Source organism: Cajanus cajan, chromosome 3 (assembly GCF_000230855.2).
Source record: "Cajanus cajan strain Asha chromosome 3, NIPB_CcT2T_4, whole genome shotgun sequence".
In the NCBI taxonomy this organism is placed as follows: domain Eukaryota; kingdom Viridiplantae; phylum Streptophyta; class Magnoliopsida; order Fabales; family Fabaceae; genus Cajanus; species Cajanus cajan.
The window spans coordinates 73,053,345-73,125,433 of NC_138519.1; the positions used below are offsets into that span (position 1 = coordinate 73,053,345).

At 32.0% G+C, this 72,089-nt stretch overlaps 6 protein-coding genes, 1 long non-coding RNA gene and 1 other non-coding gene across 10 annotated transcripts; 5 read left to right on the forward strand and 3 right to left on the reverse strand.

The window, feature by feature from the left end:
* Positions 1 to 3,274: 3,274 nt before the first annotated feature.
* Positions 3,275 to 7,486, forward strand: LOC109796178 (cinnamoyl-CoA reductase 1). The gene is made up of 6 exons (XM_020355847.3): positions 3,275 to 3,447; positions 3,736 to 3,908; positions 4,058 to 4,243; positions 5,400 to 5,562; positions 6,512 to 6,698; positions 7,082 to 7,486. The coding sequence occupies exons 1-6, from the start codon at positions 3,339 to 3,341 to the stop codon at positions 7,227 to 7,229; spliced, it is 966 nt and encodes a 321-aa protein (XP_020211436.1). The 5' UTR covers positions 3,275 to 3,338; the 3' UTR covers positions 7,230 to 7,486.
* A 1,393-nt stretch (positions 7,487 to 8,879) lies between these two features.
* Positions 8,880 to 12,731, forward strand: LOC109803219 (cinnamoyl-CoA reductase CAD2). The gene is made up of 6 exons (XM_020364697.3): positions 8,880 to 9,044; positions 9,657 to 9,829; positions 9,955 to 10,140; positions 11,004 to 11,166; positions 12,017 to 12,203; positions 12,349 to 12,731. Exons 1-6 carry the CDS (start codon positions 8,936 to 8,938, stop codon positions 12,488 to 12,490), a joined length of 960 nt encoding a protein of 319 aa, XP_020220286.1. The 5' UTR covers positions 8,880 to 8,935; the 3' UTR covers positions 12,491 to 12,731.
* An 11,177-nt stretch (positions 12,732 to 23,908) lies between these two features.
* LOC145955884 (uncharacterized) lies at positions 23,909 to 26,365 on the reverse strand. The gene is made up of 3 exons (XR_014432630.1): positions 26,086 to 26,365; positions 25,903 to 25,991; positions 23,909 to 24,431 (listed from the first exon to the last, which is right to left on the reverse strand). It is a non-coding gene; the product is annotated as an uncharacterized LOC145955884 (long non-coding RNA).
* Positions 26,366 to 26,646: 281 nt separating this feature from the next.
* LOC109800718 (UDP-glycosyltransferase 87A1) lies at positions 26,647 to 30,828 on the forward strand. Its single transcript, XM_020361573.3, is given in 3 exon segments — positions 26,647 to 27,380; positions 29,852 to 30,253; positions 30,256 to 30,828. Coding segments are annotated over 3 exon segments (1,365 nt in total). The 5' UTR covers positions 26,647 to 26,917; the 3' UTR covers positions 30,756 to 30,828.
* A 2,147-nt stretch (positions 30,829 to 32,975) lies between these two features.
* On the forward strand, positions 32,976 to 37,106 carry EMB3147 (Acyl-carrier-protein S-malonyltransferase). The gene is made up of 10 exons (XM_020355834.3): positions 32,976 to 33,361; positions 33,432 to 33,517; positions 33,629 to 33,695; positions 35,172 to 35,314; positions 35,745 to 35,793; positions 35,894 to 36,031; positions 36,131 to 36,211; positions 36,291 to 36,467; positions 36,543 to 36,629; positions 36,728 to 37,106. Exons 1-10 carry the CDS (start codon positions 33,113 to 33,115, stop codon positions 36,788 to 36,790), a joined length of 1,140 nt encoding a protein of 379 aa, XP_020211423.1. The 5' UTR covers positions 32,976 to 33,112; the 3' UTR covers positions 36,791 to 37,106.
* Positions 37,107 to 37,218: 112 nt separating this feature from the next.
* On the reverse strand, positions 37,219 to 38,117 carry LOC109795840 (uncharacterized). The gene is made up of 2 exons (XM_020355392.3): positions 37,964 to 38,117; positions 37,219 to 37,876 (listed from the first exon to the last, which is right to left on the reverse strand). Exons 1-2 carry the CDS (start codon positions 37,992 to 37,994, stop codon positions 37,437 to 37,439), a joined length of 471 nt encoding a protein of 156 aa, XP_020210981.1. The 5' UTR covers positions 37,995 to 38,117; the 3' UTR covers positions 37,219 to 37,436.
* On the forward strand, positions 37,766 to 42,340 carry PBCP (Protein phosphatase 2C family protein). Of its 3 annotated transcripts, none has more exons than XR_002239592.3 (12): positions 37,766 to 37,898; positions 38,292 to 38,481; positions 38,575 to 38,626; positions 38,708 to 38,787; positions 38,975 to 39,056; positions 39,261 to 39,331; positions 39,450 to 39,529; positions 40,333 to 40,430; positions 41,142 to 41,265; positions 41,353 to 41,430; positions 41,904 to 41,952; positions 42,031 to 42,053. XR_002239592.3 is itself a non-coding variant. In XM_020355371.3 (12 exons), the coding sequence occupies exons 2-12, from the start codon at positions 38,333 to 38,335 to the stop codon at positions 42,081 to 42,083; spliced, it is 921 nt and encodes a 306-aa protein (XP_020210960.1). In that variant the 5' UTR covers positions 37,766 to 37,898; positions 38,292 to 38,332; the 3' UTR covers positions 42,084 to 42,340. The 3 variants fall into 3 exon arrangements, 2 of the variants coding, with proteins under 2 accessions (XP_020210960.1, XP_082927377.1); XM_020355371.3 differs by having other exon boundaries at positions 41,348 to 41,430; positions 42,031 to 42,340; XM_083071251.1 differs by lacking the exons at positions 37,766 to 37,898; positions 38,292 to 38,481 and having other exon boundaries at positions 38,571 to 38,626; positions 38,934 to 39,056; positions 41,348 to 41,430; positions 42,031 to 42,340.
* Positions 38,132 to 38,202, reverse strand: TRNAG-GCC (transfer RNA glycine (anticodon GCC)). The gene has a single exon. It is a non-coding gene; the product is annotated as a tRNA-Gly (tRNA).
* Positions 42,341 to 72,089: the final 29,749 nt, after the last annotated feature.

The following is a 72,089-nucleotide window of genomic DNA, read 5'->3' on the forward strand; positions in this document are numbered from 1 at the left end:
TTTTAGGCTTTATCGGAATAATAGTGAATTAAAGTTTATATATTTTTAATAGTGGTGTCTGATGAAATGAAACCCATCTCATGTGTTTTCTTTTACGGAAATCCTTTCCACCTATTATTCCACTATCTATCTATTTATATATGTATTTCATGTTTATAACTAATCTTATCTTATTAAGTTTCATTTTTTAATCAAATTTGATATTAAATTTTGTTTTGGTAAGTTTTTGGACAAGAGCACATACTCAACCTTAAAAATAAACGTTAACGCTTTCTTTCTTACATTAACATAATTTTAATATTAATATGTATATATTTTAAAATATTTTACTAATTATGTATAAAAAAATGTTTTAATAACTGTAGAAAGCAATTTTTTTTTTTGAACGAAACTGTAGAAAACTATTAACTACCTTATTACAAACGAAGTATGAGAATTATGAGCATGCATAAAATTAATATTTTTCTCCCAATTAAAATGCTTCAGATATTGTGAATATTCAACTTATAATCAAATGTTGCTATGTTTATTAGTTATATATTTTATAATTTTTTAATTTCGTGTTTTTTTCATATCTTTGTCAAAAAGATGTATGTTCTACAACTCTACACTTGCATGTTTTATTTTCACCAAATATACAATTTTGTTTTTTTATTTTAAATTTATCTTTAGTTTTTACTTTGAAGATAATTCTTTTAATAGTAATGTTTTTCTTAATAATGTTATTTGGATTCTTACATCAACAATACCGCTAATCAAATCGATTTGGTGAAATTAATTAATAATGGGCTTGAGAGAAAAATATACAAACAAAATAAATTGTACGAATAAAATTTTTAATATATATATATATATATATATATATATATATATATATGATGAGGATTTGTTAAAATTATATATGATGTTAAAAAATAGTTAAATGATATCTTTAATAAATATAAATATAATTAATTTAATCGTTATATTTAATAATATTTATTAATTATATAAATATATAAAATTATATAATTTTAAAATTATTTTATAATTTATTATTTAAAATTATATATATATATATAATCGTAACTATAATATTATTAATATAATGATTGAATCGATTAAATTTATTTTTTATAATAAAAATGATTAAAGGTATCATTTAGTTATTTTATTATTATAATATCAACAAATCCTTTTATATATATATATATATATATATTACATTTTTTATTAGGAAAGGGAGATAATATGTCTAATTCTGGGCCCTACATCTGATTGTTGGCTTTATTATTATTATTATTATTATTTTGTTTGTAAATGTTGGCATTGATCATTATACCTACAGTTTTAAGACATGTGTCATGAAAGTTACATTTCAAAACTATTGAGACAGTGACTGCATGTGCATGTGTCCTACTAGCATAAACCAACTCTACTTGTCATCACATTATATTTTTTAACACGTGCCACACAACTATGTCGTTATACGCTGATGAAATTATAAAAGTACACGTGTCAGATATTCACTAACACTCACAGATATTTACCAGTAATATTTTTTTAATAACATAATTTTAATTATTTTATCTTTTTAACTTCATAATTTAAGTTTTAAAATAGATACCTTTTCTATATTTATTTCTTTTCAACTTTTTTAATTTTTATAAGTTAAGATAATTTTTTAACTTTTATACTTATAATTTTTTTTATCATTTTGATTCTTATTGTTAATTTTTTTTTTAACATTATTTGCTTTATATTGATATAGTATATGTTTTTAATTTTGTAAAGATAAAAAAGTGTGTCAACGGTAAACATTCTAGATGAGAGTAAGGTATGGAATTTCAAGAGATGTAATTTAAAATATTTTTAACAAAATAAATTTGATATAATATAAAGTTAATTTAATATTTCTATCATGTCAATATAGAAAAAGTTAATATTATATAAAAAAAAGTCTAAAAAATTTATATGTAGACTAAAAATATTTATTTTAAATTATAAAGTAAAAAAAATTAAGTATACAAATTAAAAATATTTATTTTAAATTATAAAAACTGAAAAATAAAGTAAATGAAATAGTAGAAAATAAAAAAATTATTTTAACCTAAAAAGTATTATTATTTATCTCCTATTTAACTATTAAACATGATTTATATAATATTTTAAAATTAATAATTAATCTCTCCTTTCAAAAAGATGACTTTTTCGTAATGAATAGTTTATAACAACCAACATGTTAAACTAATTTACAATTATATTAAAGTTATTTTAATAATAAAATGAAATTAAGTAAGTATTAACTAAATTTATTGAGACTCAAATAATTATACAAATTTTGGCTTTTAATTTAAAGAATTTCATTTATAATATCACAAATATTAATAAATTATAATAAATAATAAAACATTGTCTTAAACAAGTTGTTAGTTTAATGGTACAAAATTTATTCTTCTTAAGCAAGATTTTAGGTTCGAATCTTCTGTACAGAAAAATTAATTATGTTTTTCTTTTTTGAACAACAATATCTAAAAAATATATTTAATTAAAACTTGACACTCTTAAAAAAAATATAAAGATAAAATTAAATTAAATTATTATTATAAAATGATAAATAAATGTATTTCATTACTGAACTCATGAATCAACAGACTTAATGTTGTATAAGTTTCACTAATAGTATATTTTGCAATTACATTAAGTATTTGAAAAGAAATAACTATCATTCATAATGTATTTTAATTTATGTACACATTTATGTTCGAAAAGATAAATTATCTAACAAGATGTTATACTAACATAATATGTATGATTTAATTGATAAATAACTTATTTTTTAAATATGTGTTAAGGAATTCGATATAGAGGCTCGTATAATAAAAAATATCTATAAAAAAAAATTTCTTAAACGAATCAAATACGTTGCATATATTATGGAATTAATTATCCAAAAATTGACATAGGATGCTTTTAGTTTAGACAGTAATCTCAAAATCATGTTTTATTATAGTACATTGATTACATAAGTAGAAAGAGTTTTAGGATTCAAGTCTTATGGAGTTTTAGTGATACATGTAGTCTCACTTTTTAATTCTGTTAAATTATAGTGCTATAGTGCATTAAATTACGTCTGTAATCACATTATTTTTGCATCTAAATACAATCAATTCTGCCTTACTTTTGAATTCTAATTAATTCCTTCACCTTAATACAAAATTATGTGACTGTTTATCCAAAGTTTTCAAATTATCCCCCACACGATCTTCTTTATATATATTCTAGGACTATGACTGGCTTTGCCACCATATCTCAAATCACTACCACTAAGCAAGTTATTAAAAGCAATAACATCACCCATGTCGAAGGTGGTTTGTGTGACCGGAGCCAGCGGCGCCATCGGTTCATGGGTGGTTCTCCTCCTCCTCCAGCGTGGCTACACCGTCCATGCCACCGTCCAAAATCTCAGTTATGCACTATGATTCATTACTTTCTAATCTTCCTTTCCTCTCTCACACACACTCACTTGTACAGCTTGACGAGTAATTAATTTTAGAAAAACAATTAATCTTTTTTTTTTTTTTCCATGCCAACAAAATAACTAAAAATCCACTCACATCAATGCTTGAAGAAGGTAGCTACTACCTAGTTAATTCGTATAAATAATAATATGGACTAAGATTCTGGTTGGGTTAAAATAAAAAACTTTTTGTATATGATTTGTGAAATTAATTAATTTAATTGTGACCCTTGCAGAGGATGAAGAGGAGACGAAACATTTGGAAGAAATGGAAGGAGCGAAGAGTGGTCTCCATCTTTTTGAAATGGATCTTCTGGACATTAACTCCATTGCTGCAGCCGTGAAGGGTTGTTCCGGCGTAATCCACCTCGCATGTCCCAACATCATTGGTCAAGTCAAAGATCCCGAGGTGACAAACCATGATTTAACATTAATTAATTAATTAATTGACATAAAGTTTATACATAGGTGTGGCGGTCGAAATAAAATGTTAGTATATATGTTGGTGTTTAATAAATGAATTAATGATAATAATATATGTTGTGTGAGGAAATGCAGAAGCAGATATTGGAACCGGCGATAGAAGGAACGGTGAATGTGCTGAAGGCGGCGAAGGAAGCGGGGGTGGAGCGAGTGGTGGCGACGTCGTCCATCTCATCGATTATGCCGAGTCCCAATTGGCCAGCTCATAAGATTAAGGGAGAGGAATGTTGGACCGATCTTGATTACTGCAAGGACAAGGGGGTTAGTGCTTCGTCAAACAATATTAACTTTTACTAATAATTAATTATATTTAACTACTTTTATGTTTATTAAAAAGTTAATGATGTTTACTTGAAAGAAAATGAAGGAAGAATTTTTTTTTATAAATTTGTCTTGTTTGATTTAGTATTTAGTATAAAGAAGGAGAAATTAATGGTCATCATCCAATTTTGGTTATTCTCTAATATTTGGGGATTTGTGTAAGGGAGGATAGATGTTTTAAAACATTTATTGCATATTGTTTAAAATATCTTTACTTATATTTTTAAATTAAAAATTATAAGTGTAAAATTAAATTAATTTTTAAAATCTTTCTCTCGAATTGAATAAGAAAAAAATTATTTCTCTTTTTCATTAATATCCCTTCCTTTCTCTCTCATTCTGTCTGCCAAATATAATTTTTAACCCTCCCTTTCCTTTCATTAAAATCTCTCTTTTCCTTTTAGCCAAATAAATTCTGAGTATTAATCTTACTTGTTACTCACAATCACTGTCAATATTATATTTACTATAAAATAATTGTTAAAAGTTAAAAATAATGACTTTAAATTTTAGATCAATATAAATAAAAAAATTATGAAGATTAAAAATAAAAATATACTCACCTTATAAAGAAAAAAATTATATTTACAAATTTTAAGAAAATAAAGAGCGAGAATTTTTTTTCTATCATAACTAAAATAAAAACTCGCTGATTTCACGTGATTAAAACATATTTTAAAAAATATATCATATACAAGATTAAATGACTATATACCACACAAATATTTTTCTCATTTCAAAAATTATGTTTTTCATGAACCCCAAGTGTGTGGTTCAACAGTAAGGGTTGTCAGGAATTCAAATCCTGCCTTGTGTATGCAGCTAAATCTTGGGGTCAGCTATCCCACCCTTTGAAGTGCCTCCAATGTAGCGAGGAGATTAGTCACTGCTATTAACGGTAGCTACTCCAAGGACGAAAAAAAAAATTATGTTTTTCATGCAGAACAAATATATTATAATACGTGGAGAAGTTATGATCACAAACTGAACTTTAATTTCTCCAAATTCTTGTACACTTCTCTTTTGGATGAGAAATATCTTTAACTGTATCACATGATGACAACCTATGCTTAATCTTTATTTGTGTGTGGGGCAGTTGTATTATCCCATTGCAAAGACTCTAGCGGAGAAAGCAGGTTGGGAGTTTGCAAAGGAGACAGGTTTTGATGTTGTCATGATCAACCCTGGCACTGCCTTGGGCCCTCTCCTTCCACCAAGAATCAATTCAAGCATGGCTGTGCTTGTTAGTGTTCTCAAAGGTAACAATCACCACTCAACAATATATCCAAATGCTTCTTGGGTATTAGCTTTGTCACCTTTTTCTTGGGGACCGTAACTGCCTCTTTCTTTCTGATTTTTTTATGTCACTGCAAATTTCTTCTGAAATATATTGTCTTGTTTTTTTCCTCCAAGACAAAGCAACTTCATGATGCAATTCTTTGTTTGATTGGATGTTTTGTTTCTTCTAAAGTAAGAAAATAAAATGCATTCACAACCATTGATCCAAAAAAATAATAATTGAGGTCTTGACATACTTAAATTTGTTATACATGTATTTCATCAATTCTTAATCCTCCTCTTTTAAAATGAAATTATTCTTACACTTATTATCAAAGTTCACATGTTTATTAGCAATATGATTAAATGAATATAAGTTAAAATGACTTTTTTTATTCAGCAGTTTTGAATTGAATAATGTTAAAACTCAAATTTTAAAATAATATTGAAGTTTATTTTAGTGGTGATTCGAATTTATCGTATCACCAAGGTTGATAAATATGCTAATTTTATGTTTGAGATGTCTATCATCTTTAGTATAAGTATTTATTTTGAATAAAACGCACTGATTAACAATGATATGTTCAAAGTAACATATGAGTATATGACCATCACTTTATGAATTATCGGTTGGAGTTTAATTAATATGAATCCTCCATATTTTAAGAAATGGGGATTTGGAATGATAGCCACTTACAATCTTATCTATAATAACAACCTCAACCATTACATTGTTTAAATTAATACTTAACCACAAAGTTTTCTATATGAGTTGCTGTTTTAGTTCACTAGATTTAGGTAATGTAATTTTCACAAGAACTAGAAAGGAAAGACGGTGCATGTAAATTTTATTTAGAGCATTTAACATATACAGAGCTGAAAAGAACCTCAAAACAGAGCATGCAGATGAGCGTTTGTAACTTAATACAGGTGACAAAGAGACATACGAGAATTTCTTCATGGGAATGGCTCACTTCAAAGACATAGCAACAGCACACATTTTGGCACTTGAGAACAAGAAAGCTTCCGGAAGGCACTTGTGTGTGGAATCTATTCGCCACTTCAGTGATCTTGTGGACAAAGTCGCTGAATTATACCCCGAATACCCTGTGGCAAAGTGAGTATTATTCTAAATGTGATCTTCAAAAATAATTATTAAAAAAATAACAATCTTACTATAAATGACAATACATGATTAGATATCGATACAAATTACTTATAATTCGATGGGTTAACATAATAGTTACACACTTTATATTTATGCATGAGAACTATTAATTTAGTAGAAAATTCATATTCAACCCCTTCTGTGTGTGAAAACTTATTATGCCAGTATCAATCACAATATCGTGAACACGAAATTAATCTTTGACTCAGTAGAGATAGGAAAATACCTATGACAATAAAAAAAAAATATTAACACAAATTATTTTTATATAATTAAATTTTATAACTAGTCCATGATCCAAGTATTAATAACTTTAATTTGTTTGTTTATAGGTTGCCCAAGGATACCCAACCAGGGTTGTTGAGAGCAAGTGCACAGGAGGCATCAAAGAAGCTGATTGATTTAGGCCTAGAGTTCACTCCTGCTGACCAAATCATCATGGATGCAGTGGAGAGTTTGAAGAGTAGAGGCTATGTCTAATTCCTCTGTTGTTGCATAGTGCACTGTTACAAGTAGTGATGGTGTTAATATTCTTCTACCATTGCTGCCTTTGACTCATTGTTCATGTTATTTATGTTTTTGTTTCTACTTTTGGTTTCGGTTCTGTGCGTATAATTGTAGTCTAAAATAAGGGTCAACTGTAACAGTCGCTGTAAGGATCAATATTTGGCAACATTTCTTATTTATCATCTCATGTGATTATTAAAAGATTGAGCGGTCTCATCTTCATTACTCAATTCAATTCCATTTACTAATGCTTTGCACACGTATAGGTTCCACTAATGAAAATTGAGAATCATCATTAATGCATGTCAAAACTCAAAACATATGTATCCAAGTCCCACGTTTGGGCACAATTCTAAACAAGTCGTTGATTTAACTGAAATTTAACCGGTTAAGGGAAGTTTTATTTCAAGAAAGTTTCAGCAATTTCAAACATTGAACCCATTCACAAAATCAATAATTATGTACACGGTTGAAGGTTATTGTGAGAAGTGCCATTTGGATGAGGCATGTGCTGTTGATGAATGCCAAAGAGAAATGTGGATATTTTTCATACACAATAAATAATCAAACACAAATTATCTTATAATTAAATAGATCGTTTCTACATCTATATATATAAAAAAAAAAGTATTCATAAAGGCTTGAAAACATTTAAAACCAATCAGTGTAAAAATTACATCAGTTGAAATTACCGAAACATTTTTACATTATCTGACATTTGAATCGATGTAATATGATTTTAATTTGAAGGAGACATGGAGACATAATAATGTGTTCTGCTCCCACTTTTATAATTGAGTTTTGAATGCCAGCCTCGTTGTTTTTTTAATGTTTTTTTTTTCTTTTTCTTTTTTCTTTTTTTTTTGTAAAGAAGCATCTCCATTTGAGGTGGTGAAAGAAATATTCAAATCTTTAATCGACTTCTACTTTTGGAGGATGCATGTTATGAAATATACTTCTCAAAACTAATACGACAAGGATTTCTCTTTCGTTTGCCCTACGCCCGAAAGCAACCCCCATGATATGACACTGATAAATTTCCATTTTGACCCCAATGCCTAACACCTCTCCTCCTCACAATTTATATTTTCTTTTTATCAATTCAAAAACTAAAATTATAGTAATAAGTATCGGACATATATAGGTCCTCATATATTTATCCATTACTTTATTTAAAAGGATAAAATTTTCCAAAATAAATATGTATATGAAAATTGAGAATTGTCTATATAAATATATATGTGATGGGGTTAACATATATTTGACTATATATATTGGATTAACTTGTCATAGAAATATATTTCAATTTTTCATAGAATTAATATCCACTTGTGATTTTCCCTCTATATATGAATGTATGTTTATTTACATTCCTAATTCCTTCAACACAAATTAAATTTATGCAACTCCAAGCACATGTAGCTATAGTGTTGTCCTATTCATCACTTTGTCCCTTCCCAACTAATTTTTCAGTTTTCACAATCAACGACAAAATATATCTCCTTTATTTTTCCATCACATTAATCATGCACGTTTTTGCTCTTCCCTTTATTATTTTTCCCCCTTGAGTGTGCACAATAATGGGATGTGAAAGATTAATTTTGGTTGTTCTATATATATACTAGGACTCTCTCCATTCTTCACCGTACACAATATAACTGAAATCTTTAACACCAATCATGTCGAAGGTGGTTTGTGTGACCGGAGCCAGCGGCGCCATTGGATCATGGGTGGTGCTCCTCCTCCTTCAGCGGGGCTACACCGTTCATGCCACCGTCCAAGATATCAGTTACACACTATATATACATTGCACAATTCATTAGGGTTTTAACTTTTTAGTTCTCTTCTCACTCTTTTGTTTTAAAAGTTGTTTGCTAAATAAGTTCACAATGATCAATGATGAATAATCAATTTCGCACTATATAACTGAGGAATTCTTTCTTCTTCTTCTTTTTTTTTTTTTAATCTTCTTCAAGTATTCTATTCAAGTTCTCAAAGCAAAACTTTTAGAAAACAAAATTACACTAGAATATAAATACATTTTATAAAACGGAAACCTTTTCTTCTTCTTCTAAACAATAAACAAACAAGGCCTTATTTTGTCACTTTTAATCTTCATGGTTAATATTTACGAGCACAATTAAACTTTTCATGCCATAACAATAATAATAATTAATAAAATCATATACAGAAGGCATTTCATGTAAACACCATTCAGTCAGTCATCAATTGACTAGAAGGTCCACTTTATTTAAAAAATAAATAAATAAATGTTCATTTTAAAAATGAAGTTATTATTTCTGTAACTATTTGTTGGTTTTGTTTAGAAACAATAATTAATATTAAGTAGAAAAAAGTTTGTGCTGAGTTTGGAACATGTTACTCAATAATAATTTGCAGAGGATGAAAAGGAGACAAAGCATTTGGAGGAAATGGAGGGAGCTAAGAGTGGTCTCCGTCTCTTCGAAATGGATCTTCTTGACATGGATTCCATTGCTGCAGCCGTGAAGGGTTGTTCCGGCGTAATCCACCTTGCATGTCCTAACATAATTGGTCAAGTCAAAGATCCTGAGGTTAATAATTAAAAATGTGACATAAAGTTTATATATGTATGTGTAGTCCAAATTAAATGTTACTATATATGTTAGTGTTTAATTAATTATTTTTGTGTGGGGTACGTGTGGGAAAATACATGCAGAAGCAGATATTGGAACCGGCCATAAAAGGGACGGTGAATGTGCTGAAGGCGGCGAAGGAGGCGGGGGCGGAGCGAGTGGTGGCGACGTCGTCCATCTCCGCCATAACGCCGAGCCCAAATTGGCCAGCTGATAAGATTAAGGGAGAAGACTGTTGGACTGACCTTGAATACTGCAAGGAGAAGGGGGTTAGTGCTTCTTCTATAGGTTTTTTTTCCCTCTTTGAGTCCATGAAATTATCATTTCTCAACAATAATGCTAATATATATTTTCCTTTTACTTTACTTTATGTAGTTAAAATCATTTTATGTTAGTCATTAGTCTATATATTATACATATTATTTCTGGTCTGTTTTAGTTCTTGTTGTTTATTTTAGAGATTAAAAGATAAAGTTTATGTATCATTAAAAAAAATAAAGTTATACATATAAATATGTTTTTATTCATAGAGTTTTATATCGATTTTCTGTTTTAGTTCCTGAATAAATATTTTACTAATTTTTGAAATTTTGTTAATTTTTATTTAGTTCCTGATCTTATCCTTTAATTTTGGTTCATGGTGTCAAGATTTTTTTGTTTATAAAGAACAAAAAAATTTAAGGATTAAGACTAAATAAAATTTGTTCAAGAATTAAAGTGAAAGTTAACAAAAATTTATGAATTAAAAAAATATAATTTTTTCTTTCAAAATAATACGTATTGGAACTAAAATTAAATATTTTTATTTATCTATATTTATTATAGAAGAGAATATTACTTTTTAGTGGATCATTATATCTTTTAAATGTGAAGAGAAAAACAATTTTTCACATTTTCTCTAAATAACCAACCACAATCATTTATTTTATTATTATTTTATTTTAAAAAGTTAAGAAGCAGGTTTTCGTGCTAGTAACAATAAAAGATAAAGTTTATAGAATTAGAGACTAAAAAAAATAATTTCTCCATTCTAAAAATCTTTTGCCTGATCATAAAAATAAAAGAACAGGCCATGAAAAACTTAAAGTTAACCTAAAATAAAATAGAATTGACTATATGTTTGTGTACCCAGTTATACTATCCAATTGCAAAGACTCTGGCAGAGAAAGCAGGGTGGCAGTTTGCTAAGGAAACAGGCTTTGATGTGGTCATGATAAATCCAGGCACAGCCTTGGGCCCTTTGATTCCCCCAAGAATCAATTCCAGCATGGCAATGCTTGTTGGTCTTCTCAAAGGTAATCAATCCATCACCCCATCTATATGTTTAGATATTGCCATTTGGAAATTTGATTTTAAGTCATGTACCATTTATATAATTATTTTTCATTAAAACTAAGTTTAAATTGAAGTAACTAATGTTGAAAATATTTATTTTCAAAAATTAGTATCAAATTCTCAAAGGAAAACAGTACATCATTATCAATCTTGTTCTTGTCTACTTTTTGAACGTGGGTTGGGCATGTCCCCCGCACAATTCCAATGTAAACCTTCACCTGAACTTCTAAAGACCCGCTAAAAGTTAAAACCAAATGCTTATCAATAAAATTATATGTCTCACTCAATTGCTCTTCTACAATTGAATTGTCAGATGCCTTTAATTGGAAGAAGGAAAAGTAGAAGGAAAAAAAAATAAAGTGAACAAAAAAAGTTATATGATGAAATAAGTTTTATGATATATGTATGTCATCTAATCATATATATTTTTATGTTATATGAAATAAGTTTATGGTTTTTTTTATATTAAGACTATTTGACCAAGATTAATTATTAATAAAATTGACAAATATTTCTTATCAATAATATGAAGATTAAAATGTACGCCTATGATTCATGGGCATAACAACAATTGTTATATCTAAATCATGCGATTATATGATAGTAGGAAATACTACTCGACTCTTACTTTTAAAATCTGATTACCCTATTTTCGTTTCATTCATTTTCTTACAATCAATAGGAAGTAAATGTTTGGATTGTTAGTAAAACTTGGGCTAGTGGTTGCAACTAGCACAACAGAGACCAAAAGAGAGATTTGAGCAGCATGCACTTACGGTCATACTTTGAATCAACTCTTGTTTATTACAGGGGACAAAGAGACGTACGAGGATTTCTTCATGGGAATGGCTCACGTTAAGGATGTAGCCATGGCACATATATTGGCTCTTGAGAACAAAAAAGCTTCCGGAAGGCACTTGTGTGTTGAAGCTATTCGTCATTGGATTGATTTTGTTGACATTGTTGCTAATCTATACCCTCAGTATAACGTGGTTCGGTCAGTTTTCTACAACTAATATTTAATTTTCTGGGTAAATTAATACATACCCTGAAGTAAAAAAAAAAAAAAAAAATTATTTGAACCACATCCAAAGCACGAGACTTTAACATCCATTACTTAATTATAACCTCTTTGCTTATAGGTTGGAGCATGATACCCAACCAGGGTTGTTGAGAGCAAAGAATGGAGCCCAAAAATTGATGGATTTAGGTCTGGAGTTTACTCCTGCAGAACAAATTATCAAGGAAGCAGTGGAGAGTTTGAAGAGCAGGGGTTATGTATAATCTATGGTTGCTATAGAAGCCTTTGGTAATTGGTACTCAACAATGCATTGTTCTAAGTGGTGGTGATGTTAACTGATATATATTTCACTATCATCACTTTAATTTGATCCATGTTTCTGTTTTTACCTTTTTAATTTTCGGTCGTGTGTTTGTGTAAAATAAGGTTGCACATGCATCCCGTCACTGTAATTGTCAATATATTTGATGAGTTATATATCAAAGTTTAGTGGTTTCATCTTTACTACTAGATTTGCTCATCAAATTAAAGCATGTTTTATACTTTCATTTGTTAATGTTTGTCGCATTGTTTAGAAAAGTGTTAACTTATCTCATAAACTAAAGGAAGAGGAGCGCATAAATTTATTGAATGATCATCTACTTGTATACAAATTTTGCAACAGAAAGAAATTTTAAAAGCAAAACCAAACTTCCTAAATCCTAAACAATAGCTACTAGTCATCTGTTAAGTAACAGAAAATAAAGTAAATAGTCCCAAGTTTCTCTCTTAGTGACCCAAAAGAACTTTTGTGAAGTTTTAGTCTTCAGTCTTGCAATACTTTAAGCACATGACACCAACCCTCTTAATATCCTTGAGAAAAAATATTTAGATACTAAAATTCATTTTTTTTTCCATGAAAGACTAGATTTTTAGAGGTGACTATGACTAACTGATTATCTATCATTATCGCATTAGTTGTCTCTTAGTCAAAGTGCAAACTAGTTAGCATTTTTTATAGTCATAAGGGTTGAAAAACAACATTTGGACCTACTATTAAAACAGTAACTTTTGAGATGCATTTTATGTCATCTAAAGACCCTACCCAATTGCCATCATCAAAGTAAATTATTGACAAATTTGAATCTATAATTTAAAGTCTCATTAACATATCTCAAGACACCTTTTGTTGCTTTGAGCTGAAGGTTTTATTTTATTTTATTTATTTTTTATACAATTTATGAATCTTGAAAGTTCACTTACATTGTGCAAGATATCTAATTTTTTATAGTTTTAATTTTTTCACTTCTTCTGAGTTGTCATCTTGAAATAAATTCTCCTTTTGATAAATACGAGTACACTAATAATTAAAACACACAAATCTTACTAAATACTTAATTTTTCAATAAGAACTGATGTTTGACAATTGTGTTAAGTTTTATAATAATCGTAAAATATTGTATCAAGGTTTAACACTTGATTGATGTAGGATATTTTTAAGTTTATTGCCAAACATTGGGTACTTGTGCAAACAGCTGTGTTAAACTTTGGAAATTCTTGCAAAATTTAAGATTATGCAATTAGCTTCTAAGAATATGTAAAAAGAATGAAATTAAATAATAAAGCATAAGAAACTAATCTTCCTTGTATAATTTTCCGAAAGTGGTCATAAATCTACTTTGTTAAAAATATATCAATTTTCTCATAGATGTTCGAAAATAAATTATTCATCCTCTAATATACAGATATAAACACTAGCAAGTAGCAACCCAACCTGTTTAAGAAAAATGTCCTAACTAATTAACTCTTAATTTACAATATGATGATAAAAATTTGTGCGTAAAATACTAAAATATTACATTTCAATCTTATTGCTATCATATTTCATTCATAGTTCTTTTTTACTCTTTTGATTTCATTTTGTTTGACGTTTTAATAATTTTTATTTATTTTAATTTAATTCTCATTTTATAATATTAATGTAATATTAAATATTTTCTTAATATATTCTTAATGATTTTTAATATATTCTTTAATTATTAGTAGACTTGAAAAAATTAAGAATGTACTACTAAGCTTCTTAATAATAATAATAATAATAATGCACGTACGTTCTAGACACTCCTCAGCGTGTTGAGAAAAGTTAACAAAAGTTTTTTCTCGACAGCAAAAAGTTGACAAAACTTTGATGAAACACGGAAAGTTACATTCATTGTACTATTTTTTGAATGTATAATTTCAATTATTCAGCAATAGAATTAGAGTTGAACTAAATCTACAACCACATTCCATCGAATCAAACATTTCTTTTAAATTTTTACATTTTTTTATCTATTAATTTGTAAAGTAATTAATTATTATTTTAAAATATTCATATTGTATTTTATTATAAATAAAACTTATTATAATATAAAATATTTCATATTATCTTAGTTTTATAAATTTTCATATTTTTAATAAATTTTAATCAATTATTAAATTCTTATTAAAAGTTGTTATAAATATATATATATATTACCAACACAATTCTTGAAATTGTATCCATATATTTATTTAATTTTTATTTTGTGAATCAAATTATAATATATTTTAAACAATTTATTTGACATATGTTGTCAATATAATTTTTTATATATATTATAAACCAATAAAAGATCATCTTTAATATAAATTATGATAAAAATAATAAATTTATCTTATATAGTAATTTATAATTAAATAATATTAAAATTTATGTATGATATATTTTACTTATAATATAAATTTTATATATTATTATTTAATCATAAATTTTTATATGTAATAAAATTATTGACTTTTTAAAGTAGTTATTTTAATAGTCGAAAATCAATTAACTTTTAATTCATTATCTTTTTTAAAAAATTGTCCTAAAAATGTGTATGTATATGTATATATATTAGGAGGAATACATTTACTCTAAAAATTAAATAAGTCTAGCTATATTTATTATAACAATTCGTCCTGGTCACGACACTTAACAAAATCATTATAACTAGCAATGAAAATTAGATTACTATAACATACAATATTAAAAGGAGAGAACGTGTCATTCATTTATACATACATACATACATACAATAATTCAAAAATAATCTTATATCTTAGTGTCAGTCAAACACGACTTTACAAGTTAAACGAAGTAGCATCGCCGTCAACAAAAGTTTACACCACCCATCAACATTTGCTCCTCAAGCCTAGTCCTTATATACTCTTATATAACGTATGATCATTGTAGTTCAAACTACATAAAAACAAAAAGGGTAAGTAAGAGTTTGAAAACATGTAAGTATAGAAAATAACTATATAACCTACAACATCATAGCAAAATATACATGAAAGCTAGACTCAAAAGCAAACATGTATCTTATCCACATCATATCAATCAAGACATCCATCAATGCATATGAACACACCAAAACATATATCACATGCAAACGCTTCAACTAATGTGTTATCACGCATTCACTTATAGAGATCTCCTATGACAACATGAACATTTTAAGTGACTGATTACTCTACTAAACCAATGTTGAGATTTCCGTTGAAGTACTTTTGTTATAATTGAAATTTAGTTTAATTCCATCAACGGTCTCAAACACGGCAAGTATACCGGCCGTTCAAGTAGTAAAAATATCGTATCCACAGGGATTAGAAGGTAAAATAAGCATTTAATGACTATTCGTGACTAAAGAATGATTCCAAATTGTAGTTCGTCATGTATATGAATCGAAGAGCATGACTACTGGAATGAAAGCTATAAATAAATAATGGTTTGTGAGTGGAAAAGGGTAGAAATGGTAATGGTTTTGTGAGGTTGTGGGGTCAGATTTCACCAAACGTTACACTAATGAGTCCTTAATCTCTTGTTAAATTCATTGCTTAGTCAACCCAAGAGTTACTCAAACCTAATCCCTTAGAAAAAGAGCCTAGATGCGGATATTGAATATCAATCCCTTGAGTACCCAATATCTACACCCGCATTACGGGCTAGGGTTTAAGACTACTAATGGGTCAAGCTCTATCCCTAGATACAATCACCACTAGGCATATGTTTCAGAACTAGTTTCAAAGGTTATTTTCCAATACCCATGGAACCTTAAATCATGCAAATGGTGATCAATCCAAAGCAAGCATTAAGAATAGAAACATAAACAACAATGAATGAAACAACATGTATATATATCATAAAAACCAGAAGGATTACAATAGTATTCGTTGGTTACATCTAACCCCACAAAAAATGGGTGAAACCACTCAACAAAGAGGGTAAATACAAAATAGAGATGAAGGGAGAAATGAAGAACCGAAGGAAAGACCCACACACGAACGGCTTCAAGCTCCGAGAATCCCTTCCACAGCTCCCAAAACGCGCCCAATGTGTGAATGGGGGTTTCTCCCCCGAAAATGGCTTCAAATACGAGCTTGGGGAGTCAGATTAGGGTTTCGCGCCCGGCGCATAAGTCTTCGCGCCCGGCGCGGGGCCTTCCAGATACTCTCTGCCTTAGGACAAGCCCGGCGCAATTCACATTACGCCCGGTGCAATGGCTCCCAGAGGTGAGATACTCTGTTTTGCTCGCCTGGCGCGGATCACCTTGCGCCCGGCGCAGAACCTCTTCTCTGCTCCTTAGCTTCTTAGATTTCCAATCCTAAGAGTCTTCAACTTTCCACTCTTCCTCAATACCTGCACAAAAAATGAGGTGGATTAAGGTATTGTTAGATGAATTTGGGTTAGTTATATCTGCACACAAAATGAACCAAAAAGAGAACAATTATATTGCAATGGTTCAAAGGATGAGTGGAATTTGTTCAATAAGTCTCATCCAAAAAGAGGTAAAATTGAGACTTAACAACTCCCCCAAACTTAGAACCTTGCTTGTCCTCAAGCAAAAGGTAATTAATCTAGCAGATAACAAGTAATGCAAGTGAGTCAATTTCTACATCCTAGTTCACTTGTATCTTCTTTTCGCAAGCATGAACCTCAGATGAATTTCCAATCACAATTATTGCAATAGAACATGACAAGGTGCAAACAAAGGTTTCAAAAGAGATCAAAGAGCTGAGAGGAGTAATGACTATCTGTGTATGCATCCTCACTAGGAAAATGTTTCTCTCTATGCACACTAGTGTATCAGGGTGAGTGTTTCTCTCTAGTCTACTACTCACGCCACATAATTCAACTTTGCTCTTCGTTTCCAAATGAAACCAGTGGTAAAACAAATGCAGACACTTATCACAAGGTCTTTATTAGGGCAATCTGGGTCAAGCAGGGTCAAGCGGTAGCAGTTTTATGGTTTTTCAAGGATTGAAGGTGCTATAGCTTAAGAGAGCAAATAAGATTTTTCAATGATGTCCCTCTCCATACCCCATTACAACAATTTGGCACATGCCCTTTACCTGATCCAAGCCATTAGCCTTTATGAGATGCATATTTACATTTTTGCATCTTAATATTTTTGTTTTTGTTTTTTTTTTTATTATTTTTTTTTATTTATTTTATTTTGTTTTGTAATGGCTGACCACATACTTTCTTCTTCCCAAAATTCCCCATTCTTCAACTCCCCCAAACTTATTTGATGTCATCAGTTTGCTCTCTTAACCAAAGCAAGGGTTATGGTTAATTTTTCATGGTTTGGGACAAGTGGAAGGTGTGGTGTTTAGGCTTAGAAAGGTATGGGTAAAGTGAAGAGTGGAGATGGATTTTTGGCTTAGATGGTTACAAAATAGAGAAGTATGAATGCCTTGATCATATAAGTGCACAACATAAGCAAACCACCAAGGAAACTCAAGCAAAATCTATCATGCAACTTAAGCGTAGTTCACTCATAAGTGTTTTAGGCTCAGACCTCACCCGGCTATGCATGCACAACTATCAAACTCAACTCAGTTCTATGATCAACATTGAAACCCGTATGCAACTAGTTATGAACTAAAGATCTAATGTGACTTGAAAATGTCTAGGGTACATGCACCATAACATCAAGCAAACTACAATCCAGAATTGACCACAAGCAACGCAAGTATCAACAAGATTAAAACCTGTGCTAAAGCAGAATATTCACAAAAAGAACCAACAGTGTAATCACCAAAAGAGATAGATATAAAAATAGTTAAAATACTGAAAATAAAAGACAGAAAAATAAATTGCAAGAAACAAAGGCAAACTAAGGTGAGCTCCATCTGCTTCCATCTATGGGGTCTGGTCATCATCATCTTTAGGGGCTGCTCCACCATCAACGGCTCCGTCTGCATCAGCAGCTCCACTCCCCCAAACTTAGGAGCCTGGTCCCCAGGCCAACCAGTATATGCCTGAAAGTCCTAGAAACCAAGAGTGGTCGCGGAGTATAAGCATGAAAAAGAATGGTGAGCACAAAAATGTATACATAGTGATGACCAAGCGACTATAACACAATGGAGAATATCCTTAGACCAAAATTAAGCACAAAATGCATGTACATAGAAATGGACTAAGACAATGCAACACAAACAGAATACAAAGAAACATGAATGAAAAATAGTTAAATACAAGGTATCAGGAATGCTTTTGCGCCGGGCGCAAAACAGATGCGCCGGGCTTCATATCAGTAAAACTCAACGAGGTCCAAAATCTGATATCGCGCCGGGCATGCATTAAACGCGCCCGGCGTGGTGGTTCCAGAGACCAAAAATTGAGTACTAGGCCGGGCGCAAAAGAGTCACGCCCGGCGCGTAGTCACTTTAAAAGGTCAATTTGCCCAGGTTTTAAATTAGGATCAGGCCTTATTTCCACCTAGACACAGAATTGCCTCATTCCTCACATTCCAAACAAAATGTACCCTATATTTACCCATTCAAACATGATTCTAACAACTAACACATAACACAAACAACATATACCACAAAACATATAACACAAAACACAACACATAATACAAAACAACACTTATAACACAGAACAACATGCAACAAAAATCTAAAACACAGTTCAGATCTCTGGGTTGCCTCCCAGGAAGCGCTTGTTTACTGTCCCGAGCCTGACGGTGACCAACTTGAAGTGCTCTACTCTCCTTCTCCTCCTGTTGCTCTTGTTCCTCCTTGCTTTGTGCTCAATCTGAGGATTGCTCAGCAACTGCTTAGAGGAATTGGTCAATCTAGTTCACAGTTCCTTGCATACAAGAGAAAGCAGAGGACTAGAGCGCACAAGTTAGCTTCAACAATTCATTACCAACACACAAATAAAAATAACAATAAAAACAAAGAATAAGTCACAAATAGCTACAAATACTAAATCGCCATTCTAATCCCCGGCAACGGCGCCAAAAACTTGTTGAGATTTCCGTTGAAGTACTTTTGTTATAATTGAAATTTAGTTTAATTCCATCAACGGTCTCAAACACGGCAAGTATACCGGCCGTTCAAGTAGTAAAAATATCGTATCCACAGGGATTAGAAGGTAAAATAAGCATTTAATGACTATTCGTGACTAAAGAATGATTCCAAATTGTAGTTCGTCATGTATATGAATCGAAGAGCATGACTACTGGAATGAAAGCTATAAATAAATAATGGTTTGTGAGTGGAAAAGGGTAGAAATGGTAATGGTTTTGTGAGGTTGTGGGGTCAGATTTCACCAAACGTTACACTAATGAGTCCTTAATCTCTTGTTAAATTCATTGCTTAGTCAACCCAAGAGTTACTCAAACCTAATCCCTTAGAAAAAGAGCCTAGATGCGGATATTGAATATCAATCCCTTGAGTACCCAATATCTACACCCGCATTACGGGCTAGGGTTTAAGACTACTAATGGGTCAAGCTCTATCCCTAGATACAATCACCACTAGGCATATGTTTCAGAACTAGTTTCAAAGGTTATTTTCCAATACCCATGGAACCTTAAATCATGCAAATGGTGATCAATCCAAAGCAAGCATTAAGAATAGAAACATAAACAACAATGAATGAAACAACATGTATATATATCATAAAAACCAGAAGGATTACAATAGTATTCGTTGGTTACATCTAACCCCACAAAAAATGGGTGAAACCACTCAACAAAGAGGGTAAATACAAAATAGAGATGAAGGGAGAAATGAAGAACCGAAGGAAAGACCCACACACGAACGGCTTCAAGCTCCGAGAATCCCTTCCACAGCTCCCAAAACGCGCCCAATGTGTGAATGGGGGTTTCTCCCCCGAAAATGGCTTCAAATACGAGCTTGGGGAGTCAGATTAGGGTTTCGCGCCCGGCGCATAAGTCTTCGCGCCCGGCGCGGGGCCTTCCAGATACTCTCTGCCTTAGGACAAGCCCGGCGCAATGGCTCCCAGAGGTGAGATACTCTGTTTTGCTCGCCTGGCGCGGATCACCTTGCGCCCGGCGCAGAACCTCTTCTCTGCTCCTTAGCTTCTTAGATTTCCAATCCTAAGAGTCTTTAACTTTCCACTCTTCCTCAATACCTGCACAAAAAATGAGGTGGATTAAGGTATTGTTAGATGAATTTGGGTTAGTTATATCTGCACACAAAATGAACCAAAAAGAGAACAATTATATTGCAATGGTTCAAAGGATGAGTGGAATTTGTTCAATAAGTCTCATCCAAAAAGAGGTAAAATTGAGACTTAACAACTCCCCCAAACTTAGAACCTTGCTTGTCCTCAAGCAAAAGGTAATTAATCTAGCAGATAACAAGTAATGCAAGTGAGTCAATTTCTACATCCTAGTTCACTTGTATATTCTTTTCGCAAGCATGAACCTCAGATGAATTTCCAATCACAATTATTGCAATAGAACATGACAAGGTGCAAACAAAGGTTTCAAAAGAGATCAAAGAGCTAAGAGGAGTAATGACTATCTGTGTATGCATCCTCACTAGGAAAATGTTTCTCTCTATGCACACTAGTGTATCAGGGTGAGTGTTTCTCTCTAGTCTACTACTCACGCCACATAATTCAACTTTGCTCTTCGTTTCCAAATGAAACCAGTGGTAAAACAAATGCAGACACTTATCACAAGGTCTTTATTAGGGCAATCTGGGTCAAGCAGGGTCAAGCGGTAGCAGTTTTATGGTTTTTCAAGGATTGAAGGTGCTATAGCTTAAGAGAGCAAATAAGATTTTTCAATGATGTCCCTCTCCATACCCCATTACAACAATTTGGCACATGCCCTTTACCTGATCCAAGCCATTAGCCTTTATGAGATGCATATTTACATTTTTGCATCTTAATATTTTTGTTTTTGTTTTGTTTTTTTTTTTTTTTTATTATTTTATTTTGTTTTGTAATGGCTGACCACATACTTTCTTCTTCCCAAAATTCCCCATTCTTCAACTCCCCCAAACTTATTTGATGTCATCAGTTTGCTCTCTTAACCAAAGCAAGGGTTATGGTTAATTTTTCATGGTTTGGGACAAGTGGAAGGTGTGGTGTTTAGGCTTAGAAAGGTATGGGTAAAGTGAAGAGTGGAGATGGCTTTTTGGCTTAGATGGTTACAAAATAGAGAAGTATGAATGCCTTGATCATATAAGTGCACAACATAAGCAAACCACCAAGGAAACTCAAGCAAAGTCTATCATGCAACTTAAGCGTAGTTCACTCATAAGTGTTTTAGGCTCAGACCTCACCCGGCTATGCATGCACAACTATCAAACTCAACTCAGTTCTATGATCAACATTGAAACCCGTATGCAACTAGTTATGAACTAAAGATCTAATGTGACTTGAAAATGTCTAGGGTACATGCACCATAACATCAAGCAAACTACAATCCAGAATTGACCACAAGCAACGCAAGTATCAACAAGATTAAAACCTGTGCTAAAGCAGAATATTCACAAAAAGAACCAACAGTGTAATCACCAAAAGAGATAGATATAAAAATAGTTAAAATACTGAAAATAAAAGACAGAAAAATAAATTGCAAGAAACAAAGGCAAACTAAGGTGAGCTCCATCTGCTTCCATCTATGGGGTCTGGTCATCATCATCTTTAGGGGCTGCTCCACCATCAACGGCTCCGTCTGCATCAGCAGCTCCACTCCCCCAAACTTAGGAGCCTGGTCCCCAGGCCAACCAGTATATGCCTGAAAGTCCTAGAAACCAAGAGTGGTCGCGGAGTATAAGCATGAAAAAGAATGGTGAGCACAAAAATGTATACATAGTGATGACCAAGCGACTATAACACAATGGAGAATATCCTTAGACCAAAATTAAGCACAAAATGCATGTACATAGAAATGGACTAAGACAATGCAACACAAACAGAATACAAAGAAACATGAATGAAAAATAGTTAAATACAAGGTATCAGGAATGCTTTTGCGCCGGGCGCAAAACAGATGCGCCGGGCTTCATATCAGTAAAACTCAACGAGGTCCAAAATCTGATATCGCGCCGGGCATGCATTAAACGCGCCCGGCGTGGTGGTTCCAGAGACCAAAAATTGAGTACTAGGCCGGGCGCAAAAGAGTCACGCCCGGCGCGTAGTCACTTTAAAAGGTCAATTTGCCCAGGTTTTAAATTAGGATCAGGCCTTATTTCCACCTAGACACAGAATTGCCTCATTCCTCACATTCCAAACAAAATGTACCCTATATTTACCCATTCAAACATGATTCTAACAACTAACACATAACACAAACAACATATACCACAAAACATATAACACAAAACACAACACATAATACAAAACAACACTTATAACACAGAACAACATGCAACAAAAATCTAAAACACAGTTCAGATCTCTGGGTTGCCTCCCAGGAAGCGCTTGTTTACTGTCCCGAGCCTGACGGTGACCAACTTGAAGTGCTCTACTCTCCTTCTCCTCCTGTTGCTCTTGTTCCTCCTTGCTTTGTGCTCAATCTGAGGATTGCTCAGCAACTGCTTAGAGGAATTGGTCAATCTAGTTCACAGTTCCTTGCATACAAGAGAAAGCAGAGGACTAGAGCGCACAAGTTAGCTTCAACAATTCATTACCAACACACAAATAAAAATAACAATAAAAACAAAGAATAAGTCACAAATAGCTACAAATACTAAATCGCCATTCTAATCCCCGGCAACGGCGCCAAAAACTTGTTGAGATTTCCGTTGAAGTACTTTTGTTATAATTGAAATTTAGTTTAATTCCATCAACGGTCTCAAACACGGCAAGTATACCGGCCGTTCAAGTAGTAAAAATATCGTATCCACAGGGATTAGAAGGTAAAATAAGCATTTAATGACTATTCGTGACTAAAGAATGATTCCAAATTGTAGTTCGTCATGTATATGAATCGAAGAGCATGACTACTGGAATGAAAGCTATAAATAAATAATGGTTTGTGAGTGGAAAAGGGTAGAAATGGTAATGGTTTTGTGAGGTTGTGGGGTCAGATTTCACCAAACGTTACACTAATGAGTCCTTAATCTCTCGTTAAATTCATTGCTTAGTCAACCCAAGAGTTACTCAAACCTAATCCCTTAGAAAAAGAGCCTAGATGCGGATATTGAATATCAATCCCTTGAGTACCCAATATCTACACCCGCATTACGGGCTAGGGTTTAAGACTACTAATGGGTCAAGCTCTATCCCTAGATACAATCACCACTAGGCATATGTTTCAGAACTAGTTTCAAAGGTTATTTTCCAATACCCATGGAACCTTAAATCATGCAAATGGTGATCAATCCAAAGCAAGCATTAAGAATAGAAACATAAACAACAATGAATGAAACAACATGTATATATATCATAAAAACCAGAAGGATTACAATAGTATTCGTTGGTTACATCTAACCCCACAAAAAATGGGTGAAACCACTCAACAAAGAGGGTAAATACAAAATAGAGATGAAGGGAGAAATGAAGAACCGAAGGAAAGACCCACACACGAACGGCTTCAAGCTCCGAGAATCCCTTCCACAGCTCCCAAAACGCGCCCAATGTGTGAATGGGGGTTTCTCCCCCGAAAATGGCTTCAAATACGAGCTTGGGGAGTCAGATTAGGGTTTCGCGCCCGGCGCATAAGTCTTCGCGCCCGGCGCGGGGCCTTCCAGATACTCTCTGCCTTAGGACAAGTCCGGCGCAATTCACATTACGCCCGGCGCAATGGCTCCCAGAGGTGAGATACTCTGTTTTGCTCGCCTGGCGCGGATCACCTTGCGCCCGGCGCAGAACCTCTTCTCTGCTCCTTAGCTTCTTAGATTTCCAATCCTAAGAGTCTTCAACTTTCCACTCTTCCTCAATACCTGCACAAAAAATGAGGTGGATTAAGGTATTGTTAGATGAATTTGGGTTAGTTATATCTGCACACAAAATGAACCAAAAAGAGAACAATTATATTGCAATGGTTCAAAGGATGAGTGGAATTTGTTCAATAAGTCTCATCCAAAAAGAGGTAAAATTGAGACTTAACAACCAACTCAATCATTTTCGCACCCAAAATGTTTTCTTGATCACAATAAAATGGGATAACAATCCCTCCCCTAGTTTCTCAGGTTTTGTCATTTACACAAGGAAAGTCTGATTCCACCATTAAAATAGTACAATTGGGTACAAGGTTATCACAATCTAGACATGCATTACTAAGTCATATACACATCCTTTCCAAATAATTGGTTAAGAATTTTAGCCTTTGACATTCTACCTTACTCAACTATTAACTAAAGACCTAAAGAAGATATCAACACATCTCAAAATCCACTCAAAGAGACACATCTATTCAATAAGGGTTTTTCAACAATGACTTACTCGAGCACCAGTCCACAGGGGTGGACAAAATGAACTGAACTGAACTGAACTTATAAAAACTATACTGAACTTAAAAATAGTTCTCATGAACTGAACTGAACTGAAAATTAGATTACAAAAACTGAACTGAACTGGTTTTATTCTATTAAACTGTACTGTACTGAACTGTACTGAATTATACTGAACTATAATATGAACTAAACTGAACTGCTATACACCTTAATCTGTTTCTGAACTCCACTATTTTTGAACTGAACTAATTATGAACTGCTTCTAAACTATGCCACCAGTTGATGAACTGTTGAACTGCACTATTTTAACTACAGTTTTTTGTACAGGACCTAAACCACAGTTTGTATACAAAAATCCAAACACATTCAGTGGTTACCTTGATGTGAACCACACGTAGTTTAGAGAAATATTTTACTAGCCCATATAGAACAACCAAGTCCAATACATAAAATGGGGATTCATAATCGATTGGGCTTAAAAGGGCTAAGCTAACCTGCTTGCATACCTGGCCCGGCCCTACTTATAATATGGAAGACCTTGAAAATTACTAAAAATAAGTTGGAAATAGCTTATTACATTAAAGTTTGCCATAAAACTTATTTAAAATAAGTATAAAAGAACATATAAAAGGCTTATTATAAACCCTAAACTATGATAATTTTTTCTGTCCCCTTTGATTTTGAGGATGTACTTTTGAGATACGTGTATATGGGAAAGATAAAAAGTGATAGAGATAATTATATAAGATGTCAAATACGGTGCTAATTATTTAATATTTAAATTAAATAATGGAACTGATTGGAAAAACATGTGATTACAACTTACAAGAATTTCTTTCTATAAAGAATACAAGTTTGTATGAGGAAAATAACAGGCGCATGACAGCATTAAAGCAACAACAATAACTCTATAAACAACAGTATATTTCTTACTAATCTGCAGCAAAAATGCACGCACCATTCACCACGATTTCTAGTTTCTTTCGCTAGCTCGAGACTCTGAATCTTTGCATTGAATTTCTCTATATAGGGTAACTTCAATGAAAGCTGAGGAAAAATTCAACACCCAGATTCACACATAGAGAAGGTAAGTGAAGGAAAATAAAAACGAAATAGTTTGTTTGTGCATTGAAATACTTACGAATGAGTAGAAAAGGGAAGATTGATTTTCGCATTTTCCGGTGGCGGTGGCTGGTGAATTAGGGATTCCGGATTCGATTCCTAATAGTAGCGTGTGTGCGTAGTTTAATTGCAATCCGTGCGGACCGTGCCGTGCTCGTGCAGTCGTGAGTAGTTTTATTTTTTTGGTGTAGTTAATTTTAGTTAACTAAACTTTAACTTAAATAGTTCAGTTTTTTAAAATTGAATTAAAAAATAGTTTAGTTCAGTTTTATTTTAAATAATTTTAGTTTTTTAGTTTAAAATAATTTAGTTATTAATAGTTTTAGTTAAGTTAAGTTAATTTTGCCCACCCCTACCAGTCCATGATTTCCTATATGAGATCTTCAATTTTAAAAATATTTTTCTTTCCTAAGTCCTAAGTTAGCCAATATACCTTAATGTTATACCACATTTTCAACATCCACATATCTCATACAACATCATCTATATATATCACATTCAGTCAAGTTTCACTAAGTATAAAATCATTTAATACTTTGTATTATCATTTAAAATCAGCGTACAAAATATTTTTAGAATTATTCATTATTAATTTTAAATTAATAACAATATAATTAATATTACATTAAAAATCAACACAACATTTATTTGAAATCTTTTGTTTTTAATTTCTTTGAAAGATTGCGTGTGTATAATGCAGATTAACCTAATGAAGCTCGGAAAGTGATAAAAGTATTACCAACGGAGTTCTGTGCATTCTTAATTTTCTATAAATATATGAAACTGTGTGCTAGAAATTTCACACAACAAAGATAGTTATCAGTCTCTCTCTCTTTCTGAGTGATATATCGATGGAGGTCGAGTCTCACGTGGTGGTGGTGCCGTACCCATCTTGGGGCCACATAAACCCCATGATGAACATGAGCAAGATCCTCGTGTCCAAGAACACCAACATCCACGTCACCTTCGTCGTCACACAACACTGGCTCGCCACCACCGCCGCCCAACCCAAACCGCACAACAACATAACCCTCGCCTCGCTCCCCGACCTCGCCTCCGCCGCCAACACCCTCGGCGACGTCGTCCACGCCGTCATGACTCAGATGGAGGCGCCGCTCGAGGACCTCCTCCGCCGCCTTCAACCGCCGCCCACGTTCCTCATCTGCGACGCCTTTCTCTTCTGGGCCGTCGCCGTCGCCAACCGGAGGAAGATCCCGGTGGCCGCCTTCTGGACAACCACGCCGTCGGAGCTGTGGCTGCTATACTTCCATATTTTCCAACGGAACCAGCGCGGTGGCCAAAACTCGTTCTTTGGTGAGTGAGGATCCAAAATTCTTTACAACTTCAACGTGCATTTTCCATATCTCATTCATACGTTAGTAATACACTAAACCACTCACATGCATCTTTTTATAGTAAATTTTATTAAATAAAGACCAATCACTTTATTATTTATTCTTCAAGTAAACAGAGAGTTGAGGTGAGTTTATTTTTATTTTATTTTATTTTATTTATCAATTATAGTGTTTAATATATGATGTTAAAATTCTTTTAGCTAGTTAGCTAATTAAAAATCATGTTATATATTACTATCAAATAGTTTTTATAAAAATTATTAAATTTATTATACATTACGTATTTTGGTCGATGTCAAATGTAATTTTTTTTTATATATATTATTCCTGCGGGTATAGACTACTTTTTTTTCTTCTATTAATCTTTAATAAAAATAAAATAAAAATATTGAATTAAAATGAGGTAATGAGTAATTGAGATGTATTAATAATAATGAATATTACGTTTTTTTTTATGAAAATGGTTTTAAATTTTTAGGAATTTGACTAACTATTATCTTGTTATAAAATAAATCATATAAAACTTTTATTAAAAATCATAATGAGATGCATGACTTTAATTTTTATTCATTAATTAATGTCTTTTTTAACAGTATCCATTAATTAATATGTCTTTAAAACATAGGATAATAGTTATTACTTTTAACCTCATTTAATAAAAATATTATTTATTTTTCTCATATTTTTAGATATTAATAAAACTCATTTAATATATATATATAAATCATTAATGTTTTTATCATTAATATTGAATATTAAATAAAATATATTTTAAAATATCCATCGACTCTAAAATTTTAGATTATTATTTATTTAAAATAAAAAACTAAAAAAATCTAAATATAGAAATGAGGTAGCAATTAAAATGTTAATTTTGTCACAATTCTGTTTAAATTGAGACAGTGCGCATGTGCCAAAAAAAATGAGACAGCGCATGGCTAATACCTGTCACATTCCTATATCTAATACGAATTCGTGTTGGCAAAGAATTTTGTAGTACACGAATAAAAAGTATCTTTTTTGAAAAAGTTAAATATAATACAGTAATTTATTTGAAACAGGAGAAGAATCTAGATCCACTTCAAAGTTCAACAACAAAAGAAAAAATGAGCAAACCACAAATATTTGCAAAATAGCCGTATTAGTTTCTTCTTTTTTTTAAAAAAAAAAAACCAATATAAGTTTGTTTCTTATTTTTATTGTTTCAGAATAATTTTTTTACAAATATTAATAAGTGTATTAGGATATAAAGGCATAATATATAATTAAATATTGATTAATACTTTTATATTTTTTAATTTATACTCCATATATACAATTTTTTATTAATAAAAATTATAAAAACAATACTAAAGTTCAAACTTATATTCTTATGTATATTATTTTAACTCCTTATAATTTAGTTAACTTCTTATAATTTAGATAAATCCTAGTACGTCATAATTCATATATATACTACTAGGAGAAAATATTTCTTATCTTTCTATATATTTTAAAAAATATAAAAAAAATTTAGAATTAAATAAAAAAATCAGAATCTACATTTAATTTTGAGAATTTATATATATATATATATATATATATATATATATAAAAATTAGTGTGGTGATTTTCTAATCTGAAATTAAAGCATAATAATTTTGCGATTAATGAATAAGTACGAGAAAATAGACTGGTTGGGTGAGGAGGGGTTGAGGTAGTTAAAAGTACGAGGACCTAGATTCAATCCTCATTACAACTATTTTTGTAATCTTTTCTATTTTTACAAAAGAAAAAAATATACAAATAATATAAAGTAGTTTTATATTATCAATAAATAATAAATTATTTATCCTAATAAATAATAAATAATTATGATAAACTTATTTACTTTTATAATAAATAATTAAAAATTGATCAATAATTATTTTTAATTAATTAAAAGTATAATGTACAGTATTAGTACATAATCACTAAACTCTTATAATAATAGATAAAAAAATAATAATATAAAACTATGAAATGAAAAGTGAATATCATTATATTATAATAATTATAAACATTTGAGACAAAATTTACAGCAAGTCATGGTTTAATTTCACCACTACCATAGTAATTACGTAATTTTCGGAGAAGAAAAGTGAATAACATTTTCAATTTTTCATCTATATAAACTTTAATTATATTTGTTAATACTTTTATTATAATGGAATAATAGTTTTTAATATTTGCTTAGTTCAAATTTAATATTATAAAAAGAACTAAAAAAGACTAAGAACATGTCTAAGAATGACAATATTTTACAAAAAAAAAAAAAAAAAAATACAAAACAAGACTATATTTGCAAATACTCGAAACATATATAAGTCTATCCTTTATATTTTAGTATCGATCTCTCTTATCATGGCCTTCACTAAGGCAACACATTTTTTAAATGTTGAAAACCTATAGATTATATTCCTTCCATTTCTTGGATTCGTCAAGCGGATATTCCTCTTCTCGATGAGAACAATCGTCAAATTTTACAATGGGCTTTGAAGAGTTGTGAGTGGCTTCATAAAGCACAGTACTTGTTATTACCTTCAATCTATGAGTTGGAACCCCAAGTAGTTGATGCCTTGAAAGCAACGTTCTCGATACCAATTTACACTATTGGCCCAAATATACCTTATTTTAGTGTCAAAGAAATTTCATTTCACACCAATGGTGATAACCATGGTTACATGGATTGGCTAGATCACCAACCAAAGGGTTCTGTTTTGTACATCTCATATGGAAGCTACCTCTCTATCTCAAACACACAAATGGATGAAATTGCTAATGCTTTGCATGATAGCAAGGTTAGATTCTTTTGGGGACACGTGGGGAGGAGAATCCAAGGTTGAAAGAGATTTGTGGGCACTTGGGGTTGATTGTTGCATGGTGTGACCAATTGAGGGTGTTGTTGCATCCTTCTATAGGGGGTTATTGGACACATTGTGGGTGGAATTCTGTTATAGAGGGTGTTTTTGCTGGTGTGCCTTTTTTGACCTTCCCAATTGCCTTGGATCAACCATTGATTAGTAAGATCATAGTGGAGGATTGGAAGGTTGGGTGGAGGGTGAAGAAGGATGATAAGTTGGACACTTTGGTGAAAAGAGATGAGATAGCCATGTTGCTTAGGAAATTCATGCAATTGGATAGTGATGTTGGTAGAGATATAAGGAAGAAAGCTAAGGAGCTTCAACATATGGCTCAGATGGCAGTTTCCAAGAATGGGTCATCTGAAACCAATATTAAAGCCTTTTTGAAGAATATAGTCCAAAGTGGATCAAATATAGCTCAAATTCAAAATGGTATTGATAATCTTAATTGAATTGACATATGATGAATTTCTTGTATTGAGTGACAATGATTCAATAAAGACCAACAGTGTGTTTTTTTGGTTAGTTTGTATTTGCTTAATATTTTCAATCTTTTTTCTTTCACCTTAGACCATAATGTTATCACATATAATGTTTATGAAGATATCAAAATAAGTTGAATATGGCAATTCATTTACCCGACAAAGTGAGTGGTTCAACCTTTCAACTAGTATAATTTATCTTACATGATTTCAACCATCTCATGGTTCAAAGGATGAGTAAGATTGACCCTCCAAATTGTACTTTTTTTTTCTTAATATTTTGATAGATTTTGGTTAAATAATGTTTTGTTGAATATAATATTTTGTATACTATTATGAATTTCATATTATTTTACTATTTTACCTTGTATTTATTCAATTTATGATGATAATTTTTAGAAAAATGTTAACGATATTTTTCTAATACTCTCTTTATTATTGACAAAAAGAAAATATTTGAAATCACAAATTTTGTTAATCTAGTGTACTATTTAATGAATATCACTTCTAATTTAGTGATATGACTCATTAAAATTATTTATTTAGTGGATCAACTTATGAATAATCACCCATATTTTTATAACCTTTTTTTATTTTTAAAATATCAACAAGTGAACTCAATTTAATCCACAACTCACCAAAGTTAGCTCGGTTTATTGAGATTTTTAATCCAATATCAAAATAGATTCAAATCGAAATCATCTTTAAATAAATTGAAAGCAAGTTAGGTTGGAGTAGTTTATTTTTGCATGCTAACATTGTGTTTGGTTGCAAGAAAGATAAAACAGAAAGGAGAGGGGAGAAAGAAGATAAAATATTCTTTTGTTTGGTTCAATTAGAAGAGAGGAGAAAAATGAGCATTTGATGATGGGCTCACTCAAAAAGTGTTTTGTGACGAAGGAAGTATAAACAAAAACATGAACATGTAAAAAAGACTCCACCACCCTTAATTTTTTTACTTTTATAAAAGAAAAAAATTTAAGCACATCTTTAAAGGTTTGTTTGGTAGAAAGGAAAAAATATGTGAGAAATATGGTGGATGGAAATAATTGAGAGATATAATAGAAATAAAGATGTTTGATTTAAGAGAAATTGAGAAGAGATAAGAGACATCAAAAACATGCTTTAGAATTTGTCCTCATAAAATAATGCCATTTGTCTTCCTATTACTGAAAATCAATTATTTAAATTTTCAAATAAACAATTATTTAAACTTTTATCACACACACAAAGACATAGAAGGAATTTAGTTATATAATGTAATTCTTGGTCAAATTATACTTGATTAAATAACTCATAATTTATGTTGAATCTTAAGAATTTAATCATTAAATTAAAAGTTTTAAATGAGTAGATCAAGTTTTAAATCTACGATAGCATTTATTTATTTATTTTTAATTATGTTAGTAAGTTACAAATGTGAATCAAAACACATAACATATGTTGTTTATCGATTAATTTAATTCCTTTAGAAAATAATAATTTTCATATTATGTTTTTATCAAATTTTGTTAAAATTGAACAACAACATAAAAGATAATCAAAGTGTTCATATTTTAATATATTTTGAAATATATATATTACGTTAAATTTGTTTTATAAGAATAAAATATCAAATCTTGAATTAATATAAAATTTTGTGTATATGATTTAAGAGTGAAAAACTTTCAATCTAATGATTAAATTTACAAAATTTATATTTAATATTAAATTATTAAATAGTGTAATACTTAATAAAAATTACACTAATATCATTTAAACCCTCTTTTTATATATATATATATATATATATATATATATATATATATATATTGTAACACAACTTGATACGAGTTAATTTATATGTTTAGTTGTAAAATATATATTTAATATTTTTATAAAAATATGTAATTTTTTTATTTATAAATTAAGCAGTTGGTTCATTAATATTGAACTCGATCTCTTTAAGAAAGATTTCATATTCATGTTTAGTATATAAAAATAATGTAATTGAGAGGAGATAACTTTCTAAAGATGGTCAACCAGGCTCTTATCTTAAGCAAAAGATCTGTCATCAATAAAATAGGTAAATATTTTGTACAATAATATAATAAAATAAAATAAATTAAATTAAGCTGTTAGTAATAACATGATAATTTGGATTTTTTATTTATTTATTTAGTTTGGTTTGCCTAGTTGTGGTCATCCAGCTTATGAGTTATGAGTATGATGAAGATGGGTGATGATAGCAGTGAAGTAGTAGGCCGTTTCGAAAGGCGAAATTTCTAATAACTAAACAAACAGCGTCTAACGTCTTGTGTTGTATTCTCCGCCTTCACACATATGAAATGCAAGCTCTGATTCACCATTCCCTTTTCCTTCGCACCACTTCTTCTACGACTCCGCTCTCCGCCATGGCTCCCTCCCTCGCTCTCCCTTCCGCTCCCTTCCTCGCCCCTTCCGCCGATGCCGGAGCCACCCTCTCTCTCCCTCGATCTAGGGTTTCCATGTCCCTCTCCGCCGGATCTCAGGCCTCCCTTCACAACGCTCTCTTCGCCGATTACAAGGCCTCCACTTCCTTCCTCTTCCCCGGCCAGGTACGCCATTCCTCTGTTCCACTGTTTTCTGGGAATCCCACATCGACTAGTGCTGTTTCCGTGATTGCAGGGCGCCCAAGCTGTTGGAATGGGGAAGGAAGCTCAGAATGTGCCTGCTGCTGCGGGTTTGTTCAGCAAGGCCAATCAGATATTGGGGTACTTACCACTTACCACTTGCGACTTGCGACTTGCGACTTGCCACCTTAATTTTATAAGCGTTTTGGGTTTTTTGTGTTGTTGCTAATATGATGTGCTTTCTGATTTCAGGTTTGATCTTCTTGATGTATGCGTCAATGGGCCCAAAGAAAAGCTTGATTCGACTGTTATTAGCCAGGTTTGTTCTTCGATTCTTTTGTTAAATTATGTGTTCTGTTTAGTATAACTGGCAATCTAGGATTGGCTATTTTTACTTGACTAAGGACTGAGGTTATGTTTGGTTTGATAGAGCAGAGGGAAATGGAGTAGAACGATGCTAGTTTATATGGTTTGGATTGTTTATGATACAATGGAATGGATTGGAAGCTCATGAAATCTATTACGTATCATTCCATCTAATGCTGCCCGATTTGGGAGATATAGGATGAAACTAACTTATTGTTTATTATTTTCATTAATTATCTTTCCATTCGCTTACAATTGATTGAATGGAAACTTTGAAACCATTAGGGTCAGCCTAATAATGACAAGTTTGAATAGTTATTACGAGGTTCTAGATTTTAACTTTGTTACTGCCATTGTACACCAAAAAAATTGAATGGAAACTTTGCTCTGTTCTGCTATAAAATATCTAAATAATGGTGTAGTAATTGTATTCCATTTCCCCCTCCCCCTCTCACATAGTTTTCAGGTAAAAATGGACAGCAGAGGACATAAAAAAAATACTTCTATAATGTTCTACTGATTTTTTATTCTATTAAAAGCCTTTTAATATTGATTATCATTTAACTCAGAATAAGCTGCATATTATATTTATGTACTAATTATTTATTGTTTAAAGATAACCTTCAGTTAGGAAAGAGTCCTTGGGCTGCTCTTGCTTGAAACTCAAACAGCAAGTATATGTTTTATGTGTATAAATGGTATATAGAATGTGCTGGTAATTTGCATGCCATTTGTGACTCAGCGATTAATCTAATAAAGATATGTTTAAAACTGAAGATCAGCCCAATATAGTAGAATCCCCCCTACTAACTGGAGTGATAAGGTGGTTTGGTGATTTGGGGGGAGGGGCGTAAGGGGTGGTGTGGGTTCGAATCCTCTGGACTAACATAACATACTAATTACTAACATTTGTTTATAAATAAAAAAAAAGAGTCCAATATAGTAGAATGCTATGGAGTTGGCTTATATGCAAAATAAGTGATCAAGGCAATTTCAATTTAATGATTGAAAGTAGAAAGGAAAATACTTCTGGTGGATCACTTCTGAATCGGTGCACTTTGCAGTTATGTTTGACCAAATTAAAAAATATGCAAATGTTGAATAAGAAACCTATGCTGTTAACTTCTGAAAGGAAATACAAGTCCTGGTGCTGTAACTCACTTGGGTCACTTTACTAGTCTAGTTGCACTTAAGCATTCAATTTCCTCCTCACCAGGCCTTATTCCTCCTTTGTTTTTTTATTCAAGATTCTTTAAATAGAAAAAGGGAAAAGAAATGAAGAAGTAAACAACTGTATTTTAGCTATAAACATCTTTTCTGGTTATGATATTATACTAGTACCAATACATAATTCTGTTCATGAACTTTCTGTTGTTTATAAAGATTGTCATAGATGCAATGTTTACTGTTTGATTCTCTGCTTCTTCAGCCTGCTATTTATGTCACAAGTCTTGCTGCTGTAGAGCTGCTTCGTGCACGTGAAGGAGGCCAGCAGATTATTGACTCAGTTGATGTTACATGTGGTTTAAGCCTGGGAGAGTATACTGCTCTAGCATTTGCTGGGGCTTTCAGGTGAGTTGCCAAAATTAATTACTATTTATTACAATTACTTTTATATTGCGTTCCCTCTCATTCCCTAATTTTTTTTTTCCATATTTATCCCCATGATTTATAAAGAAATCCTCACAAAAATAAAAGCATAATAAATTAATAAGTAATTATGGAATTTGTCCTTTAGTCATGACACTAATGTGTCATAGTTTAGAAAGTAAGAAATCAACTGGATAGTTAATGAGTGAATGACCCAACCATGGGTTTTCTGAATGTGAATGATTGATTTAAAGTTTGCTATTTGCTTCAAATCTCAGACTTATTGTTTGTAGTCTATGGGTAAATTATCCATCTATAAGAAGTTTAGAATCATTATTTATCAGCTTGAGCAAATGAGGAAAGGAACAATTATCTAACCTCTGTAATTTTGTATTTAATTTAACTTTTTAAGCTTTGAAGACGGACTCAAGTTGGTCAAACTAAGGGGTGAGGCCATGCAGGTAAGCAATATCTGGTAGCTGTTTTTTTTTTTTTTTTTTTGTTTGACTTACATCAACTTGTTTGAATACTAATTTGTAATAAATTTTGTTCTTTTTCCAGGATGCTGCTGATGCTGCTAAAAGTGCCATGGTTAGTGTGATAGGACTGGATTCAGAGAAGGTCCAACAATTGTGTGATGCAGCCAATCAGGAAGTTCCTGAAGCTGAGAAGGTTCAGATTGCAAATTTCCTGTGTCCAGTAAGTTTCTTGTGAATCTACCTTTTTACAAGCCTAGCAAAAATTTGTTTCTAGATTTTATAACCAGTAGCTTCTTTGCAATGTGTTGTGTTTTGGTAGGGAAACTATGCTGTCTCTGGAGGATTAAAAGGAGTAGAAGTGCTGGAATCCAAGGCAAAATCTTTCAAGGCTCGAATGACAGTATGTCTTTGCCCCTAGTCTTTCTCCTTGGAATGCCACCTTCCCTCAAAGAAATAATGTCTTTGCCTCTGTGTGGCAGGTGCGCCTAGCTGTTGCTGGTGCTTTCCACACTAGCTTTATGGAACCAGCTGTGTCAAGATTGGAAGCAGCATTGGCAGCAACAGAAATCAGAACCCCAAGAATACCAGTCATCTCCAATGTGAATGCACAGCCACATACAGATCCCGACACAATAAAGAAGATATTGGCACGTCAGGTATGCTGCTGATACTTGTTTCTTTCCAACACAGACATGAATGGAAAATAATTGCATCTGCTATGCAATTTGCAGGCTACTTCACCGGTTCAATGGGAAACAACAGTGAAGACTCTTCAAAACAGGGGTCTGAAGAAAAGCTATGAACTGGGTCCCGGAAAGGTAGTAAATTTATATAAACCATATGCTTCTTAGCATTGTAAGTTGAGTCCTCTAGTGTCTTAAATCCGCTAAATTTTGTTTTTCTGGACTTATTTCAGGTTATTGCTGGAATCATCAAAAGAATGGACAAAGGCGCTGATGTTGAAAATATTGGTGCTTAAGAAGGCAAAATGTACCTTGCTCCTTCTGCGGCTTCCAATGAACAAAACTAATATATAACATTTTTTCAGAGCAAGGAGCAGCTACATTCAGATTTTAGTGCCAGTTTTGAAGTTAAATTATAATTCACGAATTGACATTATTATGTACGAGTTAGATAAGTGATTGTACTCGGCCCTAGAATTTTCTTTTTTTGTAATCTTATAAAATGTGTCTTGGGAGTTAACTAAGCTCTATGCTTCTCTGTACCAAACATGGCTTTTACTTTTAGCCTTTACGTAGGCTTCACAATAATTGAAAGAAACAATATTTCCCATACACGTGTCATTGCCGGTAGAATTTATAAGGCTTATCAATTTAGAAACCAAGACCCCGCGGTTCATACATTAATTTGTTTGAACTTTGAAAAATCTTCAATAGGCATTTCCAATGAGAAAATAGTAATACACCCAAACATGACTCTAGTAAAAACAATTTTCAAGTACCTTTGACATCAAATTTCAACACAGAATTGTTTATAAGATCAAAATTTTCAAACAAATTTTATTTGGAATCCAATTTTCGTTAAAAAAAAAACAACATTCAAGAAAAATGTTCAAAACTGGAACGAATATAACATTGCACGAAATCGAGTAACTAATTTTTCCTTCAAGTGTTTGAGGATCCTCGCAATCTGTGAAGCTGATTGATCCATTGATCATGGGGATCTCGTGCTGCCCAATCGGGAACCACGCCGACGAAGGACACTCCGCGCATCGCCTCCATCACTCTCGTCGCGTTCTCCGCCGTGAGCGGCGCGTTTCTCCGGTTCTCCTCTTCTCTCAGCGCCCTCTCGATTTCCTCTTCGCTCCTCTCGTCCAATTCCTCTTCCTCTTCGTCGCTGCTGCTCTTCTCTACGCCGTCGCTCAGATCCAGAGACGAGATCCCGTTCTCCGCTACGCCGTGCACAGCAAACCCGTTCGGCAGCTGCCCGAACTCACCGCCGTGCTCTCCGTCGGAGCTTCCGTCGTCGTCCACGGCGGATATCGGCTGGTAGTATTCCGGCGCGTCATCGGAATTCGCGTCCGAGTCGCTTCCGTTTCCATTATCTACGCACACCGAAACGAAGAGGTAATCAATTCACGAAAACGGTTGAACACATCTTTCCTGAGAAAATAACGACTGAATTCATTTACCTTCGATAAAATCAATGGTGCCACCGTTCATTTTGCGACTTGAAAGTGAAGAGTGAATGAATACAGGGAACGCACAGAAGAAAGAAATGCTGAAATTTTGAAAGATCTTCAGAAATAAAAAAATATATATTTTGGAGATAAAAAGAAAAAGCAAAAGCTTACTAATATTGCACCAGCCGGGAATCGAACCCGGGTCTGTACCGTGGCAGGGTACTATTCTACCACTAGACCACTGGTGCTTGCTGGCATATGGGTGAATGTAATATTATTATTTCTATGTTCATTATGGAAAAAGGAAAATCATGATAAACGTCCATTTTCATTGCAGTGTGTGAAGGAGAGTGTGTGTTGAAGTTGAAGCGGGAAACAATGGCAATTCCCATACTGAGGGCTGCAATGATTTCTCATTTTCAATTTCAACCACTAATTCATTCCATATCTGCTATTGATGAAACCGCTAAGAGGAGGAAGAGAGTGGTGTTCTCTTCTTCCTCTTCAGAGCTTAACCCTGTAATTCGGTGAGCTACCCTTCATTTCCTGATACTTGATGCTTTTTTGGAGCTTTCTTAAACATGTTTTTCTTGACTTGGTTTGTGTTGCTGAGGTTGTAGGTCAGAGATGTCATTTTGTGTTGGGACTTGCCTCATTCCACATCCAAAAAAGGTACATATCACACCAAGGCACCATAACATCATTGTAGACACAAAAACATGTCCTGTTTGCTAAGTCCTGGTCTCTCTAAAGGTTAACACAGGTGGGGAAGATGCTTTCTTTGTGAGCAATTATAATGGAGGAGTTATTGCTGTTGCTGATGGTGTTTCCGGGTATGCTACTTTCTTAGTTTATAATTCTTGCACAGTGGAAGACTTGTAAACAAATAAGAAAGAACCCCCACGATTAAAAGCTTTAATTTTGATGACTAGTTATTAATTTAAATGGTGCTGTGATGCTTCATATTGAATTATGGCAGAACCCCTTTCTGAAATGGTGCTTTTCTGTTATGCGTCGCAGTTGGGCTGAAGAAGACGTGGACCCGTCGTTGTTCCCTCGGGAATTGCTTGCTAATGCTTCCAATTTCGTAGGAGATGAGGAGGTGAGACAACAACCTAAACACACTTTCTGATGAGGAGTATTTGCTAAATTAGAATTATTTTGGTTTCCAAGTACATTCATTTGTTCAAATTTCAACCTTTTATTTTTCATTCTATTTTGAGCAGTATTTCAATAAGAAAGCTTCTATGGATGTAATGCTGTTTGCTAACAACATAAAGATGTCCAATATTGATGGATTTAACAGGTGAACTATGATCCTCGAATTCTTTTAAGGAAGGCACATGCTGCTACTTCCTCTACAGGTTCAGCCACTGTGTAAGTTTATCCTATGTTATTTGGATAGCCAATTTGGATAAATATGATCAAACATTGACTTGCATTTAGATGTTTCTATTTCTACCCGAATTACCTCATTGCTTTTTTGTCTAAGAAGTATCATTGCTATGCTGGAGAAGAATGGGACTCTGAAGATTGCCAATGTTGGGGACTGTGGATTAAAAGTCATTCGTAATGGTAAATATCATGTGCTATATTTCTGATCATAATCTTTTCTAAAAGATGTAATGAAATTTGCTCATTGTATTTTGTTTTCTGTCCTTTTCTTTCTCCAAAAGGAACTGAGTGTTCTAGTACATTACAATAAAAATAAGAGTAAATTACACCCACATCTTTATTTTTTTGAGATTGCACCCGATATTCTTATGTTTTTTAAGCTTATAGTGAAACCTCTTGAAAGTTGAAAGAATGTTATATTGTTCCTCCTAATCTACAAACAACGTGAAATTTGTTAACATATTTATGCCATGTGATTTACACATGACTTTTAATAAATATGGGAAGACAAAATTCATTAAAAGTCTTGAAAAAATATAGGGAATGTAAGTATAATTTACTCTATAAGTAAATAATGGATTAAATTCCTATTTAATTTTATTGATGGTTAATGATTCATTCACTACTTTTTCAAAATCCAAAGTTTATTAAATTGAGATCTTATAAGACTATTTTGACATAAAAAAATTGAATTTTAAAAAATTATATATGAATGTAATGATTTATAAAGAAAAGAAAGAGAAATAAAATATTTCAAAAATAAAAATTGTTAATTGATGGATTAGATAATTTTTTCTTTTAAATAAATTAGATTTTTAAGTGAATTTTTAATAAACTTAAATAGATTAATAAATTTTTTTTATGCGATCCATTATGATCCACCTAAAAAATTATCGGATCCATCCATTTACCATCCCTACTTAGAACACTCAATTCCTTATACCAATGTTGGGAATTTGAATTTCTTTATGTGCCTTTTCCAGGTCATGTAATTTTTTCCACTTCTCCGCAAGAACACTACTTTGACTGTCCATTCCAACTAAGCTCTGAGAGGGTTGGCCAAACATACCTTGATGCAGCGGTACCATTTAACAATCGTTGCTACTACTATTGTTTAACTTTCCTTTCCCTTCGCACTCTATCTGTCTTGACTCTTTGAACTGCACAAGTTTTCTAAAAATATTTAAAAACTTAATTTTTCATATGCCAAATTGCTCACTCCATGTCATGCATGTGCTTCTTTCTTGTCCTGAACTTGCCTCAGTGAAGAGAAAGTGGAAGGAGAGGGGAGAAGAAGCAGGCAAGACAGATAACTAATTCCCTATTTGTTTTGGCGTTGGAAAATCAATTCCTGTAGTTTCTAATGAAAAATACATTTTCAGTGTAAAATTATGGTCGAGATTAATTTGGACATACATTGCAATCATGTGCAACAGTTCAAAATGAATTTTACTCAACATTAAAACAAATGAGTCTTGAGTAGTTAATCTTAGTACCCCCTTGAATAATCTTGTACTACAGAACAATATTTGTATTCTTATATATGCCTTTTGATTCCACATATCAGTAAAACTGTTAGTTTTGGGGGGTACAGAGCCTCTTTATATTATTGTCCACACGTAGTTATCATTTTAAATCATGGTTTGAATTGGGTGAAGGCCAATATATGCGTTACCTTAAATGAGTCATAACTTAATACACTACTTTCTAAAGGGGATAGTCTCATTTTCCTGTTGAGATAAGTGTGGTTCTTCTGTTATATTTTATTTAACTAACCTCTGCAGGAAAACAGGTAAGCAATGTGGAGTTGATAGAAGGAGACACCATTGTCATGGGATCTGACGGGCTTTTTGATAATGTTTTTGACCATGAAATTATTCCAACCATTGTTAGATACAAAGATGTTGCTGAGGCTGGTATTGTCTTCATGATTAATCAGCTTGAGAAATTTTGATGATAATATGAATTTCACTAATTTGAAATTTATTTTATTGCTAGCAAAGGCATTAGCTAACTTGGCAAGCAGTCATGCAATGGATTCAAATTTTGACTCTCCCTATTCGTTGGAGGCCAGGTCTAGGGTAAGGAAAGAAGATTGTAATTAGACCTCCTTTGCTTAACAAGAAATAATTTCTTGGTTTAAATATCTATTTGGTCCCTATGGTTCTTGTACCATTTTTGTTTTCTTTTAGTCTTATAATTTCATAAACTTTATCTTTTGATCTCTACAGCAATAGATGATAGGGACTAAGAAAATAAAAAAAATAGTATGAATAGGAACTAAAATGAAATATTTTCAACTATATGTATCAAAAGATAAAATTTATGAATCTATAGGGGCTAAATAAGTATTTAAACCTAATGTCTTTTATAGAAATGATGCATTCTTGAATAATTTTCTATTTTTTGATTCATTTTGGATAAGAATTTGTTATTAGGGAAATCACTTCTCATTCTTTAAAAGAGTTGCAACTATTAACTTACCAGGAAAATATTCCTTTGACAATACTGTAATAACCATCTATTCTTTTGTGTTTTCTTAATAATTTTTCAGGGTTTTGAACCCCCCTTATGGAAGAAGATTCTTGGAATGAAGCTAACAGGTGTTTCATAAAATATTCTAAAACAACTTCTCATTTCTCCTTGCATGTGGCTGACCTCACTTTTTCTATTGCTAATAGGTGGAAAGCTTGATGATATTACTGTATTAGTTGGTCAAGTTGTGAGTTCATGAGATTTGCTATATATCCATGCATATGAAAGGAGACAAAGTCCTGATTCGATTGCTGAGATCACAAGAGCAGGAGTTGCTATACTGCGGCAACAAAATTTTGGTGATGCTCTGAGAAATAAGGGTTTATTTATTCATGGAAGTGCTCCTGCTTTGCCATGAAGCCGTTGTGCTTCATGCATTGAGAAAGACTGTCTGATATATTCATTGAAAATATACTTGTTTATGAAATGTTAAATCTATGAATTGTCTTTGATACAGTGGAGAAGCATGATTGTGAATAATAGAAAAACAATCAGGAAACAACAGCCAAAAGGAATTTTAGAAATTTAAAAATTTTGAAATCTTTGAAATTTAAAGTACTTGAAATTTAAATTATTTTAATTTTAATTTCCATCGTTCTTTGAATATTTTATTTAGATAAATCAATTCAAATATCTTAAATTTTAAATTCTTACTTTAGATATGATAATTTAATTTCTAGCATAGGTAAAAATTGGTGTGTATATATATATATATTTCAAAATATAATAAAATATGAACTATAAGAAAGAAGTATCAAATCATCTTGGATTAGTATAAAATCTTGTATATATAATCTAAGAGTAAAGAACTTTCAATCTAACGATTGGATTTACAAAATTCATATTTAATATAAAGTTATGGAGTGGTGTAATACTTAGTAAAAATTACATCAATGTCGTTTGAATCCTCATATATATATATATATATATATTTGAAATTTTAAGATTAAACTTTATAAAAATAAATATTAGTCAATTTTTAAATACTTAAAAGTTTAAAAATTAATATTAGATAATATTTAATAATTTTAAAAAATATTTTTAAATATTCAATAATTAAGAGATAGGAGAGAGATAAAAGATACATAGGTAAAATAAGAAACAAAAATATGAAAAATTTCAAATTCTAACTTTTTTGGAGAAATTTAAAATTTTACTATTTTAAAAAATTTCATAAATGCTAGAATTTCAATTTTTTTTGTAAATTCATAAAAAAAAATTCATTCCAAAGCATTTAAAATTCTTTATAAAAAAAAGAATTACTCTATTTAAAATTCTCATTCAAACACAATCTGAGAGTAAATTGTATTCATTTTTAACAAATTGTAAAAAAAATATTAATAGAATATATATTAGAAAAAATTATATTTTTCCCATAAATTTTGTAGGAAAAATGATACGACAAAGAAAGGTGAAAACAAAACAGGGAATACAAATGAAATCAAATAGTTGTTCTGACGAAGATATAAAGGGAAAATATAGTTTTGTATAAATAGTGTAACTCTTAATTAAAAATAATTCAAATAATATTATTTTGTTTTAAATGTTCTCTGAATTTCACTTTTCCATTTCTAATCATAAAAATTGTTTGAATAAGTCCACCTGAGATAATTTCGTTACTGGAGATGCTAAACATTGAGATGATGAAATTTTTAAACTAAGCAACATACTGTCATTTACTTACGAGTTTAACAGTAATGCATTATTAGTGTAAATTTAATAAAAAAATATTATAAAATTAACAAATTTATTATTTATAATAAATAAAAAATTATGATTAAATGATCATATGAAATTATTTTACACAATCAAGTACATCATCATTAACTCTTGTACTTATTTCCTTTTTCCTTCTTAACTTCTTCAAAATCCACCTCTAATGTATAGAGATTGCACAGAAGGGTTACTAATCTTTAATGGATTTGGGTTATTTTCCAAACTTAATGTTACTCAATGATCGTTTTTCTTTGGTTCTTGATACTTACACCTCCTTTTTTTTTTTTTTTTTTTTTTCTATAAGTACACCTCCTTCTTAAAAAAAATAATTAAATTTTAAAAATATTTTTAATATTTTTAATTTTTTAATTTTACACCTACAATATTTTATTTAGTACTTTTTTTCACACATTTTTTTTTTCAATTTTTACATACACTCCCTTACCTTTCCTTCACCCCACCTATTTTGGTAGCGTGTGAAAATTGAAAGAGAAAAAAAAAAAACGCAGCAAATTAAAAGTTGGATGTGTAAAATAAAAAAAATAAAAAAAAGTAATAATATTTTATAATTTTTTTAAAAAAATAAAAGAGATGTACTTACAAAAAAAAGGAGATGTATATATCATGAACCTTTTTTCTTTTTAATTCCTCTTTAGATTACAGATGAAAAACAACAGGCCCATTAAGCTAGTAGATTGGGCTAAAGAATCCACTTATGGCCCGTGTAATTTCTACTCTCCTTTTCCCCTTCCCACTTTTTTTTATTTTTTATTTTATTTTTTTTTATTTTATATATATATATATATATATATATATATATATATATATATATATTAGTGAAACCATCCTTTTTTTTTTTTTTGGTAAAATGGGGGGCGTTAAAGCCCAGATATATTATTTAAAACCACGAAAAAAAGGTACAGCTTAGCAAACCTATCTGCTACTTGGTTTGCCTCTCGAAGAACATGGTTACACTCTAGCTTATGAAAGTCAGCTGCTGTCCTTACTATTAGGTTCACTAGGGAGTAACATGGATGATTACGAGAGCATCCTTCATTCAAGAATTTCATTGCTTCTGCAGAATCTGATTCAATAAAAATATAGACCTATAGAAAACGTTCTTTAATAATGCGAAGGCCAAGATATATTGCCCATAATTTAACTTGCACTACCGAGCAAGATCCAACCATTCCAACAAACCCCATAATAAAGGATTCATTACTATCACGTAGGACACCTCCGGAAGAGGCCAAATTAATGTTAGAAACAACCCCATCACAGTTTAACTTAAAGGCCCCCGTAGTAGGAGGCACCCAACCTAATTGAGGAATTTGGTAGGCCTGGTGGGGTGATGATAAACTTTTAACGTAAGAGGTGTTGGCTAAAAGTTGTACTCGGCCAAATATCTCTCCAACCACTTGATTGGTATGGATTGGAGCAAGCCTAAACACATGTGCATTCTGAGCCTTCCATAGCGAATCAAGAGTGATGGCAAAGAGTTGAGTCCACCACGAATCCGTTCTAATCATATTTTTACTCAACCAATCTACCAGACAGTCTGAGAAGAAACCATTATCAAGTCCACCCCTTGCCACGTGCTGCTAAACGCATTTAGCATGCATGCAATCCCGTAAGCAATGTAGTACATTTTCAGGTGCCTCAAGACAGATTGGACAACTATTATTAATACCAAATTAATTGGTTTTTTCTGTTAGCTTTTTCTGTTTTAGTTTTCTGTTTAGTTTTATTTTCTGTTTTGTATAAATAGGGATTATTTTCTCTTTTATAGCTGACCTATCATAATACAATAATTCTCTTCCTTTTGGTTCTCCCTCTCTTTCTTTTCTTTTCTTTAAAACCTGTTATGGTATCAGAGCCATTTAGATCCACTTTAAAAATGGGCCACCCACCATTGATGCATGCCTCACAGGCATGAGGGGGTGTATTGGGAAAAATCCAAGTCCCGCCAATCCTAGATCATTAAAAAGGGCCATCCACCATTTATTCATGTACCAAGCTCAATAGTGCTGGACGTGAGGGGGTGTATTGGGAAAAACCCAAGTCCCACATCGACTAGAGATTAGGCAATTGAATAGTATATAAGGCCCGACTTGTAGCAAAAGGGTACACTCAAGTTGAAGGTTTAGATTTTCTAGACACTTTTTCTCCTGTAGCAAGAATCACTACCTTGAGACTTCTCCTTTCTATAGCAGCTGCTAAACAATGGCACCTTCAACAACTAGACGTGGATAATGTTTTCCTTCATGGGCATCTTGACAAAGAATAAAGAAGGTTTCATAGATGGAAGCATTCAAGAACCAAGTGCCGATAGTTCTATTCGTCCATTCTGGCAGCGCTGCAATACTATGGTTCTTGGATGGTTAGTTCGTTCGATGAGTGCAGAAATTGCCCAATCAATTATATGGAGAAGCAGAGCATCAGAGGTTTGGGCAGAATTAAAGGAAAGATTATCACATGCAGACCTTTTCAGAATTTCAGAAATTCAAGAAGAAATCTATAGCCTTAAGCAAGGTGATCTATCAATTACGAAGTATTATACGAGTATGAAAACCTTATGGGATGAGCTTGAAATCTTGGATCCTATACCCACCTGCGTTTGCAACGCAAAGTGCACCTGTAATGCTCTCATGAATCTGAACAGGCATAGAAACACTGAAACTACGGTGAGATTTTTGAGAGGTTTGAATGAGCAATATTCCACCGTACGGTCCCAAATCATGCTCATGGACCCTCTTCCTCCCATCAACAAGGTATATTCTCTTGTTGCACAACAAGAAAGACAGTTTCTTGCTGAAAATTCTGGAAATTCGAAGGTGTTAATCAATGTGGCTGGGAACTCTGTTCAAGATACAAAAAGGTTCAATAATTTTAAAGCTTCTACTAACCAGAAATTTCAGCAACAAGGTGGGAAAATATGTTCTCATTGTGGAAAGTCAGGTCACACAATTGATGTTTGTTATAAGAAGCATGGATTTCCACCAGGCTTCAAGTTCAAAAATCCAAAATATGCCAACAGATCTGCCAATCTGAGCATTATTGAGAATATTGAGGATGCTGATATCATCAATACATCTAGGCAAGAGCAAAAATTTGGATTCACAGCTGAACAATATCAGAACCTGCTAGCTCTCCTTCCACAAAATTCTAATGACAATGGCACTAATCATATGGATACTGCTCAAGTTAATCTTTCTTCTGTACAACAACGTAGCACTATTCCCACTCACAATGGTAAGATTTTAAATACTAAATGGATTCTTGATACGGGAGCTACTGACCACATATGTTTTTCTCTAACATGCTTCACTTCTTATAAATTCATAAAACCTATTCATGTCAACTTGCCTAATGGTAATTCTGTTTTGGCATCTATATCAGGAACCATCCATTTTTCTCCTTTCCTTTACTTAACTGATGTCTTGTATCTGCCTAACTTTCAATATAATCTAATTTCTGTATCTAAACTTACCTCTGTCTTGAACTGCACCTTGACTTTTTCTGATAATTCTTGCTGGATACAGAATTTGAATACCTCCAAGATGATTGGTACAGCTGAGGCTAAAGATGGTTTATATTTGTTAAAGGGACCGGATAAAATACAGTCTTCCATTTCTATGTACAAAAGTGTTAATAGTCATTGTAATTCTTCTTTTGTTGACAAAAACTTGTGGCATTTTAGACTCGGTCATCTCCCTTGTGAGAGATTGAATGTTTTGCAGAAACAGTTCTCTTTCATTAACTATAATAAAGACTTCGTTTGTGATATTTGCCATATTGCTAAACAAAAGAAACTGCCTTATACCTTGAGTAGTACCAAATCTCTTAAAGCTTTTGATTTAATTCATGCGGATATATGGGGACCTGTTTCTATTAGCTCTATTCATGGACACACTTATTTTCTCACTATTGTTGATGATTTTTCAAGGTATACTTGGGTTTATCTGATGAAAAATAAATCTGAAGTAAGGAATTTAGTGCAAAATTTTTTTGTTTTGGTTGAAAATCAGTTTGAATCCAAAATTAAGGCTATTAGAACTGATAATGGCCTTGAGTTCAACATGGGGCAATTTTATGCTTCTAAAGGTGTCATGCATCAAACTTCTTGTGTTGAGACACCTCAACAAAATGCCATTGTTGAGAGAAAGCACCAACATCTTCTCAATGTTGCTAGAGCTATTCTATTTCAAGCTAATCTACCTAAATGTTTTTGGTCCTATGCTATTGGACATTCTGTTCATCTTATCAACAGAATACCTACACCAGTTCTTAGAGACAAAAGTCCTTATGAAGTTTTATATTCTGTTGCACCTGACATTTCCATGCTCAAAGTTTTTGGTTCTCTATGTTTTGCATCAACTCTCTCTAATAACAGAACCAAATTAGATCCTAGAGCAAGAAAATGTATATTCATAGGCTTCAAGCAAGGCACCAAGGGATTTATTCTCTTTGATTTGAAGACTAGAGAAGTCTTCATTTCCAGGAATGTATCCTTTTATGAAAATATCTTCCCTTATCACTCTGAACAACAAAGTACTCCTTACAATACCACAACTCCTTTGCCTACATGTTCTAGCACTTATGATATTGATTATTCTCCACCAATGCAACAACATACGAGAGCTGCAGACATTACAGTTCAGAATTTTGAACAAGCTCAAAATTCAGCTTCTAATCAACCTGTTAGACAGTCAATTAGATCAAGGAAGACACCTAGTTACTTGGCAGATTATCATTGCAGTCTCGCTTCTTGTTCAGATAAATCTTTTTCACGTCACCAACAAAAAAAATCCCCAATCTTATATCCTCTTTCTTCTGTTGTATCCTATGATAAGTTGTCATCTAAATATCAGAATTTTATCGCAAACTTATCTGTTACTACTGAACCTAAGAGTTACTCTCAAGCTGTAAAATCTGAAAATTGGAGAAAAGCTATGCAAGAGGAGATTGCAGCTTTGCAAAGGAACAACACTTGGTCTCTTGTTGATCTTCCTGCTGGAAAGACTCCTATAGGATGTAAGTGGGTTTATAAAATAAAGCACAAGACAGATGGGTCAATTGATAGATATAAGGCCCGACTTGTAGCAAAAGGGTACACTCAAGTTGAAGGTTTAGATTTTCTAGACACTTTTTCTCCTGTAGCAAGAATCACTACCTTGAGACTTCTCCTTTCTATAGTAGCTGCTAAACAATGGCACCTTCAACAACTAGACGTGGATAATGCTTTCCTTCATGGGCATCTTGACGAAGAAGTCTACATGAAACTTCCACAAGGTTTTTCTTCTTCAAAACCAAATCAAGTTTGTTTACTCAAAAAATCTTTGTATGGTTTGAAACAAGCTAGTAGACAATGGTTCACCACTTTGACAACAGCCCTCCATACCCTTAATTTCAAACAGTGTTCTTCTGATCATACTCTCTTTACAAAGCAATCTGAAATTGGATTTACCGCTCTTCTCATTTATGTTGATGATGTTATACTTACTGGGAATGATGTTACTACTATTCAACAAGTCAAAACCTTTCTCAACAACAAGTTCAGAATTAAGGATATTGGAGAGCTCAAATTTTTCTTGGGGCTTGAGTTAGCTAGATCTTCTAAAGGCATATCTTTAAACCAAAGAAAATATGCTCTTGAACTCTTATCTGATGCAGGTCTTTTGGCAGCTAAACCAGTTAAGACCCCTATGGATTCTACACTTAGATTATCCAAAGATTCTGGCACACCATTAGATGATATCTCATCTTACAGAAGACTCATTGGAAGGCTGCTCTATTTGACTACAACTCGCCCAGATATTACTTATGCTGTCCAACAATTAAGTCAATTTCTTGATTCTCCCACTGATATCCATCTTCAGGCAGCTAACCGTATTCTTAGATATATCAAATCTTGTCCTGGTAAAGGTCTTTTCTTTCCTTCCACATCAGATTTCAAGCTTCATGCTTTCAGTGATTCAGATTGGGCTGGATGTCCAGATTCTAGGCGCTCTGTCACAGGTTATTGTATCTTCTATGGTGCATCTCTCGTTTCTTGGAAAACAAAGAAACAAACAACTGTCTCTAAGTCATCCTCAGAAGCTGAGTACAGAGCCCTAGCTTCTACAGTTTGTGAAGTTCAATGGTTAAGTCATCTTCTCAAGGAATTGAATCATGCAACGCAAGTACCTTGTAACCTATTTTGTGATAATCAGTCTGCCATTCACATTGCTCACAATGACTCTTTCCATGAAAGGACTAAACATATTGAGCTAGACTGTCATATTGTTCGCGAAAAACTACTCTCTGGATTAATACACCTTTTGCCTGTCTCCTCTTCTAATCAGTTAGCTGACATCCTCACAAAGCCTTTAGCTTCTTCTAGTTTTTATCACATCTTATCCAAGCTGGGTATGTTAGACATACATTCTCCGGCTTGCGAGGGGGTAATACCAAATTAATTGGTTTTTTCTGTTAGCTTTTTCTGTTTTAGTTTTCTGTTTAGTTTTATTTTCTGTTTTGTATAAATAGGGATTATTTTCTCTTTTATAGCTGACCTATCATAATACAATAATTCTCTTCCTTTTGGTTCTCCCTCTCTTTCTTTTCTTTTCTTTAAAACCTGTTAATTATCCTGCACTAAATTACGAACAAATCTCCAATCGTTAATGCATATACTCTCTCTTGCTACTCTCCATAGGAAACACCTCACCCTTTCAGGCCCACGCCAACACCAGATACTTTTGAACAAGGGGTGTGCATTGCTAATACGATCTGGTTTTAAAGACTTCTATGCATTTTTTATAGAAAAGCCTTCATCCCGAGAGCCACCCCATACTAGCTGGTCTTCGTCATTTTCCACGTGTGGGGTTGCAACCCCCATGATCTCGAGCTGCACTGACCAGGGAATTAACTTATGGAATTCCTCAGCCTTCCAGTCACCTTCAGCTGAAACATAGTCATGTACCTTCCTATCACTCACTTCTACCGGAATATGAGCAAGAGCCACATCCCGAAGGATAATTTTAGAAGGCAGCCATCTGTCTTTCCAGAATTTGGTTTTCTTACCATCACCAATATTCCATGCTATGAATGGAGTTACTGCATCCCACGCATCACAAATTCCTTTCCATAAGTTTGATGCCACATTTCTTTTTGTAACAACCGGGATAACCTCTTCTCCGCAAGCATATTTGGCTCGAATGACTTGTACCCATAGTTTTGACTTGGACACATAAAGACCAACAGTTCTTCATCATAAAGATCTTGTTAATCAACCTCGCCTCACGCATATTGAGTCCCCCTTCACTTTTCGGTAGACACAAAGTTTCCCATGCAACTGCATGCAGTCTACGATGGTTGCTTGTATCACCCCATATGAACGACCTACGTTCGATCCACTTCATCACAAAGTGCCTTCGGGAAGAAAATTGTTTGCATTTCATAGGTAGGTAGAGCTGCCAACACTGATTTAGATAGGGTGAGCCTATCTGCAAAGGAAAGGTTCTTGCCCTTCCATGTGCTCAACCGCTTATTAATGTGATCCATCACTGATTGGAGTTTCCTCTTGCTAACTCTCTCATGATGGAGTTGGATTCCAAGATATTTGCCAAGATTATCAGTGCGTTGGAATCCTAGAGTTGAGCTAATTTCGGACTTTACGGGCCATCCAACATTTTTAGAGAAGAAGACTCGGGTCTTGTCCTGGCTCACCTTCATACTAGAACTTTGACAGAATAGATCTAAGCAAGTTTTAATGATTTTTGCTTGATCTAATGACGCTTTAGAAAAAAGAATGAGATCATCAGCGAAAGCTAAATAAGAAAGAGGAGGACCTTTCTTGGAGAGTTTGATAGGTGTCCACAACTTGTGTGATATTACAATCTCTATCAGGTGGAATAGCCTTTCCAGACATAGTACGAAGATATATGGTGAAAGAGGGTCTCCTTACGAATTCCACGTGAGGGAGAGAATTCCTGAAGAGCCTCCCCATTCCATAAAACTTGCATCGTTGGAGTACATATGCACTGGTGAATCAACTCTATCAATCCTGGAGGGAGTCCGATGTCCTGCAAGGTGTCTCTAATGAAGTTCCAACTTAGCCTATCATAAGCTTTTTCTAAGTTGATCTTGATAGCCATCTAGCCTGTGTTCCCTACCTTGTGTTTCATAGAATGGATTACCTCCTGTGTGATAATAATGTTGTCTGTAATTTGTCTATTGGGGACAAAACTACATTGATTTACTCCAACCAAACCACCAATGAGATTTCTTAGTCGAGCAGCAATAGATTTGGTAATGAGTTTGTAAGACACATTACACAGGCTGATTGGTCGCATTTGTTTCAGTGACACCACGTTTTCCACCTTCGGAATTAGAGTGATGAAGATTTTGTTTATTTCTACCACTTTTCCTGGGTTCTCCTGGATATTCTGGATAAGTTTGCAGAGGGAGGGGTCAACTGTAGACCAATTTGACTTATAAAACAGGGCGTGAAAACCATCGGGCCCAGGAGCCTTCCAATTGCCCATCCTACTAAGAGCATTCCAAATTTCTTGATGAGAAAGCGGGGCTGCTAACATATTCTTATCTTCCTGTGAAATCTCTGGAAAGGAATTAGAGAGGCAGAAGGGTTCATAATCTCCATGTTCAGTGAAAAGTGATCTATAAAAGGTAGTCGCCATGTTCTCCAAATCACTTTGGTTTTCAATCCAATCTCCTGGGTCATTCTGGATTCTCATAATCCTATTTTTCCTTCTTCTTATCATAGTTGTGCCATGGAAATATTTGGTGTTACGATCCCCTTGCTCCAGCCACTTACACCTTGATTTCTGGAACCAAAGAATCTCCTCTTGCTCAAGAACTTGTTCATACTCATGCCACAATTTTAAGGAAACCACCCTTATTAAACAAAGCAAGTTTTTCTTTTGCTAAATATTGTGAAAATTTTTTAAAAATGAAAACAAGGTTTCGTTTTTTTTTTTTTTTTTATTTATAAATATTTTTAAATGACATGATAAAAACAAATACCGAAAGTTTTGTGCCATAATAGTTTTACTCTGATTAAATATAATTGTCTTGAGTAGAAGATATAAACATATATATGATATAGAAAAGAAAATAGAAACTTTTTTTTTTTTTTTGCATATATATCAAGTCAAGTTGTTGAAATGAGAATAAATAACTTAAAATTTTAAATTATATAAATTTAGCATTAGGAAAAACTCATTCTAACTCATTGGTCATTGCCTACAAGGCTACAAACACCCTATCATTAAACACGAATTTTCTTTACAGAATTGAAAGAATGTTTGGTTGTTGGAATATATTATCTTTATGCATAGAAATGTTTAATTATAATCTTCTATTATCCAGTGAAAAAAAAGTGATTTATTATTTTAAAAAAAAAATATCTCTCGTACATACTTAATTAACACACATCGAATATTCTTATAACAGCACCCAGAAAAATTGGAGTTATACATAATTTTTTCCCAACAATTTTTTCAGCTTGGAAGGTGAATTTGTGAATGCTCTCCTTCAATCTCTTAAACAACTATAGACTCTTCTTTCCAAGTTGTTCTGAATGTGACACTCCCTTTTCAAAATGTTTACATTATTACTTTAACCTAAGCTTATACAGATGAAATAATAAAAAAAAGTGTTTAATACAAATTTCTTTCAGAAAATACAAATCTAATTTTTAATTTTTCACGTTTACTAAAGATTATCACTCAAACTTTTTAATAGAGATAAATTGTGGATTAAGTCAATAAATACTCTATACTAAATAAGTTTTAAAAAAACCCTAAATACAATTAAAGTCATGCAACTAACCAACAAATAGCTAGTGAGAAACAAAGATATATAATCCCAACATATTCTCTCAATTATGTGATCCCGTTCCCCACTTAAGAAAACGCACATACACATTCAAATTCAACCAACGAAACCACTATATATCCCATCAAATTTGAGTCACCCAACCAATGATTTTGGTTCAGTAGAATTAGCTATTCTCATCCCACAATTTCATTAATTATTCATTTTTATCTTAAATCTCATATATTCCCATTTGAAAAATTATACTAGCAAACAATAAGCACGTCACATTCATGCCTTATAGCCCATGTCGCTTATATAGAATACAAGTGGTTTGACAATATGTGAAACATGCTGCATGACGATATATTATTCCATGATTCAAGATATAGCAATTTCAATGTCATACATAATTAATTTTTTAAAGAGCATAACTATTTATCTACTATGTTGGATCTTGCTTGTACAAGTGAGATATTTATCTACTATGACGATATGTTAGTCTTTGACATAATAAGGTTAGAATATTTGGGGCAGGAGAAAAGAAAAAAAAATGAATTGGTTTGCACAGGTACCAATAGAGTGTGATCAATAATGCATTGCATGCCATTGAAGCATAGGATTTGAAGAAACTTTGCGGTAAGTAGGCATAGCTAAAGGGCTAAACACATGCTATATAGCGAAGATGATGGACAAGAAGATGAGGAAGAAAGATTCGTACATATAATTGAAGATTGAGATGAAGAAAAAGGAAGATTGACTCTGACTAAGGGAAAAGTAATAGTGCAATGAACTTGAATTGCCAAAGAAGCAACAACACATGAAACCGCAAAAGAGGCCTTGAATGGGGGCTACATACCATACCACAAACTTTTCTTTTCCAACATCCCCTCCTCGACTAACAACATAACTACAAAACTTAAGGACATTATTTTCATATTTCTTCCCATCAAGTTCTTTTTTTTCCTTCTATTTAAATGATGGCATATATATTTCTTTTTAATGATAAGTAACATACTTGAAATATGTATGATAATTGATTTTTTTATAATAAGTATACACCCTTGTCTTCATTTTATTATAACTTAATTGACTCTGTAAGAGTGTAATAAATTTGATCTATCTAAGTTTTCTTGTAATTATATAAGACTATTATAAAAAGTGAACTCAAAACCTTTAGTTATTAGATGAAAATTATACATGCTTTATATTTAACAGATATTACACCCCTAAATAAAAAATAATTCATTAAATAGATTATTTACTCAGAGTAAAGGTAAATTTAGAACTTTTTTCTTTTCAAGAATTTATAGTTTTGTTTTTTAATTTTATTAGGAGTGAAAATAGATTAGATAGTTTATTAGGAGCATGCAGCCTATCCTGTTTAAAGCTTAACATGACTTAACCTTATTATTAAAAAAGTTAGGCTTAATTTTTTTTAAAAAAAAATTAACTAAAAATGCAGGCTTCAGGCTTTTGAAAAAGCCTAATATTTCTAATAGGTAAGTCTATTTAACACATAATATAATACTATATATGTGAATTTTAATTTGTAATTATTATTTATATTTAATATATAATTATAAATAATAATATTTTAAATAGTTAGGTGAGTGACTTAAAGTTTAAATAGGAAAGTGTAGGGAAGACAATTTATATTTAATATATATAATATTTTAATACTTAGGTGAGTTACTTAAAATTTCCATTTTTTTTGAAAATTTTGAAAATTAAAGTAGGTCCTTTAATGTTTCCAAATAATTTCCCAACACCCATGACATATTCATAATCACGAATCACCATATATCTAACCACATTCAAACTAAAATAAAATAATAGCACAATCCCATCAACTAGTACAACTAACAAACATCTCAGTTTATCACCAAAACAACATAAAACTTAAAAAGGCTAGGTGATTTTATCTGATCTCTTGAAGTCTCAAGCTTGGGCTCTTGAGAAGAGAAAAGAAAGGTGGACATTTTGAGACAAATGAGAAAGCTTGATTCTAACCCATATGAAACTCATACTATAAGAGCACAGCAAAATCAATCACAACCCAACCCTAAATTAGATTCTTGGACCAAAATAAAAACCTTCCGTGAATCATATCCTTAGAAGAGGAAAAAAAAGGGAATAAAATAGCTTACCACAAAATTGGTCACATAGCAAAGGTTCCCAAGGAGAAGAGAAAATTTCCCTTGTGTGAAGAAGTCAAATTTCTTACTCTTGGGAGTCTAAGGGGGTGCCTTATGAAACTTGGACAAGAAGTTTTTAGGAGAATTTAAGAGTCTAAAATCCTTATAACATAGTGTTGAGCATGGTGGGTACCACACATACACATTTGTCTCCACATTGGTGAGATATTGTCCGCTTTGCCCAAGTCCTCACGGATTTGCTTTTGGACATCATCCAAAAGGCCTTTCAACTAATGGAGACAACTGTGTGTATATAAACTTATGTCCATCTTCTTATTTGAACGATGTGGGACTTTTCTTGCATCCCAACAATCCTCCCCTCAAACAAAGGACCACGGTTTACCCTCCTCTGCAGCGAAAACTACGAGTATTATCCGATGGCTCCATCATGACCTCTCTCATGACAGCGAGACACACCTCCTAACCCTCCATGTTACTGGGAAGCCTCTCTTCCACCTGCCAGCCATCATACCCGTCGAGCTGGTCATCTGATCGGACCATCCATCGGCTCTGATATCACTTGTTGAGCATGGTGGGTACCACATATACACACTTGTCTCCACATTGGTGAGATATTGTCCGCTTTGGGCCCAAGTCTTCACGGATTTGTTTTTGGACATCACCCAAAATGCCTCTCAACCAATGGAGACAACTGTGTGTATATAAACTCATGTCCATCCTCTTATTTGAATGATGTGAGACTTTGCTTGCATCCCAACACATAGCTTTAATTGATCCAACTCTCCCTGAACCCAAAAACATAAGCTCGACAACTTGCAAAAAAAATAATAATAAAATAACCATCATTTTAATTTTATTCTCACCAAGGTAAATTTAATTAAGCTTGCAGTTTATTTAAAACCACTTAATCATGAATTAAGAAACACAAACAGTGTTACATTCACCACTTGCTACAATATCTCCAATCTCCTTTATGCCAAGGACTATTACTTCTAGAATCCATTTTGCATCTCTTAACTTATACTCATGTAGATTGGATAATCTTGCATCCACTCAAACGTTTATCATTGGTTATTGTATTTTCTTTGGGAACTTTTTGATCACTTAATCATAAAAAACAAGAAAGGAAGCCGACCTATACTGTGGTCAAGTCATATGTTAAAACAGAGTATAGAGAACTAATTGCTCTCACTTTTGAATTTTCATTGTATAAGGTTCGGAAGAATTAGGTTTTCCAATTACATTTTAATGTGTATAAAGTTGTTTGATATATACAAGAGAACTATGATATTTTTAAATATATTTGAAAAGATTATGATAAATTAATTAATAATAATAACAAAATATGTATCAATATAAATAAATTGTGTATCTAAATAAATGATACAGTACAATTGTTAGGTGCTAATACATTATTAAAATAATTGCTTCAAGCCTTTTAAATCTCTCCTTTTATTCAATGATAATCTTTTATGATAATAAGTTATTATTCAGATAGCAAAAACATTCAAGCATGTAGACATTGATGTTCATTTCATTAAAGAAGATGATTCCTTAATTTGATCTTGAATTTTATTCATGTTTCCTTTAAACACCAATTGACATATCCTTTTACTAAAGTTATTCCCAAGACTTTATTCCTTTCCCCTGGCATCCAAACTGGGCCTAAGACATTTATATCCAACTTGAAGGAGAGTCTAATGGTTATAACTAATTATAAATTGTTTGAGTTAATTATAATATGTTTAAAAGTGGTCATTATTTTGTACTTGGATATATAAATCATATTTTGATGTTACTTTCTTAGATAATATACATTTAATGAAAGTATTTGATGTATTTAATTACTTTCTTTTTATCTAATCTAAGATGTTGTTTATCTATTTTAGGAAGGAACGAAAATATGTGTTGGTCTAAAACAAATTTAAGCTAGCTTTGCATACTTCAAGGAACAAACTTGTCATTTTTCTAATGCAAAGCATTCTACTTCTTTTAAAGGTAGTTCCAAATTTATAAGAAGCTTTTATTCCTTTAATATGTTAAAGTAAACATTTAAAATTGATGATTAAAATATTAAACATAATAAATAACATTAAATGTATTCGTATAAAGACAAGCAACTATGTTATGTTCAAAAAACTTCTTTGCTATGAACCTTGTATAATAACATGCATTCATATTGTATAATTTGTCTTTCTATGCTTTAAAAACATATATGTATTATCATTAAAACATGGATTTTGAGGGTCCTAATTCATTCTTTGATCTAACAATTACACAATTATAATTCTAAATACTCTTTAATGTTTTAGCTTCAATAAAATAAAATAATAGAAGGTTTTTTTTAATACTATTTCTAATATATTTTTAAATATAAAAAAAAATAATTTAAAAAATAAGGTGATATTTTGTAATAAAAATTCCCAAACCATATTCTTCAACAAACCTGGTTCATTTCTATACAATCAACTTACTACCTAGTTTGTTTTTTTCAAGTACTTTTTATTTCTTCCTTAAAACGAGTGAAAAGGAGTACATTAAAATGTGAAAAACAAATATCATTAGAGGAAATTAATGTTAATCAACATTTTAACGAAATGAAAAAATATAGAATTTTTTTTTAATTGAACATCATCAGTTTATTCGCAATATTAACCAAGATTTTTACTTATTTTTGTTCTGATCAACATATAAATAGTTCACTCAGAAAATTTTATAAAGAACCTCTCTTTATGTGTGTAATTGTATTGTATCCATTCTATTCTAGTGTCATCTCTTGTCCTTTTACTCTTGTCATTCCCACAATCCATTATTTAAAGAGCAATTTTTTTTGTTATACTGATTAACTTTTATCTTTACAAGATTTCATATATGGCTATTGTATTTATTAATTAGAGATAAGACACAACAACATATTATTTTCATTTGACAACATTCTACTCGAAACCATTGATCATACATATCAAGTCGATTAACTATTGGTCGTTTAAAAACTTAGGAGGGCACACAAACCCCCCTCCCAATCTCAAGCCTCCTAAGACAAAAAGATGAAATGTACTTTTATTTTGCTTGATCGGTTAAAGACCAAGAAATGTGTATCCATTACATACCAATTTATAATATTAATGTTTTAACTTTTGAAATGATGCATTTGTCTTACTCTTTATTTTATTATTAATTATTATCCAACTTATTACAATCAAATAATGTGAAATTAATCAATGTATGATATTAATATTTGTTGAATTATGGTGAAGAATAACCTTGTATACTAAGATTGGTTTCATGTGATTGCTAATACCCGGTTACAAAGTGACCAATTGAATAAATATGAAATAATACTTAAAATAAATACTAAAATACCTCGGCCTGAGTTGTTACTAACATTGATTTCAAGTGTTTGGTAACCAACCGAATAAATAAAATAATAATACTTAAAGTAAACATGCTTTTTAATTACTTTGTATATAATCTCAATATGACTCATTTTATGGTATTAGGGTCGATTTTTTTTAATCGTGTTTAAATGAAGTTTTTATAACCCCAAGCATGTGGTTCAGCGGTAGGAGTTGATCCACACTTAAGCAATGTCAGGAGTTCGAATCATGCGTTCTGTGTGCAATCGTGTTAAATCTTGGAGTCAGCTATCCCACCATTTGATGTGCCTCTAACATAGTGAGGAGATTCCTCTAACATAGTGAGGAGATTAGTCACTGTTATCGACGGTAGATACTCCATGAACGAACCCAAAAAAATGAAGATTTTATTGTTAGAAATTATGAACAATTCTCGTAATCAAACTTAGATAATGAATGTCTACAATATATCAATAAACGAAAATGATATTTAGATTCCAACTAAATAATTGAAAAGAGATAATAATGGCACTCATATGTCAACCAAATCATTTTCACATTTTAGATCATTCATCAACCAACTACTTCAAAACAGACTGGATTTTCTTTCCAAGTCATTGCTTTTAGATTGTTTTGAATCTATTTTGTTTGTAACAGTGGAATTAAAGAATTGTACCAGTGACAGATCTAAGATCCTCTATGTTAGTGGGAATAATATTTAAAGATAAATAAAAATTAATAATGATGATCATCATATATATAAAAAACAAAATATAAATGTCAAAAATAATAATTAATAGATTCAATATATAAAATAGTATAAATACAATAATTTTAAATATATATTAATAATTTAATTAATATGATGGAGTATATCTGTTCACCTTTATTATAATGTACGTGTGTTATTGAATTGCAACTTTTAACATGCGATTGATTGAATTATAAATAGTTCGTTGTAATATGATTTATTATCATATTATGGTTGTGACACCTTCTATTCAAAAAATTTAATAAATAAAATATAATAAAATTTTTGAAAATAAAAACAAAAACAAATTATAATAACTCTTCTCATTAAAACTTGTAAAAGGGTTCACAATTTTATCCATCACTTAAAATAAAAGAATATATAAAATATTGTTATAATAAAAATAAGAACAATTTATTAAATCAATAAAGTTTTAATTAAATGGAAATTCAACTATTAAATGATTACTAATTCTAAAACTCAACCCTAATATCACACTATTATAACAATACCTCTCTTTATAATGGTTCTCCTTCCTGAAACATATCATCTTGTACCTGCTCTAGTCTTGCAAATAGTATTCAATCCAATCACATATACAAACACAGAGAGTAAGAATACATCTCATCCATAACAATAGACACAAGACATAAAATAGACACACACAAACTAATACCAATAATTACATCACACATGCTTATAAACATAACAATATTAACATGAAAACATCTTCATTTGCCATTCAGCATCATTCAACCACGATACAACATATCTATGATTCAAAACTCATGTGATGCATACTTCTAACTTTACATGTAAGTGGTATCAATATCCTCCTCATCATCGAGAATATGAAATAACTTAGGAGTAATGGAATGGGACCACCTTATCGAATAGTATTATAAGGACCACCCATCAATAGTGATCTCCTAAACCATCTCAACTAGGAGATGTTTATCAGGTCCAGTCAAAATGTTATAGGTAATCATGGTAGCTAAGGATGAGAATAGGCCAGACTATGTTAGACTTTAAATATATAGGTTGAATCTATTCTACAAAATTAAGGTTTAAATCTAACCTATTATTTATCATAGTATTTTTTTATAAGTCTGACTTGACCTTTTTAAATCTTGACCTATTAGCCTATTTAAAAGTTTATTTAAATTATTGTTAATTAGGCTAATAAACTCAATTTTTAAAATCAACAAATTATTTTTAAAATATAGTTTACTTAGTATTATTAAAATTTAAATTTTAAAAGAAATATAGGAGAAAAATTGAATCATTTTTTGTTGAAGGGGTAATTCATGTGTAATCATGTATGTTGATGTACACTCATGCACAGGTTGTAAATTTATAAACCTATACTGAAAAAAAATTGTATAAGAATTATTTTAAATATTGATAATTTATTTTTGTTTTATAAATTTATTTATTTATTTATATTTTTAATAATATATATATATATATATATATATATATATTATCATATAAATAAATAGGTTGATCTATCAAGCCTAATAAACTTTTTTATAAGTCTGTCTAATCCCTTTATATAAATAAACTTTTTTAAAAGCTTAAACTTAGCATTTTTATTAAATAGGTTAGATCATACCAAACTTTAAAGAGGTTAGGTCATAGGTCCCTGGTTAAGGCCTGACCTATTCACATCCCTAATGGCCTGGTAGCCTCTCATTCCTGATAAAAGTTTACCCATCATAGCACCCTTGAAGCATAGATAAATAGATGACTTATGATATCCTACCTATATAGACTCATACTATCTCATGAAACAAAGTATAAAATGCATGGAATAAAAACAATCAATTCAACCACACAAATGCATTCTTAACTCCTCAAGTGTCAGTCCCATTGGACTTATTCATCACATCTCATTATAGTACTCATCATAATTTGTACGTATCATCGCACTCCAACATTTCAATGTATCATCACATCTTAATATATCACTAATAACAAATTAACACATCATACATCAATATAATTATCACATATCAATTCTTTCTCATATGCACATCATCCTTACTATATATTCTCATCACATACTATAACATTTATCATTCTAACATCACCCTCATCGAACCTTAAATAGCATTGCACATCATAGTATTATCCTTTACTATAACTCATTTTAATGCATCCATCTCATTGCAATTCCACCAATGACATCATTAATATTTACACACCAAAATACACCATTTTAGTTAATTCCTTATATATTACTACTCATTGATTAATTCTCTTAATCTTCAATCTCAATCTCTCCTCTTGGTTCCTTATTAATTAATTAATTAGTAAAGTATAACATCTTAAATGGAAATGTGACACCCTTACTACCCCAACACATACATCGAAATAATATAATAAAATTAAGAAGAATAAACTTAATCAAAGTTGGTAAAAAAGGTTCACATAAAACTTCGACAATCACATTAAGAGAAATATCAAACATAAAACACAAGAGTTTTTACAAATTGTTTTCAAAATAATATTACAGCACCAAATTCACATAAATGTTTCGTCCTAAAAATCCTCTGCCCCGATGTCACAATATCAGAGCATTTCCCAAAGTAAAATTGTTGGCATCCTATATGCCACTTGCAGCTGGATCCTCTCCACCTAAAATATCCACAATTTATACGGTGAGAAAAGAAGATATCTATATGCAAAGTACATCCAAACACACCATATTAAAATCTCATCATATTTCTTTATTTAATTTTACGAGCATGTACCATAATTTATCAATCCATCACAATCCATTTAGATTTTATAATTAACATTATCATTTTTACCTTTCCTCATTCACATCAATATAACAATTAACACCATGCCAAGACCGCGCCACATCTGACACAAGTGATACAGGTTAATTGCCTCACTCAACCCACACCAGACCAGGGTCACGCCCTCCCTGTAGCATCACTTACCCAAGGGTCGTGCCATCCCTAGTCATTTGGTGTGAGGAAACACAATCACATTACAATCAATACAATCTCTTGCAATTAACCCTATGCCAGGGCTACCATAAACGACATAAGTGGTGTGTGTTAATTGTCTTACTCATCTCACACCATGCTAGGGTCACGCCCTCCCTGTAGCACCACTTACCCAGGGGCCGTGCCATCCCTAGTCATCGATGTGAGGCACCACAATCACAATCAAAATCACATCCATACAACATCTCATCTCATTATTCAAATTCATATAACGTACGCAATTCCATATCATATACATAACAGATAAGCTTAACAAAGTAGGGTTTACATACCCCTCAAGCAATTCACATCAATATCATTCATTCTTAACAAGTAATATAGCAATAACATCATTAATATAATAATCAATAGAATAATTAATGTAAACAGTAAAATCCCTAATTATTCCAAAATCTAGCTCACCGCATTTTCCTTACAATTCATTCTTCCTCCCAGATCATCATTCCTACACTTTGGCATATTTATAAACCTCAACACAGATAATTTAATGGAACTAATAATTCTCCAAATAAATAATTATAAAATTAATCATGATCTTAAAGAATTCTTCTTCTACCCAATTCCCTCATGTACTCTACATATAAATAATCCCTTTTCCCCCGTACCTGGATAAATAGGAACTTGGGCAGAACCTCCTCCTCTCTTTCCTTAAACAGTAACCGGAACTAGGGCATAACCTCCACCTCTCTCCTTAAACAAGGACCGGAACTAGGGCAGAATCTTCTCCTCGAGATTCCTCTTTCTCTCACTCCTCTTTTCTTTCCCTTCCTCTCTTTTTCTCTCTCTCTCCTTTATCTCTCTAGAATTTCCTTCTCTCAAGTTATAATTTTTCACCCCCCCATACCTCCTATTTATAGGCAACCTGGGGTACCCGGAACGGCCCGTATTGAATTCGGAACGGCCCGTTCCGAATCCTTCGAATCTGTGCAAATTTTTCAACTGGAACGACCCGTTCTAAAATCGGAACGGCCCGTTTCCAAAAAGCAGAACGGCCTGTTCTAAAACCAGAACGGCCCGTTCTAAAACCAGAACGGCCCATTCTAAAACCAGAACGGCCCGTTCTCAATCTCAGCAGAACGACCCGTGCTCCCTCTGGAACGGCCCGTTTTACAGGGAGAACGCCCCGTTCTCCAAGCAGAACGGCCCGTTCTACTTTGGAGAACGGCCCGTTCCAAGGCCATTTTGCAACATTAAATTCAGCTCATTTCTAATGCTCAGAACGGCCCGTTCCACTTTCGGAACAACCCGTTCCTAGTTACTCAAATACCCCTAATACCTTTATAAAATTACGAAAATGTCATCAGTAATTACGAAAATGCCATCAGTAAAAATAATAACAACTGGGTGTTACAGGAAAAAAGGTATGCCCTTGTCAAGAATGGATTCAAGCTAGATGTGGAGAGGTTAAGGACCTCTCTACCAAACTCATGCTCGACATAGTGAGGTTTAGGGTCTCTTTATCTCAATCACACCTGACGTGATCTAGGTCACACCCAATGCCGTGAGGTTTAAGACCTCTCTGACAACCCACACCCAACGTGGCCATCTTCATGTTCGACACGAACGTAGAACTTGCCCTTTGCAAATTCGCAATCTGCATAATTTTATTTTCTCTAATTCATCACACACATCAAATGCTTCAACTTAAGAATTCGTTCAGTTAAATAATCGATTCACACTTAATAAACATTATAGTAACATCAATTAATACTCAAAACCCTCAGAAATCAAACATAACAACTCTAACCCTCATAATGCATCTAACATCAATTTAATTAATCCAACAAAATCAGAATCATAGTATACAGTAACAATAAAATTTCAATTATAATTCATACACAAGAGATTCTCCTTAAACAAATAACCTAAGAGGTTTAAGGATCACTTTTCTATCCTTATCTGTCGTATATGCTTAAAAAATCAATAATTCCTTTCTCCTTACATGGAGTGAAGATTTTCGTGGAACGATGCTTTTTCGCTAGTTCTTACCGCTAATCTATGTCTTCTTCGATGTTATCCTTTAGGTCTCTTTTTTTGAGTGCTTTAAGTTTTTAGAATATGAGTAATGACCTAATCCCTCTTTATTTTCCTCTTTTAAATTAGTCTTTAAGTTGGACAAAAGTCTTACTCAATTTTTTTTATGAGCTCTCCCCTATTTTTTTAATTAATGAAATATTTCTCTTATAAATTTTAATTTATTCATTACTTAATTTTAAAAAATAGAATGCTATAATGGTCAATTAAATTTTGTGTTGGCAACTTGTAGTAACATTCATGGTTGTACTAGGATCGGTTAAATTTGGATTCTTTTACAATTTCAACATCACTCACTTTATCATACTATAGTCGATTTTTTATGCATTAAATAATAATATTATTAAAACACATGCAAAGAAATTAAATAAAGTGAGGGTACAAATCTTATAAATAATAAAGAAGGTGATTTGGATTAGAGATAATAAGAGTGAATTAGTAAATCATATACCTAGTGAAGAAGATTTTATTTACTCTTTCAAAATTTGAGTTTGTGATGAATTGTTCAAAAAAAAAACATTTTTTTTCTTCAATGCCCTAAATTTTATTTTGTTTCGAATTCGTCTTCGTCCTCGTCACTTGAGCTCTTCTATTTGTTTTGATTTATATTTCCTAGATATGCATATCCAAGTACCATTGTTTCTAAAGCAAAAAAAGCATGTGTGTGGCTGTCTAGAAGAGTTTTACCGGGATCCTAGATATTAGTTAATTTTTATGTTACAAAATTTCTAATAGCTATTTATTTACTATTTATCGACTAACGAGTCTTGATAATATACCAACTTACAATATCTTGAAGTGGAAATTTTGTATTGAAGAAATGTTATTAGTCCCTTCGCACCATGATTTTAACTGCCTGGATAATCGTAATCTAGTAATTATTTATTTTAATATTGCTTCACTAACTGTTTTTGAAGAGACATATTGCTTCATTAACTAATTTCGTTAAGATACTAATTAGCAAAATCTTATCTTATTAAATTATTCAAAAGTGGAAAGTATGAATTATCTGTCATTACATTAGTGATCAAGGGAATACCTTATCATACCAACATTTCCTGTGGGTTTACTTTGGGACTCCAATGGTTCAAAAGTAATCATCATGAGTTAATAATCTTGATTAACAGTCACCACATACCATCATTTATATTTTTCAGTCGCCATTTGCATAATGAATGGAGCCATTTAGATTGTGCTTATGATTCTGGTCGCAATCACCTCAAACCTTAGTGGCAGAATAAGTTGAATATATATATATATATATATATATATATATATATGAGGAGAGTTCAAACGACACCAGTGTAACTTTAATTAAGTGTTACACCGCTTAATAACTTTATATTAAATGTGAATTTTGTAAATCTAACCGTTAGATTGAAAGTTCATATCTCTTAGATCATATATATCAAACTTTATATTAATCTAAGATGATTTGATACTTCATTCTCATAAAACAAAATTGACGTAATATATACATTTCAAAATATACTAAAATATGAACACTTTGATTACCTTCAAGTTGTTGTTCAATTTTAACAAAATTTGACATATATGATCTAAGAGATATGAACTTTCCATCTAACGGTTGGATTTACAAAATTCACATTTAATATAAAGTTATTAAGCGGTGTAACACTTAGTAAAAGTTACACCGGTGTCGTTTGAACCCTCCTCTATATATATATATATATATATATATATATATATATATATATATATATATATATATAAATGATTCAGAAAGTATTTTAAAACTGACAATCAATAATTAATTTGTATTCAAAATATGTCTTATGTTGGTCAAATATTATTTTAATACCGCAAGAATTATTTATAACATTATTTTACGATTTCTCTATATTTAAAGATAAACTTTACAGTTATTGAAATAAAAGAATCGGGTAGAATAAGTTGTACATATTTTGATTATTTATGTTCTATTTTTAATAAATTATTATGTATTTTATAACTATCAAGTGTTTATAATTAATCTCAGTACATAATAGTATATATTTAAATTTTTATTAATAAAAACTAATAATACTTAATTTCATATCATAAAAATTAATTAATAATTTCTTGTATATACTAAAAAATTTATCTAATAATTTTTTTTACGTTCAATATGGTGATTAAATATGAAAGAAAGTTGTTGTGAAGACGACAACTTTATAATCAAGAGAATATAGATAAATCTTGTTAGAGTTTAAGTGTAAAATAAGTTTTACATTAATTAGAGTTGGATATGTTAAATATTATATATAAGTAAGAAATATTCATTTACTAATATTTTAAGATTTTGGATTATGATATGGTACCAAGTTCACTTGTATGATCAACTGATTACCTATTGAAGTGCTCTTTGATGTTAAATTTCTTTACTCAACAAAGTGATATTAGAACTAATGGTCCAACCAAGTAACTAATGATTGATTAGATGAGTATTGACAATAAAATTAATGATAGATCCAAGAGTGAGATCTTGAATAATGGAATTGACAAAAGATCCAAGATGATGCAAATATGTCACTATTAAATACTTATGGATTAAAAAAAAAATTCACTCAAGGAGAAGAAAGTGTGAGCATGTGAAAGAGACTCACACTTAAAGAATAATATTGAAGTTCAAGTATAAAAATAAGTCTTACATCAACTAAAATTAAATATACATATTAAATAATATATAAATAAATAAATAAGAAAGATTTACTTATCTAATTAATACCTTAAAATTTTATATTAATATATAATGTCAATGTAATTTATTCGCCATTTATAAATGAAATGCTCGGCAATGTAAAACTCCCATCAAAACCAATGGACACATTCTACCTTGATAGACAGATATTCTTCTTTAAGCATCATTGTGTTTTGAAAACCCCGAGTGTGCACGTAATCATTTCTTTACTTTTAGCTTTTTGTAAGATTCAGAACCTAACCCCATATCAAATATTCTTTCATTTTTAGTCAAATCAAAGAATTAATCGTGTATAACCTAGAATTTTCTTAATTACCCTTTTTACTGAATTATTGTGATTATATACAAAAATTTATTTATTATTTTGCATGTAACTTTTCAATAAAAAAAAGGAAGAATATGGATATTTAACCAGTCGGGAGACATGTAACAAATTACGCTGAAGAATAATTAAAATTCATTTTCAATAAATTTGAAAGTCGATTTCATTGTTTTCATTTCTTTTCTTTCTAGATAATTATCTTTCTTATGTTTCGGATACATCACTGTAACTCATATTTTCAAATCTTGCGATATTAACCTTGTAACGATCCGCTTGGTCACTACACACTACTCAACAACTCAACACCATACAGAGAGAACAAGTATATATATATATATAAACAACTAAAATATATACACAATGTTCACTCTGAGGCTAAAACGGAATACAAAAATACAGCCCAAAATAGCCAAGCTAGCGGTAAAAAACAACAAAACATCAAAAGAAAAGCTCCAGCTGCCAGCTGCAGACCTGCCTCAAGACACCAACCTAACCTTGCTCTGCTCCCATACAACGTATGATAATCACAGTCCAAACACATGAAAAACCACAAAAGGGTAAGCTAGTGGAAAGAATCAACATACATATATGATAATATATGAATAGTAAATAGTTACAGCTATCAGCATATCATCAGCATACAATTCAGCAACTAATCGGCATAAATAGCGATAAACACACAATGCGTCGTCACGCATATCAGCTCGGAGATCTTCTACAACAGCTCAGCCTTACGGCCTACAACAACTTAGCCTTATAGCCTACAACAGCTCAACCTTATGGCCTACAACAGCTCAGCCTTACGGCCTACAACAGCTCAGCCTTACTGCCTACAACAATTTATATCAGCATACAGCACAACACATCTTAACAGCAATGTCAACTTAGAGCACAACTAACCAATACACAACACAACATAGACAGCTCACAGCACAATAATATTATAATCCAACATTTATCATCTAACAACAAAATAATAGTCATCAATAATAGCTCAGCTCATCATAAACCAACATCTATCAACAATTTCAGCAATTAACAACACACCTCAACATAAGACAACATATAAGGCATCATCATATACGCGCCCGGCGCACTCATGGTCGCGCCCGGCGTGGCACAACCAGAGAGCACCAAGGAACCAGCGCCCGATGCAAGAGTGCTCGCACCCGGCGTGACCCAGCCAGAGAGCCCAAGGCTCATACGCGCTTGGCGCAATACCAATTGCGCCCAGCGCAAACCCAGGCAGAGACTCTAAGGAGTCTCTCGTGCCCGGCGTGCCCAAACCCACGCTCGGCGCAGGAAAGGCAAAGACCTCCCCAAGGTCTCGCGCCCAGCGCAATTCAAATTTCGCCCGGCGCCCCCTTGGCAGAGACTCCCAAGGAGTCTCCACTTTGTCGCGCCCGGCGCAGCACTAGAAAACCCCAAACATGTTACCTACTGATATCGCGCCCGGCGCGGTCCAAGTCGCGCTCGGCGTGGGCCATCCAGAGGTTCACATTCTCAAGCTCGCCCGGCGCACACATCTTTGCGCCCGGCGGGCTTGCCTAAATGGAGCCCCCAGGTGGTCACGCGCCCAGCGTGATGCTTAGTAGCAACCCTCAAACTTTCGAAAACTTCATCAAATCCTGCAAAATCAACCAGAAAACCAACATGCAATCCATCCAAAAGTCCACATTTTCATCAAACCTCACGAAAAATACCTCATTTCTAGCATGCAACCTCAAATCAATGAAAGCCCAAATTTCTTCAAAAACCTCAAAAACCCCAAAACTCCATTTCATCAATCTCAGCCAGCAATCATCAAATCATCAAACAACAATGAGCTTCTAGAACTCATTTTCAGCCAAAAATATGCAAAAACCTAGCTTCCCTTACTTCGGTACAAGAATTTCGAGCTCCGGGACGAAGAAGACAATGAAGAAGGAGAAGAAATGGAGGAGAAAGAACGAGCGGAGAATCAGAACGGAGAGGGAGACTTCAACTAGCTTCACACAACACTACGACTCTCCTACAACCACCAAGAAAAGGAAACAATCCAAGTAAAGTGAGAAGGAAAACAAAGCTCCGAGAGTTGGGGAAAAGAGTGAATCAGCCAAGTGAGTGAGAGTAAGAGTGTGTGAGGGTGAAATGGGAAAAAGAAAGGAAGGGGATCTCACAAAATTGATTTAGAATCAACTGTTACCGAAGTTTTTTAACTTATAGATTTAATAATAATACATTTACAGATGTAATATATTATTTTTATAGTCATTTAATTATAAAATATTATAGTGATAAGTTCGCTGATTTTTTCAATAATTATCTTAAAAATTATGTAAACTATAATTTTTGATTAATTGATTGTGTAATTTTATTTTACTCGAATAATGTATCATTATTAAACTTTTAATTGAGAATTGTAATTAATCTTAAATTTAATGAATTTGATTTAATAGGCTCATCTCTTTGATTAATATATGGTAAACTAAATTGAGTCATTGATCAACTCATCAACTTATTCATTTTGGCTCATTAGAAAATGGGTTGCAATGAGTTTAAATAGATAATTATTGGGTCAGAATCTTTAATATATTTTTTAATTAAGTAAAAAGAATATAAAAATGTTGTATAAGATTTCAAGTTTTTGATTCAATGAAAATAGATATGTCTCTCACTTAATTTTTGTTGTTGTTGTTATTATAGTTTTTCTTTTTTTTTTGTAAAGGTAAAATTTCATTCAGCAAGTAAAGATGTTTTTTAATCACAAGAAGTAATAAAAAGAGTTTACAATATTATCAGTACAGATTAGAGCACTTACAACAGAAAGCAAAGCATAATGAGTAATACAGAAAAAGAATCTCACCCCAAACATTACAAACAGGTGAGTCACTAGAGATTAAAATTCATTTATCCTTACCAGACTTTTGATATAATAATCTGGTTCCGTAATCCACTCATACAAAGAGAAAGTTAAATTTTTGTAGAGACCTCGAACCCATGACCAATATTTTTGCAAGGCATCTTGCCACACGGACTCCACATGGAATGATCTTGCTTTGAATACAGTCACATTTCTTGCTAACTAGATAGACCATAAGGTTACCAACCAAATTACACACAAAACCTTACTATCTTTATTCCCACTCCCCAACCCAAGATGATGTCACATATGTGAAGTATAGTCTAAGGCATGACCACCAAATGCCCCAACCAACAATAACAATTCATCCATACCTGATAACTTAACAGACAGAAAATATTAGTTGTGAAATAGGCTCAAATAAGCAGACAAGACATAACTCGCCATCAGCAATACAGTTGTTATTTTAGTATAGACCACAAATATCATCCATTAAAGATAATCTTGTTCGAGATGTATATATTGGATCACTATGAGTGACGAGTACTCAACATATTAGATTGTAAGTGATGCGCCATGATTGCTACACTTCGTGGGATTACCAACTAATAAAAACATAACTACAATTACTTAGAGTCATACATATACTAATAATTGGACATGTGATACACACAATATATATGGAGAGAGAGAAATTTAATGAAACTATTTTTTTTTTACTTTTTTAAACAAAAATTGTGAACATTTGGTATTTTAGAATAATTTGATTATATTTATTATTTTCTTAAAATTCTTAATACACACACACACATACATATATATATAGAGAGAGAGAGTTAATCATCTATACACTACCAGTATAAATTTTTTTACATTAGCAATCAATCATATCTTTTTCATTAAATAAGCAACTAACATGACACTATTAAAAGATATGATTGGTTGCCAGTGTAAAAAAACTTTACACTAGCAGTGTATAGGTGATTAACTCATATATATATTACATGAAAAGTTTGGATTTACTAAGGATATTTTTTTATATATATATTATGAGGCATAATAAATAGAGATTTTTCATATTTGTATATAAATTTTGAGAAACAAATTGAATAAAAAATTCACAAAATCTTCCTCTATTTCAACAAATAAAACTTTATTATGCTTTGTTCAAAGTTGTTTTGATTTTTACAAAATGATTTAAAATACTTGGACTAGTATTTAGTGAGAAAAAAAGTAAGTTAATTACTTAAATTATTTGTTTACCAATAATATATCATTGTAGATGGAAAAAAAAGTGAAAGTGAAAAGAAAAAAAATACTCTTTAAGTCATTTTTATAGATTTTAAAAATTGGTTATACCAAAATATCTTAATTTAAAAGCGTCCTGTAATAACTCTTACATATATATATATATATATATATATATATATATATGTGTGTGTGTGTGTGTGTGTGTAACATACATATAAAAGGAAATTAACTATA

Bases quoted from the DNA above. Each gene is read 5' to 3' on its own strand.
- LOC109796178 (XM_020355847.3), top strand. From the start codon at position 3,339: ATGTCGAAGGTGGTTTGTGTGACCGGAGCCAGCGGCGCCATCGGTTCA. The intron at 3,909-4,057 runs GTGACAAACCAT...GAGGAAATGCAG, and splicing joins GTCAAGTCAAAGATCCCGAG to AAGCAGATATTGGAACCGGC. The intron at 5,563-6,511 runs GTAACAATCACC...AACTTAATACAG, and splicing joins GCTTGTTAGTGTTCTCAAAG to GTGACAAAGAGACATACGAG.
- LOC109803219 (XM_020364697.3), top strand. From the start codon at position 8,936: ATGTCGAAGGTGGTTTGTGTGACCGGAGCCAGCGGCGCCATTGGATCA. The intron at 10,141-11,003 runs GTTAGTGCTTCT...TTGTGTACCCAG, and splicing joins AATACTGCAAGGAGAAGGGG to TTATACTATCCAATTGCAAA. The intron at 12,204-12,348 runs GTCAGTTTTCTA...CTTTGCTTATAG, and splicing joins CCTCAGTATAACGTGGTTCG to GTTGGAGCATGATACCCAAC.
- EMB3147 (XM_020355834.3), top strand. From the start codon at position 33,113: ATGCAAGCTCTGATTCACCATTCCCTTTTCCTTCGCACCACTTCTTCT. The intron at 35,794-35,893 runs GTAAGCAATATC...TTCTTTTTCCAG, and splicing joins TAAGGGGTGAGGCCATGCAG to GATGCTGCTGATGCTGCTAA. The intron at 36,630-36,727 runs GTAGTAAATTTA...GACTTATTTCAG, and splicing joins ATGAACTGGGTCCCGGAAAG to GTTATTGCTGGAATCATCAA.
- LOC109795840 (XM_020355392.3), bottom strand. From the start codon at position 37,994: ATGAACGGTGGCACCATTGATTTTATCGAAG. The intron at 37,877-37,963 runs GTAAATGAATTC...CGGTGTGCGTAG, and splicing joins CACCATTGATTTTATCGAAG to ATAATGGAAACGGAAGCGAC.
- PBCP (XM_020355371.3), top strand. From the start codon at position 38,333: ATGGCAATTCCCATACTGAGGGCTGCAATGATTTCTCATTTTCAATTT. The intron at 38,627-38,707 runs GTACATATCACA...GTCTCTCTAAAG, and splicing joins TCATTCCACATCCAAAAAAG to GTTAACACAGGTGGGGAAGA. The intron at 39,332-39,449 runs GTAAGTTTATCC...TTGTCTAAGAAG, and splicing joins TCTACAGGTTCAGCCACTGT to TATCATTGCTATGCTGGAGA.